This window comes from Rhagoletis pomonella, unplaced genomic scaffold, assembly GCF_013731165.1.
Source record: "Rhagoletis pomonella isolate Grant_MI unplaced genomic scaffold, Rhpom_1.0 Rhpom_scaffold_00005, whole genome shotgun sequence".
Classification (NCBI taxonomy): Eukaryota; Metazoa; Arthropoda; class Insecta; order Diptera; family Tephritidae; genus Rhagoletis; species Rhagoletis pomonella.
In genome coordinates, this window is record NW_023458559.1 from 35096890 (window position 1) to 35168675 (window position 71786).

Sequence of the window (71786 nt, forward strand, 5' to 3'; positions counted from 1 at the left end):
TCTCAATAAGCTTTTCAATTCGTCGCTGGCCACTCTCATCATTTTCGATATTTGGACGTCTGGAACAGTTATCCTACTACTAAAACCAGGAAAACCGTCGACTGAATAATACATATTTATGCCATAATAGTGTTTGCATAAAAAACAGAAAATCGTTTGTCAAATAAGTATTCTCGTGACAACTTTTTATATAGATTTTTAATTAAGTAATTGCGGTGCATGCAGTTTACAAGGCTCAATCGTGTAAAGTGTCAGTTAACACGAATACGAGTATTGATTGAAATAGATCAAGCATTTTTTATGCAAATAAATTACTGAAATACATAGTTCTATTATAAATTACTTGGTAACTGTAAACTCACTAGATGTAAATACCAGCCTCCTTCGAAGAAAGAAGTCCCAATTGCTTCAACTACTTTATACTAATTACAGCACTGAGAGGCAGAGTGCCGCCTCCCAGTAGCATCATGTAGGGTAGTCATTTATTCTAAGAGCCACTTACGCTTATTACCTCTACGCATGTGTACTCTTACAAGTATTTACCCAGTCACAATGATTGTGCGAGTGCTTGAGGCATTTACATTTGCGTAGGCAAATAAATGTGAGAGCCTGCCACGTATCCATACAATACGCAATACAATTCTTATAGTAATCTGGATGCAGATCTTGAAAGTAATTTAAACAACAACAACAATAACAACGCTACTCACTGCTGCACCGTTGCATGAAAAATATGTGCGTCTAACAATTAGGCAACTAATGGAGTAGTTAAGGACGAATGATGGCTAGCCACATGCATAACTACACATGGGGCACGACGAAGAGTCTGCTTGCTCTGGGTCGTTAATGAACCACTAAACTTACCAGCAATTGAGTACTTTGTAAATAATTACACAAGACTTACATACCTATTAACAATGAGTTAGGCAAAAGCATATTTGCTAGGGAAGTGGGAAAGATGATGGGATGGAATTGAAAGTGATGAAGGGAATGAGGGTATTTGAAAGTCTTAAAACGAATAGAACATTATAAGAAGGAAAGAAAAATAGTTGCAGGTTAGCAAGGGTTGGAACTTAAAAAAAAATTGTTTATACTTACAGGTTACCAATATAGGTGACACCTCTACCTTCGTTACATTTGTTAGAAGGGAAGTCCTTGACATGGCATGTGTCAATAAACAAGGGGCAGAACTTTTGAATTACTGAAGAGATGACTCTAAAGATAATTCTCTTTCGGAAACTACTTTTTCTAACAGCCTTTCTGTTTCCACTACCCAGATAAACTCAGAGATTAAACTTTATCAGGTCGTTGATGACCTAACTAAAGTATTCCAACGTGCAGAAAAGGAAGCCTGGCCGACCAGGGCGACAAGTAGGAAACCAAAACCTCCAAGGTGGTCGATGGAAATCGCCCAGAAGGGAATGTACATCAAAATTTAATGAAGCTAAGAAATGCAATTCTTGGAGCGAAATTAAAAACTGGAAACGCGGATTTAAGTATGCGGCGATAGATGCCAAGCGCTCCTCATGGAGAAACTTTTGTCAAAAGATAGAAAGCTCTTCCGAGGCCAGCAGACTAACGCAAGATACTATCGACGTGTCCTAGCAAAATAAGCTACCTCATTAAGTATTAGAGCTTCTAATATAAACGCACTTTCCAGGTTGCCTCCACAATAAGGTTACCAACACTCGATTCGCAGGCAACAACGATAATCTCGTTTACTGAGGAGAATACAAAGCGGACTATTAGCAGCTTCCTACCGTACAAGTCTTCAGAACCAGACATGATTGCTCCCACATCTACTCGTACTCGTCTTTGAAGTAGCGTTATGATTTAACTCAGTGATCGGAGACTAGCTGCGTTAAATACACTGCTCAGCTGCCGCTCTTCGTATACGTGTTAAACACACATGTGCTCAGAGAGCGCTAACTGAGCTATGGCCCGCCAACCACTGATTTAATTATATACCCCACAAATGGGGGGAGGTTAGATTTCTTTTCATTCCTAAAGCAGTAAAAACAACTCATGCGAGACGCAAAGACTTTAGGCCAATTTAAGGTCTGTCTTGCTTCTTGCTGAAATCTTTGGAACGACTAATAGATGAACATATTAGAGACAAGGTGAGTAGCAAACTTTCGGCAACCCAGCTTGCGTAGAATAAGGTAAGATCAATTGAAACAGCACTCCACTCCCTAGTGCAAACTAGCCTCGTGTATCCTATGTCATCGTTGATAAATTTGGGTGTAAGCAACCTCGTTTATCGAATGAATGAGTTGAATCGTTCGGGAAGAGGTACGCCCAAGGAGGGAGTAATCTCTCCGCTTCTGTGGTACTTAGCAATAGACAGCCTCCTTCCGGCATTGACGGGAAGATAATTGCATATGCCGACGATATTGTAATAGCAATTTCGGGCAAACACCTCTCAACATTGACCGATCTAATTAAAAGATCTCTTAGCAAACTATACCAATGATGCCACAGTCGAGGACTTAGTGCTCTTCACTAGGAATGCGGTGTATACTCCGAATAACTGGAAATCTCCCTTAAGCTGCCTTTACACGGGTCGATTTCTGTCGACTGGAAAATCGACTGAGATATCGGCCAGCCAAAACACTTACATTTTACGGTTGAATTTCCACTTACACTGGTCGATTTTGGTTGGTAAAGGCAACTTTAGCTTTCATCCGGACCACTGTAGCGTTTTTCAGGCAGAACTGATGGCAATCGACAGGGCCACAAAACTTAAGTGTGATATGATATCCCAATTGTATGTCTACATCTTCACTGACAGCCTGGCGGCAAAAAAATTCCTTAAGTAGCAGTCGACAACCTCCGTTGTAGCCATGAAATGCCTCACATCCATTAACGAGATGGCTGAGACATTTCTCCCAAAGGTGATATGGGTTCCGGGACACTGCCACATTGGGTGAACTGTAAGGCATATGAACTGGCGCAACAGAAATACCCTTACAAACTTGCAAGCTACTTATTTCCGAGAGGCTTACTAAAGTAGCGAACGACAGATGGCATTACGAAATCACCTGAATTATTGCGCCATGGATTTTCGGAAAGAAGCCAAAAGAAGAAGAAGCAAAACATTTTCTAGCACCTTTTACAACACTGTTCCGTTTGAAATTTAATTTTTAATGTGCCTTGTTTTGAATTATTCAATCACACATTGTTAAATACATTTTCGAATTATACTTTTTATATTTTGTATACAAACTTAGGAATTAATAAGAACATAAGAGAAAGTCTTAAAAAATATAAAATATATTTTTAAACAAAGGCGATAAACCAAAAATATCCTTAACAAATGACCACCAAAAATTCTCTGCACATGCCAGTGAGTTGCTATACAAATTTTCTTCTTCTTCAATATTCTTGTGGAAACGCCATTCGTTTTTGTTAAATTATTTTAGGCGGTTAGCTATCGCGATTACAAGCTCTATGCCATCAATTTTCATACGAATTCACTATATTCGATACGCGATGAGTTCAAGAAACGCGTGCAATCGGGTATGCGAAGACGTGTTATGATAATAGATTTGGAGGAGGAAGCGAAAATGCTAGCTTTGAAAGGTGAGCCTGATTATTTCTAAATCTTACGAAGAAATCTTTTGTCATTTCCACACAGTTCGTAATACCAAACGCTTTGACGATTTCACTGTTGCCACGGAGGCTATCGAACGCTGCCGTCGTGAATATATGCAGGCCTCCAAAAAAATTGCTGATGAGCAGAAATTTAGTTTAATCGATTTCTGGATGGAAAATCTCAATGTGCCCACTGGTGCCACATTATCAAAAAATGGAATCGCCGCAAGCAAAAAGGGACAGGCGAAGTCGCCGAATGTGCCCGAAAAGCCCAACAGGCCTCAAAATAGAGCAAAAGGTTCGAATACGGCGCTTGAAAACAAGTCTGTCATTAGCCTTCCTGTGTGTCCACAATTAGCGCCAAAGCAGCACAATACTATCGGGCGTCCACCGCTGCTTTCAAAGAAGCTTGTAAGTGTAATGTGCATGTGACAGAAGTTCAGTTTAGGATTTTTTGAATTTCATAAATTTCTTATATTGCAGTATATACAAGACGAGCCGGAAAATTCAAAGCTCTACATAGTACTCGTTGGCGATATGGACAATGACTTTTATGTAAAACTGTTAAGGTATGTAAATCTCAAGTGGCGTAAGTGCCTAACATTTTATTTATTTATGTGTTGCATACAAATATCGAAGAAAATTAGAGTAATCTTTACAACAATATTTTGCATTGAAAGCTTCGACGTCAAGACTTGAACTTCTTTTAATAGCTTTTAAAATAAAACTATACTCAAATGTCAGCTGCGAGGTATTGCGAATCCTACTTTCGTGAAATTTGACTAACAATAAATTGCACTTTAAATGCCATCAATAGGTAAAGTCCTTACACATGTACGCATTCACACTCCCCATCTCCGTTTTGGTCTCTGCTACAACAATCGATGCCTACTTAGGAAACTTCAGAGTTTCTAGTTGTTAGCTTCTTAAATGTAATTTAATTCATTGCTGAGCTCAGGCAAGCAGTGGTGCCATCGAGGAGGAGCTGACAGCTTTTGAGAGAGCACAATAGACCCAATTCAATAATTATGCATTTGCGAAATTTATTTTGCAGGCGATGATTTTGTAAGGAAGGTGCTTAAGGTCACTTTCGCTCTTCGGACTAGCTTTACTGTAAATAGCGCCACAGGATTCTCATTCAACTTGATATAAATATATATCGATATTCGATGTGGATTTGTCACAATTAAGTGGTTTGATAGCCGCCTGACTGTGAGAAAAGATAGCCACTGGAGTCATCTTGTAGCTTCGTTTATTGCTGAATATTCAGCTTTAAAAACGTTGCAGAGGTGTGACAGACGAAAACTGAGGCTAAGAGAGAGATAAAGACCCCTACAGCGCAATTACGTTTAGCCGCAAATTTTTTTCTTTCGTGACCCCTAGTAAGCATTTTTGTCAACAGGGGTCAACTTTTAATGGTATAGCGTGGAACGCCTTCAAAATCAGGATCAAAAAGACCTATAGGGTAAGAGTCAGAAGATTAAAGTGTTCTACGAAAAAATGACTCGTCAAATTTTATTCAAGATGTCTGAAGTCAGAAATTATAATTTAAGTCGTTTGTACGATAAACTTTTCCCACTTTTGGCCAAAATGCCAAAACATTAACCCTCCATAAGAATTCGCAGTCCCTCTGGAGTAGTACTGTCTTCTGAAAAGTTTGGCAAGGTGACATCTTCTTTCATAATATATAGCGTTGGTTTGTGTTGAGACAGTGTAGTTACTATGCGATCGAGACAGGTTGCTAGGTCAATGAAGTAACTCGTCACATCACAATGCTCCGGGAATTGAAGCGGGAGCGTTGCATTAAGCATCCCTACATACATACATATTTATATATTCCTTCAATTGCGAAGTAGGATTGGCAGGTTGCACTCATTCATAAGTCCCAGAGCTTAGGTGCCTGGCAGCATTTCCATAGGTTGTCATCGGATTCTGACTACATAAATGTTACTTATATTACTCGCGTTTTTTTTAAGTGAAACTCCTTTGGCGGCGATTGATTGGTTGGGAGTAAATTGACAAATTCAACGGAAATTATGCAACGAAAATGGTTGGGACGGAAACAATTGCTTCTTGAATGTATGTTCTTAATTTAACAAAAACTTGCTAATAAAAGGTTAAAGAATAACTCTTAGAAAAAGCCCAATACATGTAAAGGTTAGTACGAACATAGATAAAGAAAAGAATAAAGGCAAAGGTAAAAATAAAAACAAAAACTAAGATGCTTAAAGCCAAAGGCAAAAATGAAGACCAAAGTAAATTTAAACACATTACTTACATATATAAGGGCAAAGGTGAAGGGTAATATGTAGATGAAGAAAATGATAAACATAAAAGTAAAAAAAATAAAAATAAAAAGATGAGGATGAGGATGAAGGTATCGATAAATGTAAAGATGAAGATAGAGGAAGAAAGATTAATATAAAGGTAATAATAGCGAAAAGGATATACATAGAGACACAGAGACCCAATCTGGGAACTATATTAGGATTTTGGAGATTTTCGGGATTCTCTGGACTTATTGATATAAAAATCGACATTTTTATCAGTTTTGTTATCGATAGTTTTATCGATTTTGATATCGATCTTATTATCGATTTTGTTGTCGATATTTTTATCGATTTTGCTGCCTATATTACTGACACTTTTATCGATATCTGTATCGATTTTGCTACCAATATTATTAACAATTTTGCTATATATATTATCATCGATTTTGCTATCGATATTTTATGGGTTTTTTAACGATTGTTTTTGGATTTTGTTATCGATTTTGTTGTCTATTATTTATTGATTTTGTTATCGATTATTTATCGAGTTTGTTATCGATTATTTATCGATTTTACTATAGATTATTTATCGATTTTGTTATCAATTTTTGTTGCCGATATTTTTATCGATTTTCTCATCGATTTTTGTTATCGATGGTTCATCGATTTTGTTAACGATATTTTTATCGATTTTGTATCGATATTTTTATCGATTTGTTTTCGATTTTGCTATCGGAATTTTTATCGAATTTATCATCGATGTATTTATCGATATTTATATCGATATTTTGTTGGATGCTATTATCGATTTTGTTATCGATAGAGTATAAAGATAAAAATGACGATAAAGGAAAACCGAATAAAATAAATGTAATTAGAACAGCAGGAGTAGAGTTAGGGATGCAGATAGAAAAAAGACAAAAAATATAACCTTAAGCAAAATCAGATGTATGTACATTAGACTGCATCGCCAAAAAAAGTTGCGGTTTTTCCGCCGGGATTACAAAATTTATTATATTTTAAGACGTACACCAAAATATTTCGGAAAAATATTAAGATTTAAGTGAGCTGGACCGAGTTGAAAATACCTCCAAAAATGTAGTTTTTTATGAATAAAAACAGTTTCTTAAATAACTTATTGAAAAAAGTCCCCTCAGATGACAAAACAGATTAAGCTTAAAAAATCTGCATAAAAATATTTAAAAATCTTTTAAACGGAATCGTAAGAATGAGATTTTTGATGCTGTTTTTTTTACTTTTTTCAAAGATTGATTTACGAAAAACTTGAATAACTGGTCCAAAACTATTCTGATTTTGACTTATGGGATCTCAGTTGAAAGGTATTTTCACACTCTTTTTATTTCTGTCCAAAACCAAAAGTCATTCGTGTCCCAATATTTTTTTTTCAAATACCAACACATCTTAATTCAACTTTGAATGACGTTCCTTCGTCCTACCTTTCTCTTTCGTCCTTTGAATGAGTTTATTAGCAAAGAAATAAAAAGGCAGAGAAAATACCTTTCTAATGACACCTCCTAAGTCTAAATCGGAAGAGTTTAGGTTCAGTTATTCAAGTTTTTGTTATACCAATATTTAAAAAAAGTTTAAAAACAGCACCAAAAATCTCATCATTACGATTCCGTTCAAATTTTTTTTAATTTTTTTTTTATATTTTTCTGCAAATTTTTTAAGCTTAAGCCGTTTTGTCGTTTTAGGGGATCTTTTCAAAAAAAATCTTTAAAAAACTATTTTTATTCATAAAAAACTAAATTTTTGAAGGTATTTCAAAATCGGTCCAGCTCACTTAAATCTTAATATTTTTCCGAAATATTTTGGTGGGCATCTTAAAATATAATAGATTTTATAATTCCAATGGAAAAATAGTAGCGACTTTTTTTTGTATGGGGAGTGATGCAGTCTAATGTACATAAATATGTATGTGCATATGTATGTATATTGGTAAAGAGACGAAGTAGATATGTAACGTAAGTTTAACTTCTCCAGTTCGGGCGCCTGGGCCCTTTTTCTCTTCATTCTATTGGCCTTATTCCCTTAACATATCGAAGAAGAAGAAACATTTTTTTGATACCCAATGACGGAAGTTCGTTCCAATATATGGACATCATCCTGTCACGCTGTTGAAAGGATAAACCAACACCAAGCAAAATGTTTCCCGTGGCAGCATAATAATTTGTTTGAAGTGTAGGTTAATAATATGGATCAAGATTTTCTTTAAAATAATTATAATTGCAAAGGAAATTTTTTAACGCCGGCTCTGTTTGTTAACTCATGCAAATATCCTTTTCATATAAACCCGCACACTTTCATGCGCACTTTGTAAACTTAGCTCAAACTTGTAAGGAAACTTGAGTGCTACTATTGCATACATATATGCATGTAAGTACAAAGGCAAAGAAGACAAGTTGTTGTTACTGTAAGATGTATAGAGTTTATCAAAAAGCTTGCAACACATGCATCATGCTTATGTGCAACATAAAATTGCAATAGAAACACCAGAATTTATGGTATTTGCTTGCCACTTACTTACACATACTGACGCATGTGATTATACAAACACACGCGCTCAAAGTTTAGTTTGTGAAATCGGTATCTACGCCGGTATTTACTTGCTAACTTGAACGTGAACTTAAGGCAGCTTAAAACGATTTGCATATACTGTAAGTGTCGGCATTTCGAGAGCAAACTTCTGAATGTCGCATTTGCATATCTCAGAATTTCTTATCTTACACGCTTATAGTTGGAGTGCGGATTTTACTTCGCATAGAAAATATACATACAGTGGTCGAAAATTATAGCCGCACCACATTTTTACAACATTTTTAACATATAATTTTTGCTGTTGTTTAATTTTGGTTACTAGTTTATAAAAATGTAGTTCATTCATTAACAAAATTCCTGTAAATTCAAGTTGCAAACTTTGTGCAATACTCTCAATTAATTTCGCACCTTTATAATTAGATTTGCTAGAAAGATTCTGAGTGTGCATTCTAGAAGAATAAAGTGCAAGTTTCAAGTTGCTAAAAATTACCGCTAATTTTTAGAATTTTTTTTCGAAGGTGTTTCGGTCTTCTTTCATATAAAAATAAATTGTGTGTATTCCTTATATGGCAGCAAATGGGACAAAACAGATTCTAAAAAATCAACCGTAATTTTTAGCCATTTGAAATCTAATTAAAAAATCGGGTTTTGTTAAAGAATGAACTATATTTTTATAAAAAAATAACCATTAAATAACAACAAAAATAATATATTAAAACTTGTCAAAATGTGGTGGGGCTATAATTTTTTCGACCATTGTATCAAGGTATATTATAATGTATTAAATAGTGGCCCATTGGGAAATCGTTTGTTCTGTGAAAATGCGTGTTTACGATGATCCTTTATTCCTGGTATATAGGTACATATTTACCTAGTAATAAAATTCGTATTTCAAACGTATTTTATTGAATATCAAAACCCTTTTCCTATAGTATTTTTGCCATAAGCAGAGTAGAATTGATACAAATGGCTCCAATTAGAGAAGGTTCCAAAAACTAATTTTCGGGAAGCGTTTTAAATAGCATGATAGTTTTCACATCCTTAAACTATAATATCCTTGCATTTGTATGGCATTTTAAGCCTTAAAGTCCACATAACCCATGCTACAGCTCACATTCAGATGGATCACTCGGATCCGTGCTACCGCGACAGGTCGTAGCAGACAACCGAACGATAATATATTCTCCTCGCAATGGTATTTAAGTATAGGCCCTTTTTAATAAAAAAAAGAGATTCGTTAATAAAAAATCTAGCATACAATTTTCAATTTTAATGAAACCCCTGTATCTCAATTAATTTGTCCGTAGAAACAGAGTTCCTGAAAAGTTGTGAAAATACACATGAAGTACATCTCCTTTTTTGTTTGACAATTTTCATCAGAATGGTTTGTTGAAGCACTTTAAATAGTACAGGGTGATTCAATGAGAAAACAGGTTTTAAAAAATTTGGCAAGAAGATTTTTTTTTCATCATGTTTTATGGCTCTGACATTTATTTATGAAAAACAATATGTATCCATTAAATGCGACTCATCTGGCTCTTGAATCGTTTCGCGCTTGCTTGCATAGACCATCCTTTTCGCGTAACCCCAGGGGAAGAGGTCCAATGGCGTCAAATCGCAAAATCTCGGAGGACATTTGTCTTCCTAGTTTCGTGCGATAATGCGTCGTGGGAACGTCGTTCTCAATAGGGCTATTAGTTCATGCGCCATGTGGCAAGTCGTACCGTCCTTTTGAAGGCAATAACGCAAAATTTGCTTTATTTCACTTTCAAATGGGAAATAATACCAAAATTTGAGTTTTGTTTTATTTCTATCAAAGGTTGGAAATAAAACAAATTTTGCCTTATTTTCCATTGCTTAAACAAAACAGCTAGAAGCCAAATTGACATAAAACCTACAAAAGTCAAAGTTTTCGGGAGAGTAAAAATAAAAATGAGCGTGTGTAAGGAAAAATAAAAAAATACATTTCACTGGTTGACGTTTTTAAGTATATTTAAAGTTTATTCTTATTTATTTATTTTCTTTAGTTAAAATTTGATAAAACGTGTATGTTGTTTTCTGTTTTTGTTTTATGAGTTGCAGTGTTGTTGGAGGGACTTTTCGGCATAAGGGTCATAGGAACAGCACTTGGCTTCAAACGTGCCTTTCCTGTACCTCCCGGTGTATTTGTGGAATCTACTTCTTTAAAATGTTTAACGCACAGCAAGGCATTTCACTGCAGCTCTGCCCACAGCTGCTTTCGCAACGTTCCTTACGCGAAGGACATTGAGGCACGTTAAAAAATTAGTGGTATCTGCCTTATATTTAACACCACATAAAACACAACGCTTCAGGTGTTGCATTTTTAACACATACACTAAGTATAAGCCGCACAACACTACAAAAATTCAAATGCAAATTAAAATTTGTTATTAACGAACATTAAAAAAAAACAACGATATGACATTCAAAGCGTAACGAAATATAGGAAATAAAATAAAATCAAGTTGAAGTTTAAAGGTTTGGTTCTCATAAGAGCAACGTCATTTTGGCTTCTACCTGTATTTATGTGCCTTGGCTTATTTATACTATTTGTAACAAAAACAGTTTACTGAAAAAGGAAAAAGAACTTTGTTTATTCCAAAAATACAATTAAACAAATATTTTTACTGAAAAGTCTAACAAAATATAAGGAAAGCGTCGTCTTTAATAACTGCTCGGCAAATTGGACATAGCACTGGCTACCAGGTCCCAGTGACATTCCTGGAAACTCGTAGCTGCAGAGTTGCCAATTAAGGGTATCCTTGGAACGATATTACCGGGTAGAATGAGAATGGTACCACCTGTGACTACCGCTTGGACAGAAACGTCTCATGTCAGCTCAGCGAACGCTGGAAGAGAATTAAGATGTGCACAATTGGAAGTACCATCTAACCCAGCGTGTATCGGTGGCAGAAGGCATTCACAGCTCTTGTGTTAAGTGGGGGTTCTGGCAGCTCACTGACCGATCGTAATTAACGCGGTAAAGCTTGTAGGGAAAGGCATAGCAAGTTGTCGAAAACCGTAAAAATTACCAAGTTCTTTCTAGTAAACCTCCATTGATTTCACAAAGGACGCGATTGATTGATTGATTCCCTTAAAGTATATGTGTGTACATATATAGAGGTAACTGAGTACGTTTCTTTCGTATATTTTTTTAACAGAACCATCAGGTCCGTACCATTAATTTTAAAGTAGTTGAAAACAATACTTATCAAATAGTTGTATCTGCTAAGGACGAAGAAGTTCCAAAATTATCCCTCAAGCTAGGTACATACGTATTTAATTAATGAAATAAATATTTCAACCGATGTCAGAATCTTGTCTTCCATGTCGAAATGCGCTCTATTTCTGTTGTTGAGCGATTCAGCTCATGTTAAAAGTTTTTATCGCGTAAACGACTCAAATGCAATTTCCACCTACCTATTCTTCCATTTATTGGTTTCACACATTTAATTAATGTTTTCGTACGTCCACAGCAACAACCAACCACTGCAGGCTATCGTGCACTTTCTGCCCGAAGAATGCGGTTATGATGTATTACTACCGCATCCGGAAACCAAAGAATTGCTTGCAAAAACCCTCGAAGAAATACAGCTAGACATCTTCGAAATGCGCGCATTCGCCATTACAAAGCCCTCTGGTTACATGCAACATTATTTACCCGTAATCTCACGCTGTCTCGCTGAAAAGTATACACAGCAAATTTACGATCAACTCAGCCACTACTTGTACGACATCGAATTGTTACAGCAACAATACCTTCGCTACTATATCGAGCCCTTCCAAATAACCAATGTCGCAATGCCACAGGACGTGAATGTAGAAGGACTAAAAGAAATCGCCGAGTCGCTGGCCATGCAAGGCACATACTTAACTGCACCATTGCCCGCAATGGCCAGCGATGGTGCCACGATCACCATCTACTTGGAGGGGCTGCTGAATCAAATAGCGCAACGTGCGCGCAAACTCACGCCCCAACAAGCACAGCTCACTACACTGCCATATAAAAGTACGAGCCAAATAGATTTGGATGGCGAATTGCGTGATATCTACAACACAGCTTTCGATAGTATTTTGAAGGTGAAACACTTTGAACGTCTATGCATTGCTGCGAATAACCGACTGCTGCACGAGCTGCTGCTGTATACGAACACCGACTCCTTCGAAACGATACACTACACCAGTTTGGAGTACAATGCGATGCGCACATACATGGATGCCACTTGCAGAAAGAACTTCCGCAAAGTGCAGGCGTTCGATGAGCTCGCTGATCGGGACTTTTATCTGCTGCCATATTATGCAAAGCTCTACTTCGGCGAAAATGTAGTGAATGATCATATACTGAATTGGCTATCGGAATATAGCAGTTATGTTGTGGATGAAATTATGCCCGGCTGTAAGTTGTATCACTTCAAGTGCGTCTACAATGAAGTGAGCGAGGAGCAGCAGGTTGTGCTGTTGCCATCCCCATTATGCTTTCGCGATTTCACACTCTTCCAAATGGAAGAGTTTCTTGATGCTTTGGTAACACCGGAAATGATAAAAGCACGACACAAAGAAATTTACGCGCCCACGCAAAGTTTCGTGGAACGAAGTAAAGTGGAGAAGACTGTCAAGGGATTAGATATGTCAATATTCATTCGACCCACGTCGCTAAAAAGGCAAAAAGTCGAAGCTTATATGGGCAACCAAATGCGGCAAGTTGCAGGCCCAACACCTATACCTGAACTAAATCCACGTGAAAAGACAACACTGAACGGGTCTGTGAACGAGATAGAAAAACCCGGATTGCCACGCGACCACCCGCTGTTAAAGGGTTACAACCTAGAAGATATACGTCAAGAGATACAGATAAAGAACTCGAGGTATTACTTTGAGGAAGGCGGCTTGGAATTATACGAGGAGCGTTGGTGTTTCACAGATATGAACAAGAATTTGATTTTCAAAGTTAATGGCAATGTGTTCAACATCTTTCGGCCACGCTTTTGGAACACCTGCATCTCACCGTGCTTACGCTTTACCAACAAGAATAACGTTGCTGTGCGCGTGCTGAATAAAGAAGCCGAATGTGCAAAAGTTGTCATCAATTATCCCAACGGTTTGGCTATTTATCACAATGAGACTTATGTCGAACAAGAATGGCATACGCAAGAGACGGTCAACAGGGAGAAGCGACGCATGTACATACCAGAAGGTGCGGTTATTGTCCACTATCAAAACGAGGATTTAATTATGGTGTTGCGTTATAACGGCGAAGTTTACCGTTTGTACCAATATGAACTTGCCGAAGGCGAGGAGGAAGCCATCGACGAAATGACCGAAGAACAGGATTCTTCAACAAAAATAGAGCTCAGGGATAGTACAGCAAACAAGGAAACGACACGACGAATACAACAGGATAGTAAACGGGAGAAAGAAGCAGGGTATGAAGAAGCCAAAGGAACAGTGCAAGAAACGGATAAAGCCAAAAGCAAAAATGGGAAAGCCGCTCTCAAAGAATCAGTGCTTGCACGCGGCAGCGCAGTGTCAGCGAAGAAGAATAAAACCTCAATGGTGCCAGAGTTGGAAGAGCCCGTTATGCGAAAATCTGCAAAGAAATTGCTTATTGAGTCTATCGACAATGAACTAAGGTTTCTCAGTGAGTTATTGAATAAATATGGTCTGAAGTATTTGCACCTCATTGTGACCACCTCAATGGGATTTATTGTTAACCTAACACGTCGCGGAAAGGTGAGTAGCTTTGTGATTTATTTGAAAGTTTTTCCGAAAACATTTTCCCTGATACATTCTCTATTTGCGCTACCATATACATTTCATACCTAATATTCGCCAGACCGCGATATTCACACCCCAAATCCTGGGCACTTTCTTCATGATTTTCTATATAACAGCAGCGATAAGTTTTATTACAGCGAGGTCCTAAACTTGTCGCATGTTTACGTAAGGGTCAGTGTTTCTGAATGCTTCTGTCCTTGATCTATTAAGTCAGATACGAGGTATGCGTCATATTGTAGTCGGGCCAGAGTTCCCTTGATACATAGGGAGTCCGCGCATCTGACCATATGTCTAACCACAGTCTAAGGCAATTCAGTTCAATTTGAAAGTGGATTAAACGAAGAAATCATTCAAATGCTACCTTTTAGTTGTTGCAACAGCAAACAAACTCACACGACTTTTTGGGAAGTGATGCTGGAGTGACCTTCCTTGGCCAGTTGTAAATCTGAATCGTTCTGGTTACGGAGACCCGACTGTCGTGCTCCCTCTTTACCTTCACTGTACCTATTTCCGGAAACCCAGGCTGGCTTAGATTTCTAACCGGAGATTCTATTGTATTTTTTTTCTTTCGACTCTATTAGCTGAGATCTTGGAATGTGCTCTTGGATCAATTTGGAACTAGGTCCAGACCTAACGGAGTATCGTGGATTGGTTCTGCACACAGATTCCTGCTATATATATATGCTCTAATCTTACTTGCCGCTGGGACTGTGCTATCTCAGAATTCAGTTCGCAAACCTTGTGTTTAACAACAGGGTCCTTGGTTAAAAATTAGCACCCCTCTCGCTGAGGTGAACTACCAGAGTTGCAGTGGATGCTTTTGAGTAATGAGATTTTATCTGCAGAGCTTTCATTATTTACAGTTTCAGAGTCTTCTTCTTACATTTCTGGCGCCGGGGGCTCTTCGAGCGGCCCCTTTTCATTCAGCCAAATGAGATCGTTCTCGGATCCGGCTTGTCCCCTAGAAATGGTGCCGTCCTTAGGCGGCATATTCTTAACACCAGGTCTATCACAGTGCTACCCGGATCAGGCTTTCAATCGTCATTGAGTATAAGCCGTAGCTAACTACTCCTTTGCTTTAAGCGACGATTTGGAGAATAAACTCGTTTATCCACTAAGCGACACAACTTTGCTGCTCTATTCCCGTGCTGATATTTACTATTATCGAATCAAAGGTTGAAAATATTTCGTTTAACATATACGCAACCGAGTTTCAGCATCTCTTACGGTATTTAATATTCTTCCGAGACCCAAGGTCTGGCTCGCAATTTGCCAGAGATCTCATTCTTATGCATTGCCTCTATGCCATCCATTTTTCCCAGAACGAAGATGATTTCCTTGTATAAGCTAGCCTACCTCTCATCGGCACCAGAAGCCAGTTTATGTAATTCGGGCCTGGTATAAGCCAGCGTCGCGTACAACAGTCAGGTGTAGAACTTTTCCGAAGGCTCTTTACTTACCCACGGAAGAGACCACTTGGACGAGCCTGCGGTTTCTTTACGGGTGCCCCAGTTCATGGCTGCCAGCACCTAATGCTCTCAGGTAGGATCGCTAAAATCTCTCAGATCTCGTAGAGCGTTAAAAAGTCTAGTAGAATCCAAAGTGTTTGGATTTTAGCTTCACCGTCAGCTTTATTTGCCGTCCGCTGCATTTTGGACACCCACACATCTTAGAATATTAAGCAGTTTTCATACCTTTTCTAGGCAGCCAGCTCCCGAGTTCAATTAGGAGCTTTCAAAAATAATGTATCTCGACCTCACAACCACTTGGGACTTCGCGTTGGTCTGGTTCTTTGATCGCTTTTTCCGAAGTAACCTTTCAGCAACCGAATGGGACAGATTGGGCAAAATAACGGGCGTCAACAGCAGAGCCCTATGCCCTGGTATTCTCGAAGACAGGCAGGTATTCTGGGGATTCCATTAAAATACAGTCGGATGTTCCTGACTGCAAGATCTAATGGCTGAATTTATATGTGGAATGCTTGCTTGCGACTTCGCTTCCATTTTTTGTTTTTTTTTAACATTACTCCGAGGTTTCGCCTAAAAAAAAATCACACATTAATTCCTTCTGATTTAAGAACTTTTTACAATGTTTTACAAAACTATACACATTCTCCGATTTCAGGTCTACAGAGGACACTCCCAGCCCACGCTGGAATGGCATGACTACTTTGCCAACGAGAGCTACGCCCAACGCGCCGATGGTGTTCGCATGATCTGGACAGTAGACTCATTAAAGTGTTATCACGAAGATGGCACACTCTTGATAACAACGCTAGCTGAGAAAATCGAGTTATTCAGTTTTGATGCAGGTAAGCAAATTAACTTTTCTTCAGCGCCATAAATGGTGTCAATGCTCGTTTTACACCTTTTAGATACCGCACTGACGTTGAGTTCTTCACACTTAGAAGAAGAATATGGTGGTGAAGACATTGATGACTTATTGGTAAATTTTACAGTCTAATTAGTTAAGCCTATATTTCTGAATTTACACTGCCGCCTAGACAAGTCACATACTGATCGATAGTCGCCACTCCAAGGGTACTTCATTAACTGGCAAAGCGGATACGAAACCAGCCATCGCATCTCCACATATCTTTCCAACGTTGTCACAATATTTGGTCAATGGTGGTGAAGGCGAAGAAGGCGGCAGAGTTGAAGATCCCTCGTATGTAACATATCGCATGGCCAGCTTTAATATGCTACATAAAAAATATGCTGAAGTAAATTTCGAGCTATATGAAGTGCCAGTAAATGATATCGTCATTAGCATAACAGCCATTGACGGTATATGTGCCTATATGTATAAAGTCATACCCGTAATCGATGGTCAACATGTGGACGAATACATGGAGATACCAAACTTTACCACCATAATAGGTGACAGTGCCACTGGCAATACACAGAAGCATCTGCAAGCACACATTTCAACAGTTCATACCAAAAGTAGTTCATTTCACACGGATGGCATTGAGCTGCACACTTCTGTTGATTTGGATCAGACGATCGAGCAGGATATAATCGTGCAGACAGTAGTAAAAGTTAATTGGGGTAATGATTTCACTGTGTCGACTACAGAAGATGCGTGTGAACTCACAATGGATTTGGAACGTTGCGATGCGGCAATGGGCAAAGTGCGGTAAGCTAAAGAAGTAATCTCCAAATATGTGAACTCGTTGTTTTCTTGGATACAATACCTTTCATTGCATTCTGGAAGTAAAACTCTATAAATTTTATCGATCAAAATTTTAACGAAACTCACAAAGGCCCAGTAGAGATCAATTTTTTTTTGGAATGAATGAATGTCTCGTTTAATTTTACTTGAGCATTGCGACCAATATCAGTCTGGACTTCAATGGGAGATTGGTTACCGATGTGACAATATTACATCCTGACGTCATATGAAATTCCTAGACCCAATCGGTTATCATGGCAAAAGCAAATAACGCTGTCATCCAAACTTCAGTTGAGGTCATCAAGGTACCTTATCTCCAGCTAGAATAGGAGCATAAAATACCTTTGGCCAAGGAAGGAGCACATACACTCCTTATTCCCGGGATCTATTATGAAGTGTATAGTCTCTAGCGCTAGTCGAGGTATTGTGATGAGCTAAGGGCACAGTAGACCTATCGGTCCAAATGCTATAACTAACTATCTATCTATCTGCATATCTAAGTCAATAGATTTCTTTACTATATCGAAGTTATGCAAGAAAGCATGTATTCTCTGACATTCAGTTTATTCCGTTTTTTAATTTGGTGAAGCCAGAACAAACCATGTGCTTTATGCGGCTGTTGCTATTGATTTATTGAGCTCCAATATCGATGGCTGAGTGGAAGATCGGCCTATCTCGGAAGCCAGTTCAAAAACGCCCTATCTCAGAAAATTTTTCAAGAACGCCCTACTTCAGAATTTGGTTGAATAACGCCCTATCTCAGAACTCGTTTCAAAAATGCCCTATCTCAAACGAAAATACATTGAAAATAAGCTGAGATAGGGCGTTTTTGAATCGGTAGCTGAGATAGGGCGTTTTTCAATGAAATTCTGAAGTAGGGCGTTCTTGAAAAGTTTTCTGAGAAAGAGCATTGTTAAAAAATTTTCTGAGAACTGGATGCCGAGATAGGTCGATCTTCCACTCAGCCATCGATATGATCTCATGCCAAAAGTACTCCTTGCTTAATTGATATAGCACTGGCTTCTAATAAATTTACATCCCTGAAACATAGAGTCCGCATTAAACCTTTTTGGTCCACTATCTTCCGATGCCTCCGCTGGAAGAGAAAGCATAGGCCCAGTCGGGCGTCTCCTTAGTCTTTCCTTAAAGAGTATCCAACGGTTTCATTGGCGGTGTCTACCGAGCCAACCCCGCCTCATTTTCTTTATGGATCTTTAAGTTGAGATAATAAAATCCGTAGCTAAGTACTCCGCCACAATCATGTAGATGTGGCAGCGAGTCCTCGTTTATCATGGGCATGACGTACCGCGTATGCTCTCTTACTATTCGCAGTAAGTTTTGGTCGGAATTCCTTTACGTTTTGGTTGGCGAGCAGAATACCCTTGGCCAAGCTCAGTTTTTAACCTAAGACACGAGTTTATTCTCGAATCCCGTAAGCATTGTACGGTTTGTCTAGGCCTTGGAGAAGTATGTACTACCCTTCCTTCCCCCTCGAGACGCCTGATCATGCATTTGAATCGCTTTGATGAATCTTCGTTGTTTGCATACCCAATGGGTGTTTGTCGCCAATCGTGCCAATGCACAGAAACGTGTTCGTGTACGGCCTAAAGCCATCGTCTTGAGAGTTATTTAAGGGGGTACGATCATGGCAGCTCTCGGCGTAGGGAGTTGAGTGGGAGGGTCTATCGACAATTCAAAGCTTAATTACTGTCCCACACCAGCTGTGCACTTTCATCAGTAAGTTTAGGTTTACTACCGGTGGACGTGGCTGTTAATTTTAAAGGTGTCGAGCAACCCCCACTTTCAGACAGGAGTCATGCTGATCTATTTGGGATCATTACACCGGTATCCGAGAAAGAATTCTTGTTTTCGTCGTAACAGTCGATGGCATTTTTATCCATGAAGGTATCCGAGTGGGATTTAAGTTTTGACATGTTGATCTGGTTCTTTGAACATGTCCACCTATTGAATGATGCGATTCTTTATGGCGAACTAGGCCTTGCACCCGGATGTAATATTCTCATGTGGTCTGCTCTACTTGACTCACACATACCTATGTAAGTGGAAAAAAGCTCTATAGGATATACACGAATCATCGTTCGACGATAATGGCATCACCATCCTTGCCCATGACTATTCTATTGCACTATTTAGCTGCCATTCACCTGCAACAGTGCAAACGCGCCATCGATTTTTCCACCACAAAATTGCGTGCAAATGAGTAGATAACTGGCAACAAAGCCACTAATGCAAATACTTGAGCGCTAAATGCCTTAAAGATTTTTCCACACGAAGCGCTCAACTGATTCGTCGGCGATCCATAGCTCAACACAGACTACAAACTTCAGTACCACTTGAAAACTTCATTCAGCAAACTGCACGCACTAGATGCTGCAACTCTTTCGCTTGCTAAGCAGCGTACCAATACACTGATATTGCCATAGCTCCTTCTTCACTTATCTGCTCCTATACATAACTCCTTCTTACATCCTTCTAACTGTGACAGTTGAGGAACGAAATGTGAACGCTTCACTCAAATGTGATAGACAGCCAAGTACAGTTAAGAGGATATGCAGTATCGTCGATAATACTAGTGATATGTACTTTGCATTTATGATTAGTGCTGTCATGGGTGTGCAAACACATACATACATACAGAGATACATGTGTACAACGGAAGCATTCATATTTATATGGTCACATGCGAGAGTGCATAGCATGGCTCGCGCATCGTTAGGCATGCTTACGACTCCCTTTCACTGCATCATTGCCTTCATTGCATTATTGTCATTATATATTATTGTATGAGTAGTATGTGTACGTTTATTATTATTACTATTATGCAAATGAAAATGTTTTATCAACTGGAAAATTGCAGCTATGCAAAAGGCGTATGGGTGTATGAAAGTGTGTGCACTCTCAAGCTATAAAAAAGATAAAAAATGTATGCATAAAAACTGCTTGATTTTAATTATGACAAGCAACTTGAAACTTAACGTCAAGGTGAGCCAAATGCAGACCCCTTTTAAACTATGAGATGTTTTGAAACGAAAACATTCCTTCTTATGAATAAAGAGCTTTAAAAACTCATGAAACGGAAAGTCCTGCAGAGAGTCACAAATCTGGTTTTGCTGTCGGAAAATCGGTATTTGCATACCCTTAGCATTACTATCGCCAGTGCCATTATCATAACAATTACCATTGCTACTATAATAAGCATAACCATAACAGGAACCGTAACCATAAACCATAACCCTAACCATAGCTATAACCATAGCCGCAACCATAAATCCGTCAATCACCATCACCTTGACCATAACCATAACCATAACAATAACCATAACTATTATCATAACCATAACCGTACCCATAACCATAATTATAATCATAACCTTAACTATGACCATAACCATACAAATAAATTTAACCATAACCATACCCATAACCATATCCATAACTACAACCATATCCTTAACCATAAAATTAACCATAAACATAAACATAAACATAACCATCAACACAGCCGCAACCATTACCACTATCATTCCCCTTACCATTACCATAATCTTCAGCATTACCAATACCAATACCATTACCACTATCATTACCAATATCGCTTCCAATGGTAAAACCATTATTTATTTTACTTTCTTTCTTCCAGCGATACTCTTGAAATACATTTCGATTACATGAAAAATATTACCGATCTCTTTCAATACTTCGTCGATCAGATATCGAAATTTAAGAATTATCAAAGACCCGATTCTAGAGAGTTTTACTTTTTGGAGCATCAGAATGAGGATTGTCATGTAACAGGTTAGTGATCTTAAAAAAAAATCTATTCGTTGGTTATTATTAAATTTTCTACTATACATTAGGCCTCCGCTTTGTTTCTGATCTACCAAAACCAACTGAATATAGCTTTTCAGCTAGCAATACATTCACGGAACTCAAAAAACTCCAGAACATTAATGAATTAATGACAAACGATTATCCTTGGTTCGTTAATGATATGAAGAAATTTCCACGATTTACTTTGAAGAGAGAACGTGTACCATCGATAAGTGAAACGTTTCCGCTCGTTCTGACGGCAAAGTAAGTAGAAAATTATGTTGTCACTGTGAAGTGGAACAGTGTCTGATCTTTTAACTTAGTCCAAACATGGTCTGCTAGCTACGGACTTTCTATCTATGCTTAAGATATGGAACTCGTCTTGTTACTCTCAGACATGGTGAACTATTTGGGCGTAATCCTATACGGGAAGCTGCCATGCGGAAGCCAAATATTAAGTAGTTGACAGACAAAGCGTCAGTTGTTATGTTTCTGCAAAAGCATTATAGGAAAAAGATGGAGAAATTTCTACATTAGTTAAAAAAATTAGCGCCGCTCTTGTTGAACTTGGCGGGCACTCCTACTCTAACACTTAACGGCGTTCCCGTAGACATTTCGGATAAATCGACGGCAGTCCGCTTCTTCATCAAATTAATAAGCACTGGTTTTCCCTTCATCTAGCGTACGATTACTCACCATCCTTTAAATACGAAAAGGCATATCCCTCTAAGTGGGAAATAAGAGCCTCTGGAACAAAGGTTTAATCAACACATTCACGGATAGGTCAAAGTTGATTGGTAGGATTGGAGGTGGTGTGTACTCTCAGGAACTCCTCATTAATCTCAGCTTTAGGCTCCCGGATTTCTGCAGAATATTTCAGACAAAGGTGACTGCTTTGAATGAGGTAGTCGATAAGCGACAGTGAGTCATGGTTCGATCGAAATCGAGTGTCATTCTAGAAAACTGCAGGCTGATGAATTGGCTATGCGGAACACCCTTGAGGAACTGTTGACTGCACCTGAGCAGATGGGCTTATAGCGAGCACTGGGCATGAACTCCGACATGCAAAGTGTTTCTGGCTCTGGGGCGGACAAAGCGCAAATCAGCAGCCAATCGATACTACAGTGATGTGGAAGCCTAAATTGTAGTTTGATGAAGAGTGCCCTCCACAAACCACTCCGTCAAGCTTCCACAAATTCGTGCTTAAGTTAACCAATCACTGCCCTGCGTACACTGATCCCTAATTGGGTTGCGCGTGGAAAATGAGCTAATAAGTTACTAGAGCAGTCACGCAGTGGCCTTTGCTACCAGTATATAAGTGGAAGCTTTAAAGAATATTAGAGTGTACGGATTCCGAGTCAGTTAGGTAATGGGTAGACCTTTCCACAACCACCTTACTTGCGATATCGACAGTAGCCAGCATGATGTTCAGAGCTAGTGTGGGAGTGGTTCAATGTGCCTCACTGATTTGCATTACACCAGACTGACTGTTGCTTTGTACTGCTAAGAAATAACCTTGGGTGAGAGGGCTCATATTTTACCTATTTCACGCCCGCCTCTCGCCGCGCCTCTCCCGACTCCAAACGCTATTACAGAGTCTGTGAAGCCTTCTTCACTTCGATATAATTCTTCTGACAGCTTCCCATCTAAATTCAAACCCAAGTATTTAACTCTATCAGAAAGCGCTGGCCCAATACCTCCTGGTGCACAAGACGAGTTCCGTCTTACTACTATTTACACCAAGTCCACAGTTCGCAGATCTTTTGGTCACCAGGTTCAAGTACCCTTGGGTTAGGTCATAGAGAGTTTATAAAAATTTACGCCACACTAAAAATGCAACGTCCTCCGCATAGACAATCACGCGGCTTTCCCTGCGCACCAGCTTCTCTAGTACACCACCTTGTTCGCTTTGCGCAGAATGGTGGCAGCGCCTTACTCCGCCACGCGTTTAAAAAAAAATCGTGTCTGCCTTACTTCATATGTCATATACTAACTTTACTTCTGATCCAACTTTTTTCAGGAATGAAGAAAACTCATTTAATGAATAGCTTTATTGGACAGGTCGATCAAAATTTAATAGCCTCATGGGAAACAAATAAAGACAGCAGTTTCTAACAAGATTTGGTCCGTAGCACGAGAATCTGAACTTCAAAATACTTTATGGCTTAAGTTCTACCATGGTGGAATTATACAAGGTGTTGTACGTAGTGACAGCTCATGTCGACAGCTCCCTTACAAAAGGTTGTAATATGAAAGCACGAGAGAAACGGGAAGAAAAAAAGCCCGCTTTGCGAAGTTGTACGTAATTTGGTACTATTTTTCATATAAAATTTTGCATATAAATAGTTACAAACGGTATATTATGATAAGCTAAATTCGCGAAAGTAGTATATATAACGTAGTACTTATGCAATAAATGGTAATTTAGTTTATTAAACACAATGTCCTATAATTATAGTCAAACTTCCAAAACCAAAAAATTAGTGGTGACCCCGAGTCGTTACAACATGACGGAATCGACAAAAGGGCGAATCAACGGATGGGGAGAATATTTCATCGAACAAAATGCCAACTAAAGATGTGGAGCTTGCATCGCAATGCAAGCTGCGACCGTTCTGAACTGAGATGACAGACAAATGGTTTCTACAAATTGAGGCCACCTTTCAGTCGTACAAGACCACATCTTATGTCGGTAAATACAATCTGGTTTTCTCAGCAATTAGCAGCGATGCTTTAAAGGAAGCTGCGGATTTTTTAAAAACCTTACCAACTCAAGACCGATATATTAACCTCAAAAGTCAACTACTGTCACGTTTTACTGATTCAGCCGACCCACATAGGGTATTTGGCTGATTTAGGCATATTTTTATCGCTACAAACATCAAATATAGTTTTAGTTATCGAATAAAACATTCACTATAACTACCCTGTTACTAATAGAAAATTCAATCGTAGTGAAATCTTATTTATTGTCAATATTATTGTGGCTTATTAACATTTGTTTCCATATTGTTATTGAGCTTTGTAGCACTATTATGTTTTTAGGGAAAAAGGAAAAAGCAACAAAGTCTTAGCGGTAGAAGTTACCAAAAAAACAGTTATATCGTTGGAAAAGCAAGGCCAGTGGCAGTGAACCACAGACGGAATTGCAGCGGAAGGAAGCACCGACCAAAATAACTACAAATCCTTGGGGAGAACTCTAAACCGATGTTTTTTTGCCGAATTAATGTTGAAATTTCTAATTTAATTTTCAGTTGCCAACGATAAGAATAGAGTAAATGTCAAAGAATTGTTCAGTGATTGCAAATCAGTTTTGGAATAGGGAATGAGGTAGTTTAGTACTTTTTTAAAGGCGATAAAATGTAGTTTTTTCAAGAGGGAAACACTGATATAGCTAAGGGAGCCAAGATGGCGGATTAGAGCGAGAACGCTGTCAATATCCAACACCTTGTATTATTCCACCATGAAGTTCTACAACGATTTTAAATTTGGAAAGTTAAAGAATTTGTCGAAGTCGCATAAAAATAGCATTACAAATCCAATACACCCAATTCATTAAGACGATCTACTCCATAACGCAACATCTCTAAAAAGCGCTTGCTTTCATATATCTTTGGTGAATCTGGTGAAATGCCCCGATTCATACAGCATGTCGGTAGTTCACAAGTCAAGGCATAGTAACCAACAAATTCAAGATCACGAACTTCCTCCAGCACCATTTGCCAGCTGGGTATGGCAGCAGCTTCGGTACCTAAATGTTTGAGAGTCTCCTTTAGGTGGGTGTAATAAAAGCGTAGCAGTTCAAAGCGGTGTAGCTTCAAAACATTCAATTGTGTGCTAGTGTTGAGAAAGAAATTTAGATCATAGCCACAGCTGCCAACGAAGCCCACTTGAAAGTCGACCTACATATTTAAAAGTAGCATGTACAAGTACATATGTACATATGTAAAAAAAACAAGTATTCTACAAAATATCAATAATGCATCACTTACAAACACCGCATCATGTGGCACCTGCATACCTTCCACTGTCGCGTATTTAATGAGTATATTGTTTGACCATAGATCACCATGTGTAATAACCTTGAAATTACAACGTTCTGGTCGCATTATTCTCTTTGCACATTCATCAAATTTTTTTACAGATATATGCATTTTTGCCGCAATATCTTCGAAGTCTATCCATTCTGTGACAATATTATAAGATGCACGTATGCCATCCAGTCCATCGTTTTCAATGTCCATTTCACAGTCAAAGGTTGATGGTCGGAGTGCAGCTGATTCAGTAGGGAACTATTAACAAGTTGTAAAATTTTAATTTGTTTTTTTTTTTTTAGTTAATAAGTTAGCTGTGTATGCATTAAATTTTCACTCACATTTTCTATATACTTCATTGAGACAGCATGAAATTGTGCGAGTTTCTTCAATGTAATCTTCGCTTCTTCCAAATCCATGCCAATAAAACGATTTGCGCTCTGATATTCAGTGAGGTTAAGGTCCTCTAAAACATAAATTTCCTTCTCATTGTGTTCACAAAACAAGCAACTGAGATCCGAATAAAATTTTGCAAATAGTAACTTTTTTTTAGAAACGTAGAATACACCCAATACTTTACTTACTTTGCATAAAGTTTCGGCCTTATTGCCGCATCTCCATTTTGATTTTTCTTAGCAGCTTTCTCTAGTATGCTCTGCATTTCCGGCAGTACATGCTCATACATTGCCCACTCATTTGAACCCTCTTCGGCTACATCGCTATTAACGTCCTTCACAATAACCGTTAGTTCGCGTTTTTCATTCGAATTTTGCGCACCTGCGCAGTGCAAGTGGAAATGCACATTTGCTCGATAGATGACACTGCAAAAATTCTCACAATCCTCCGTTGCCCGCTTCCAGTGGCATTCCAATATTTGTACTTTGCATTTGTTGCTGCTTACGTTGGCGCCATTAAAATGACTTTCCAGCGCACGCTTAATGTAGTTGCCATTGAGATAGGTTGGCGGAAATGTTGCTTCAGTTTGGTTAGCGGACATTTTATTAATACACTTTGTTTACTCCGATAAGACACTCTTCTCTTAATGAAATAATCGCTATTTCTTCGATGTTAAATTTCGCATAAACGCAAAAAGCGTAATTTTCAATGACTGACGCGTGAAAATGCGCTAATGCAACTGATATAAAATATTTCAAGCACTCATTTCAAGAAATAGTACTTGCATATGCCGATATGAAGAGAGATGCATAGTAAAGCTTTTATTCGCAGTTTATTTACGTGCGATTGTGAAATTGAACTTTGAATATACTATCACACCTATTGACTTTTTACCAAAGCGCTTTTTTTTTTTAATTTTTAAAACAACGCACTGCAGCAATTTCCTCGAAATTACACAGATTTACCGGGTGGCGCAATTGAATTTTCAATTTGTCGAATTTCAACTAAATTGCGCATTTCAGTATAAAAACGTATATTTCGTAAGTTAGGTTAGGTTAGGTAAGGTGGCAGCCTCGCAAACACTGAGCACCTAAGAAGGTAGTGTATACCACCTCGTCATCTTCCAGGCAACTGCAACATACGGGATCAGGTAATATAATCAGCCTTACCGCGTAAATACCTATTGGATAGTGGGACGTTAAAACCGCCACCAAGAGTAAGAGCTGTGGGTTTATAAGTGTGAGGAGTGCCGTCGACCGCCCCTGCCTCCCTTCGGAGAGAAGGACTTTGCAATCGCACATGTCCTGGTTCTCGCCCAACGCTCGCTACGCTGTCATGCGGCCCAGTTGTCCAAGAGCGTACAACATGAGATCAATGGTACCCCAAACAAGCTGTGAGCCTAGAAACCACCTTCGCCTGAAATACACTGATGAAATGCTCTCGATAGAAGACCCCTCCAACAACCCTGCCGTCCAGTTTCGATCCATCAGTAAAGAGGTTCACTGCTCTCCCTATCCAGAAGCTCAGCCCGGTTCAATATTTCCTTGAGGGAAAGTGGGCAGATAAGAAGCTCCTAGGAGTCGCTTCTCTCGAGCAGTAATTTATGCGATCAGAGGGGAAATCGAATCCCACTAAAACTTAGGAGTATCCAATTCCTAAGTTGGTCAACCTGTCGGCTTCCCTGAGTCGAATAGCTGTTCGCGCTGCGGCAATTTTGCCTGCAATGTCGTCAAGTGCAAGTGTGGAGTGGTCCGCAATGCCCCACTAATACCAATTAAATCAGTCCGATGTACGTTCTCCAGCTGATTAGCTAGTGTAGCCTTTTCAAGTGCGTTTCGCCATACTAGGGCGCCATAAAACATAATAGGCTTCGTCTCGCAGAGCCAATAGACAACTTTGGGTGAAATACCTCATCTCTTTGCAATAGCTCCCTTGCTGGCGGTATAAAGGCACTGATGCCTTCCTTGCTACGTCCTCAATGTTTAGCCTCCACGAAAACTTCATGTCAATGAACATGTCCAAGTACTTAACCTTGTCTAGTAACTTCCCTCCGAGAGAGGAAAGAACAGCGTCAGGGTTTTAATACTTTCTTGTGAATAAGTAAATGCCACATCGTCTGCGTGGTCAATTACCTGAGAGCCGTGTTTCTCCAGTTCCTCAAGTAGGTCGTTCACCACCTCGACCCAAAACAATGGTGAGATGACACCTCCCGGCGGGGTGCCCCTATTCACTGTGGGATGCAAGCAAGCACTGTCCCATATAACTTCACAGTTGTGTCACGGAGGAAGTTTTGGATAAGCCGAATGAGCCTGACTTCAACCACAATCTTATCCAACGAGGCCATGGTGGTTTCTACCGACTTTTCTGAATGATAATCGTATTGAGCTCTTGGTAGGCGATCTTGAGGAATTCCGCTCCTTATGTGCGGGTCAACCAGCCAACCTCTCCAACGTTTTCAGTAGAAACGATGAGAGAATGATCGGCCTGAAGGGCTAGGGGTAAACAAGAGAGCTCTATGGTCTGATCTCTCTGAATTGCGATTCTAGTTCCAGGGTAGTGAAATCGGTAAAGTGGGTAATCATTTTAAGATCCATAGCCATATCAGGTAAACCACGACAACTTCAAATGGCTAATCGCTGAGTAGCGGGAGTAATGTTGAAAAAACATTGCAGTTATCTTGGCAAACTGTTCCTAGAAGGCCAAACCGCAGTCCACTGAAGGCAGAGCACTCGCAGAGGATATGTGCGACTGGCTCCGCTTTCGTTCCGCAACTCATTCAAATAACTATTATCATTGGTCAGAACTGGCTTAAAGTCCCCTTAGAACACCAAACAAGCTCGTGGAGTCACATCGAGAATTTCAAGTTTATTAGCAAGCTTACAAAAATATTAAAATTATCCAAATTTGTATTAAAAATATAACCACATACTATACTGAATCTAAGGTTTGCAAACTGTACAGCCATAAATTATGCACCAGAAACTCTTCACTGCACTAACCAAGCAAGCCTCTTTCATCGAATGCCTTCAACATATATTTGTACGTCTCCAAAACACGCTCATTGCTGTATATATCCGCGCGATTAAGCGCCACACGCTGCTTATCCTGAAGCTTATTAAAATTCATACCTTTCACCAATTCATCACTAAGCATAGTTTGAGCGAATGGAAAAATAAGTAGATAGTAGTTAAAGTAATCGGTACGATGCAGTTCATCCACAATACACCGCAATGTAGGAATGCGTTCTACCGGATACTTCGCTACCAACAAAGTTGAACGAAAAGCAGCATAATAATGCGCAATAATATCATCATAGCTATGCGCTAACACAGACAATTGTACGCTTGTCATAAATAGATTGTGGATATCGATGGCAGGACTGCCATAGCAGCTATTCTGGTAGTCCAACTGGAAGTAGTAAGATGAGCAGAGTTGTTCAATTTCGTTCTATTTTAAAATACTCGATTACAGCTACTTACGAATACTGCATCTTCAGCCTTGCCATCATTGTTGTTATACTGCAGTAGTAAATTTGCAATCCACATATCGCCATGTAAAACCAAAGCTAACTTAGCTTGTGAGGCATCAAATAACGGCAGGAATTTGCTACGAAATACTTCGCGGGTATGCTTTCGCATTTTCGCAATTATGCTCTCATATCCAGGCCAAGTTTCCATAATCTTAGCGACATGCTCTATATTGTCATACATTTGGTCTTCAATGCAAAGCTCCAGCGCTGGATCACTGACCGCATAGAATTGCCGCATTTTACCCTGCACGGCTGGATGCTTATGATATGACAATTTTGAGACAGTTTTGCGGAAGGAAATATTTGCGTTTGATATAAAAATATTTACCGATTCTGTGTAGATAAGCGATGCGGCGTGATATTCTCCCAAACGCTTGAAAAGCAAACGCGTCTCATCTTCATCGTAACCAATCGTGCGCGGACGTATTACATAGCCGCGTGGCGTCAGATCCTCGAAGAAATGTGTTTCACCTGCAGTCTTTAGTGTATAATATACCCTAAGAGTAAATGTATTTATAGCAAAAATATTACATAAAGAAAATTTTCGAAAATTTCATTTTTTGAACCCCTATAACGCTTCACTGTTCTTACACTCACACACGCAACAAATCAGTTAGATACATACATATATGTACTTACATTGGTGAGATCGGTTGTAGACCACAACTTCTTAGCGTTTTATTGATCTCGGGCAATACTTGTGCGTACATGAATTTCTCATTCGAAATTGTGCTGAGATTTTCAAATAAATCTTTAACGAGCACGTGCAATACGCGTTGTTCTCCGTTCGCTGGTGCTCGTTGAGCCACTTCACCTGCCTTATCATTATCACTTTTATCTACGCTGCTATCATTGATCTCGTATTTCAACGTTACACGATAAATATCGCTGCAATAATTGCCAAATGATTTTTGTGGTATCACTTGTAAAGAGCGAATTTGTGCTGGTCGCTCGAATGTTTGCAAAAGTAAGTTATTAAATGTATCTTCGCTTAGATATTCGGGAATAGCTTTATTAGCGCCACTCATAATTTAAACTTAATACTTGTTTTGCTAATTGCTTATTATTTGTTATTGGAAGCGCCTTCGATACTTCTATTACTTCTTCGCTTTATTTAGCTGAGTACTGCAGTTTATTTGTTGATAGCGTTCTAATTGTTGACTGAGAAGCAACTACAGCTGCCTAGAGCTTTATGTATTGTATTTAATGGGTTTGCTTTCGATGGTGAAATTGTGCAGTAGTGGTTCTCTCAAAAGCTTTTAAACTTGTTTGTTGGCGATACGACAGTCTTTCCGCATTGCATTCAGTCGCGTAATTCATGAACGTGAATATGATTTTATGGCAGTAGAGCTTTCTGTACAATTTCAATTGACGCGGGCAGTGTAAAAGCTCCTCCCTCTGCATATGGCTCTTTTACATGCACTTCAACTTTCCTTAAAAATAAAATAAGTAAATGAACATAAAATAAAAAAGCAAAATTCTTAATAACAAAATATCGTAAAATCTTAAAAAATAAAATAAAATCACGGGGTGTGAATAGCTCAGTGGTTAGCGCTTCTGACTTTGCACATCGATGATGCGAGTTCGATCCTTGCTGAAGTCTAGATAAAGAAGTCTGATAAGGAGACATGGCGATCTCCGAAATGGTAGCTGTCTAAGCGGTAGCAGTTGTTGTGTTGCTTTTTCCATTTTTCCTACTAAACATAATCGTGGTACAAAGCTCAATAACAATATTAAAATAAAATTAATTTTAGCAAAATAAAAAAATAGAACCAAAAATGAAAAAATTTAAATAAATAAAGCAAAGGAATTAAAATAAAATAAAGTAAATCAAATAAAACAAAATAAAATAAAAAAATTAAATAACTAAAGCAAAAGTAAGTAAAAATTAAGAATCAAATAATACCAAATGAAATAAGATTTAACTAAACTAAAAACTACAACAAAATTGTATTCATTTAAAATGAAAATAAATAAAATAAAATGAAATCACATCGAATTAAATTAAAGCGAACTTAAATTAATATAAATACTGTGAATGGAAACAAATAAAACTACTACAAAAATTAAAAAATTAATAAAAGTAAATGAATTAATAAAGCAAAAGAAACTAAAAATTTCAAATAGGACAAAAAAATAAAACAAAACAAAATATAATCAGAAATTAAATTAACTAAACAACTTTCGCAAAATAAAATTCAAATTTTAAAAAGGAATAAAATAAAATAAAATACAAATTACAAAATAAAATAAAATCAAATAAAGTTAAACTAAATTAAATACGACAAAATTAAAATAAAATAAAACAAAACTAAATCAAGTAAAATAAAATCATATAAGATTTAAAAAGGAAATGTAAATAAAATATTATAATGAAGCAAAATAAAATAAAACAAATTAGAATAAAATAAAATAAAATAAAATAAAATAAAATAAAATAAAATAAAATAAAATAAAATAAAACAAAAAATAAATAAAATAAAATAAAATAAAATAAAATAAAATAAAATAAAATAAAATAAAATAAAATAAAATAAAATAAAATAAAATAAAAGTTTAAGGTTAACATGGTTGTCTCAGGCAAGACCACACTTGGACCATAAACCTCAGTTCATTGTGTTACCCCAACGAACGAGTAACTACTATGTTATAGCGGCAAATGATTTTTGCCTAGATCAAAATTTCGCAGATGATATATGCTAGCCTCCGAGGATTTCCTCATAGCTGGTTAAAGTATTCAAAGTAAATACCAATCCGTCAGTGAACTGTCAACGCACCCCCAAAATTTAAAGTTACTGCGTTGTAAGGCCAAGAAAATCCTTTGGCTGTCGCCGGTCCTGCTAAGTTTGGTGAGCTGACACGAGCGACCGCCTGCCTTCTTAATGGCAGCTACCTCTGCCTGAAAAACACTACAGTGGTATGGAACCCTAACTTTGGGGTTGATGTAAAGCTTCCTTCAAAAGACCCTTCACTCGCTCTTCCATCAAGCTTCGACCCATTTGTGTTGAAGTTCACCGTTGTCTCCTTCAAACTACTGCCTCGTGTCTATTCAACCCTAGAGGCCATACTAGTGGAGCATAAACTCATTGGTGCCAGTCTAGCCTCACAGTAATCAGTGTTGTCATGGATTAAGTCGAAACCTTCAAGAATACTTCTTATTTGGCACTACAATCGTTCGTCGGATTGGGCCGAGACCTAAACAACTTCGCCAATTTCCTCTCTTATTGGCGGATTTGCGCCAGTTGCCTCGTCTTCCATGCGTACAACATGTCCAAGCCGGCGCATTGACTGTATCCAAGAATACTAGAGTGTCCAAAACCTGCGAAAGCTAAGCGCCCAGTAACCTTAAGTCAGACGCATGGCGTTAAATCTCAGAATATTCTGGTTAGGGCTGTGCATTTACCCGTTTCAACTTTCTAACTCTTCTCGTGGTTTCTTGAAGCTAGGAAAATCCCTTCGGAGATATTGTTGGAACTCATCCTTCAAGAATGCGTTGTAGAGGGCTTTAGGACTACAATCTTTAATATTTTTGCAGTTATCCAGTTTATCACAGCAACTGATACATATTTATTTTCTGCAATATAGTAAATCTTAGACAGTTCTTGATTCCATGCGTCTACGATTACTCGCATTGGCTGTTGGAGGATATTTGGAAATATGTATCTTTAAATTTTGTCTGGTTGAGAAAAATACTCAAATGACCTTATCGTATGAAATATGATTTCGAATCTAAGATTGTTTAGTCAGCGAACCAATGATTTGCTGCCCTTTATTTCTCATCACGTCAGGACCAATAGCCGAAATGGTCCCACTAAAAGATGCATGGGATACAGCATATAATGTTATATCTTTGATTGGATCGAGTGTTTGCTAAATGTGAGATCGCTGAGCACACGCGCAGTGGCGGCGGTTGATCGCCATGAATGCAATCTACAAGCATTTCATATCCAGAGCTCTAGTTTTAAGGCCTATTTGACATCTTCACTTACCATTCTAATTCCGCAGTTCTTCCGTTTTTCAGCATGTATGTGAAGATTCCGCCACAGCTCTGCAATACGGCTGAGATACACAAATTTGTGGAGCCCATTGAAGACTTCACCTTCAAACAAACGCAACGATACTTGAAGGAGTAAGTAAAAAAAAAGAAATATATCTAAAATGGAAACTATTTAAACGATTTATAACTTTTCACACACCTCACCCACAGTGCTATCGAGTACTATTTACGACCGCGTATTCGAACTGCGTTGGCGAAACTCTGGAGCACCAATAACTGGAAATTAAAGCTTGAAGATCATAAACGGCGGCTCTTCCGCGAACAACAACGCACTGTGCTATATAAAGCGATGCTGCAGCATCGCGTTTTTCCCAAATACAATCAATTCCGTCAAGACTTCTACGGCCACGTCAAGAATATTGACTTTTTTCAATTTGTTATACAACGTTGTTATAAGCCGGAAGAACAAATAGAAGAGGAACGATTAGTAGATCAGAAACAGTCACCTAAAGATAAACGCTCGAAAGGAGATACATATAGGGAGAAAGCTCCAGTGGACGCAATTGAGCCACAAAAATCTACAACGGATGGATTACAATTGAGATATTCCAGGGGAAAATCTCATGTTCGAGCCACACCGAAATGTATAACCACCGTAACACATACTACAGCAAATCTTGATATTTGAAAATTTACATTTCATATGTGTCTATTTTCTATCATTGAAAAAAATTAACCTACATATGTAAGTAGGGCTCTTTTTGTTGTTTTCGTCATCTGCATTTCGATGGCTGAGTAGAAGATCGTCCTATCTAGGCTGCCAGTTCAAAAATATGGCGAACTTCCACTCAGCGGCTGTATACTGATTTAGGAGGATAATTGGAGAGATGAGAGATAACTGCATATCTATCTATAAGCTCCCCACTTTGGCCCTTAACATCACGCTTAACATAGCGTCGGATCACTACGTAGGTAAGGATTGCAGTAAGATTAGGAGCACCGTGTGCACTACTAACTCAGGGTATTCTAATACTCTTGGAGGGTTCGACTTTATACCTTATTAAACGGATGTAAGCGGGACTGCACTGTCACTAATAATAACTTTCTCCACTGAAAACTACTCAAGGTATAAGTGAACATGAGGCAGTAGTTGCACCGGAACAGGGAGAGCTCCATCAACTCCGAATTTAGGTTTCCAGTAACTGTAGCAAGTGAGGTACTAAATATCTACTCTCTTAGCCAAGCGACAAGTTGGCTTACTGCTTTCAAATTATTCCACAAATAGGAAGTAAGAGGTTGTAATTAATTCATGAAAATGGCCATTGTCGATCTAAACTTTCCTAAACAAATTAGAAACGTATAACATTCTTAATCTTTGGGGAAAAGGTAGTGCTGGAGGTTCATAACAGCCTCTCGTGGAGTCTTTGAGCTTAATTTTAGCCAAGTAAGATGGAACTCTCTGACGAGACCGCCACAGAGAAAGAAAATCCAGTGCCTGGAGAGCGTTGGCGCAATAAATCTATCTAGAAACCAGCACCAGTAAATTCACGATTTTTTGAATGCTTCAGCCGGTAAACTAGAACGGATTTCCGCTTTACTTTCATAAGCGATAAGTACTTGCGTTGGAATGAATTTTGTCGGCAATCGCACTTACACGTTTTAAAGCTAATGAAGGCATGTTTTTCTACATACACGGTTTCGGAGTTTATATCATTGGAGGTGAATATAGTGGTGATAAGCGTGGTTTGTACACAGTGCTTCCGATATCGAGGTCCCCCGTATGCTTAATGGACTTTTCCTACGAGAGCTATTGAGTCTGTGGAAATGCAGATAGGTGGCCACCGACCTCCTTGCTTGATCCTAATATCGTCGCTGTAAACAATTTTTAAGCGCCACTTTCTACCGTGCCTCATTGAACGGGAGGTACGGCGCGATGTTCGTTCTCCGTCTGCGGACGGAACGGTTGGAAGCCGAGATTGGTTGGGTTTGCCCCAAATGGCATTTTAGGAGGAACTGTTTCAATAGCAAAATACTTTGGGCTTTTACCACCAGCTACTAGCTTTTCTCGTAATAATAATACCCGAACCGCATAAGCTGGCAGACTGTAGCCATACGTAGAGTTCTGCAATGCGTTTTTCTTTCGATCACACTGGCGTTATATAAGTTGGCGGAAGTCCGTGTTGTTATTGAAGCAGCATAAGAATTCCCGAAAGAGTTGAATTGACAGTCCTTGGCCAGGTATATGTAGATCTGGGTTGTTCCGCTTAAGTAGACACGATTGTCATGGGTACGGACTTCTTGTTTTGCCTCCCCAGATGCTGTCGGCTAGGGACTTGAGTTTGTTTATCGGCTCGGCTCACCCATCGACGTTGTCGTCAGCCTCATCTAAACGGTGGCCCAGGAAATGTGAGTCTTTCATTGGGTATTGTGTTGCAAGTCTTCCGAGGCAGACGTCGGGTGATTGTCTGTCCAAAACGGCATTGAAAGTTCGGGAGTATATGTAACTCGAGACCGACTTGAGGTCTTTCTTTCTGGCTTCTTGCTAGTGGCGATGGTTTGCGCTGAGGAGGTGAAAACGCTATCGGACGTGACTCACAAAACATCGGCGGTATTTTTTCTTCATCATCGAACACGATGAAAAGTGTGAAAAGTGTAGTGGTGAATTTTGTGAGAAAAATTTGCAGGTTTCAGGTTTTGAGGGAATTGGAAATGTATCCATGCGATCGATTTCTGCTACTTTTATTTAACAAAATTCACATATCAAAAAAATCTTTGTAAGCAACCCTAAAATTGAGCGCAAAGCGTTGCGTTATGCGACGCCAACGAGTGTAAGCGCGCGCTATACCTAAATAAATCAGTGTTGCCAGAATATTTTTGTACCCCATCCCCATATCGGGCCGCAGTTATCCACAAAAAATCCCCATTTTTCTTTTAATACCCCACTTAAATCCCCTTTAGTAAGAAATAAAAAAGCATGTATTCACATTTGTGTTAGTTCATTTTATTACAGTTTTGAATACTTTCTCTACACATTTTCACAAATTTATATATGTATATGTAAATTGTCAAATTCAAGGGGAATAATGCACATGGAAATGGTTCTCAGCGGTTTATCGGTTTGAAAATAAAAACAAAAACAAAGATGCCTAGAGGTACAGGCAAAAACGAAGATCAAAGTAAATTTAAACACTTTAAGGTAAAGGTGAAGAGGAATATGCAAAAATAAAGATAAATGTGAAGAAAAGGAAGAGGATGAAGATCGATATTGTTATCGATATAAAACTCGATATTTTTATCGATATAATAATTGATATTGCTATCGATGAAATAATCGATATTGTTATCGGTACTGTTACTGATTAAATAACCGATATTGTAATCGATATAATAATCAATATAATAATCGATATTGTTATCGATACAATAATGGATATTGTTGTCCGTATAATAATCGATTAAATAATTGATTTTGTTATCGACTTAGTCATTTATATTGTTAACAATATGTACAATAATCGATACTGATGATTGTTATATTTATCGAGAAATTAATCGATTTTACAATCGTTGTATTTTTCTATATGTTAATGGATATTGTTATCGGTATTTTTATCGACACAGCTATCAACAGAGTTATCGATACACTAATCGGAACATGGAATGTGGTCACATTACATGGCATCACATCACATTTTATCACATGATATGAAGAGACATCACATGATATTACTTCACATAATATAATATCACATCACACGATATCACGTGACATGACATTATATGATATGACATCACATTATATGGCATCGTATGACATGACATGGCATTACATGACGTGACATCACATGATATGACATCATATGACATGATATCACAGGATATGACAACACATGACATGACATCCTATCACATCACATAAAATCACGTCACATCTTATCACGTCATCGCACCTTATCTCATCTACGTGAATAGAAAAAGAAAAGGATTTAAGCAAAGATGTGAAAGATAAAAACAAAGTTGAAGACCAAGGTAAAGTTACCGATTTCAAAACCAAAAACACCGTTGGAAAGGTAATTTTCTGTAGATGAGGAGAGTTTTTATAGTTTCGAAATTGGTTGAAAAACGTCGGTTAAAAATTTCCATATTTGTGTATGGTTGTTTTTGCAACCTGTTCAATTTAAGCAGTTTCGCATTTTGTTTTACTTCGTATTTGAAATTTAACTTTGAAATAAAGATAAATATGAAGATGAAGAAATAAGTGATAACGATGAAGACAAAAAAAGGCAAAAGTGACGATAAAGACGAAAATTGAGATAAAGGCGAAAATGGAGACAATGAGAAATACATAAGAATTAGGCTAAAAGATAGGAATCGAAATAAAATCAGCGATAAAGGTTACTGAAATTTATCGAATCATCGAAGTTTATAATTATCGAAATTTATCCATGCTTATTAAGTTATCGCAACGTATCGAATTATTCAAACTGATCAATGTTTACTGAGTTGTCGAAATTTATAGACACAGACTTAGTTGTCCAAATTTACGGATAGTTATCGAGCTATAAAAACGTGTGGGATTAACGAAATTTGTCAAGTTAAAGAAATGTATCAAGTTATCGATATTTATTGAATTATCATTATTTAGAGACTTAACGAAATATATCGAGGTATCGTAATGCATGGAGTTCTTTCAACTTACAGAGTTATCGATAATTATTGATCTACTGAAATTGGTTGGTTCAACAAAGCAAAGTTTATGGAATTTTCAAAATATATCGATTTATCGAATTTTCAAGGTTATATAAGCTTATCGATTTATCACTGCTTATCGAATTTTATCGTGTTAACAGGGTGTAACAAGTTATCAAAATGTTTAGATAGTTTTCGAAAAATGTGGAGCTGTCAAAAGTAAAAATTTATAGAGGTATCCAAAGAATTTACATTTTTGAGTTATCGAAATTTATCGAGCCATCGAATTTCACAGTTATCGAAATCGGTCGAGTTAACGAATTTTTTTGAGTTATCGAATTTTAGTGTTCTTGAAATTCATCGAACTATCATCGATATGTATCAAATGATTGAAATTTATCGATAAACTTGAATGTATCGGGTCAATTACACGTCCTGCCGAAGTCCTCCAAAGACCTTCTCAGATAAAAAAAAAGTTAATTACGTTTTAGCAGAAGATTTTCCGGTTAGTTAATTTGTACCGTATAAGTACCGCTACGTGTTAAGTTAGAAAACCTTTCCAAGGCTTCTAAAACTAGAAAAACTGTCGAATTTCGACACTAACTGCCACTCTAGTATATATTATATTACATATGTCTATATTTGGCCGCATGAATAAAAATATGCAATTGCCCCCTCCAAAAGATTCCGACCTTCCACTTCAATTTATTTGAATAATCGAGCACAAGGTCGGAAATTCCAGAAAACGCTATTGCAGTTCCCAATAATACGGCAGAGCAGACAAAAATAGACAAGTGGTCTAGACCAGTGTCCGCCAAAAAGAGAAAAGTCTTAAAATGAGAATGTATTAGTTATGAAAAAACAAGTAAGAGCAGCGCTGTCTTCGGCTATGCCGAAGGCTTCATACCTTTCATGAACATCTGCAAATTTTACTTTGACAGATTACTGCTTTTGAGTACATCTGCATACATCGATAGAGGAGTTACATACCTATATAAAAAATCGCATCTGAACAAACAGAGGTATGGAAGATATACCTTATATTAGCACCAATCTAACTGATTTTCACTGCTATGTGATCGGTATGTAAACCGACACAATTTATTGGGTTTAGTTTCCTACATAAAGGAGATATATCGCAAAAACTGGTATCTGAACAATCAGTGCTATAGGAGATAAAGCTTATACAGCATAGATTTTGACGATTTTCTCAGTAGACTTTGTATTATTATTTATAAAATATCTTACGAAATTTATCGGTTTTAGCTGTTCAAATAAAGGAGTTTTACAGTAAAATCCCATATCTGAACAATCAGATGTATGGAAGATATATGTTGTAGTCACCCGATCCTTGTTATTTTCACTGTAAGTATTCTGTTAATAATGAGTGAAAATGGTGCGAATTTCATGTTCCTAGCTGCATAAATGCATGAATTATAACGAAAAATCTCATATCTGAACAATCAGTTGTATGGGAGCTATAGGTTATAGTTATCCGATCTTTTTAATTTTCACTGTAAGTTTTCTGTTGATAATTATTGAAAACAGTGCGGAATTTCCTGTTCCCAGCTATATAAATGGAGGAGTTATAACGAAAAATTTTATATCTGAACAATCAGTTGTATGGGAGCTATAGGTTATAGTGAACCGATCTTTGTAATTTTCACTGTAAGCATTCTGTTAATAATGGGTGCAAGTGCTGCAAAATTTCATGTTCGTAGCTGCATAAATGTAGAAGTTATAACGAAAAATCTCATATCTGAACAATCAGTTGTATGGGAGCTATAGGTTATAGTGACCCGATCTTTGTAATTTCCACTGTAAGTATTCTGTTGATAATAGGTGCAAGTACTGCAAAATTTCATGTTCCTAGCTGCATAAATGGAGAAGTTATAACGAAAAACCTCATATCTGAACAATCAGTTGTATGGGAGCTATATGTTATAGTGGTCCGATTCTTCCGGTTCCGACAAATGATTAATACATTATAAAAATACACCCACTTACCAAATTTGATCCGGATATCTCGAAAACTGAGAGACTAGATTGCATACAAACAGACAGACAGACGGACAGACGGACAGACGGACAGACGGACAGACGGACAGACGGACAGACGGACATGGATAAATCAACTCAGCTCGACGTTCTGATCAAATAAGTATACATTTTAATGGGTCTATCTCTTTTTGTTCTGGTACTTACAAACATCGGACCAAAGTTATAATACCATTTCATGCTCATGAAAGGTATAAAAATGATAATGTGTTGGTGGTAATGCACGGAAAAAAATTTCTGTGTTGTATAACTTATTATAAAAACTTTGGTATGTTTTTTGCCGTTTTTTCACTGTGCGTTTTTTTTTTAGATCTAAACAACATAGAAACATATAATGAAAGTTAACGGCCCTGAGAAAGGAAAAATTGGTAAAATTTCGTATGTATTATATAAAATTATAATTATTTTTTTTATAATTTAAGTGTGGATTTCTGAACAAAAAAGATAACGTGCTTCGAGCACTCTGAATATTAAAAGAAAATTTCGTTGATTTCAAGAAGAAATAAAATGAAAATATATATATCTAATATAAATTTATTTTAAAATTAGGTAAAACTTGGCATTTAAGAACAATTTAAAATAACGACTAAACCAAAAGATAAATAACAAAACATATTGTATGTTTTAATTGAGACCTAGTCTGGTATTAAAAAAAATACATAATTCACAAAGTTCTTTTAATATGGAGGAAAAGCACGACTTGGTACCATATACATACCTATTTCTAGGGGTGTACGTACGAAAAATTGTGTTATAAAATTTTTGAATGAATATTCATTCATTCTGCTCAGCGTACCTACTTTATTCAACTAATAATGCGTCATCAACACTAATTGTTATTTACATCATTTAAAATGAATTTAAATCGCAAAATTTTATGAATTGGCGTAAATTTGGTAAGCCAAGCGTTGGTAGAAGTGCTTTTGGAGAAGCTGAAAGATAAAATAAAAGTAAAAAAGTAAAAAATAAAAAAGTATGTATACACAAAGAACGTAAATGTACATTTACGTTCTTTGAATCATGCCATTGCAGAATACCTGGCTGATCTGAAAAAGTCAATAGATTGTGAATACGCACCATAAGAAGAAGAAGCACTAAAATGACAACCAAGCTGTCGTCGGTGGGAGAAACAGTCAAAACAACAACAAAACATACAAACAGTGGATATATTTGGAAGAATTTACTTGCCACATGTCCACAGAGAATGGGAATGTGCATCATAGTAAGCCATCTATTAGCAAATAACAGCCTTTCTAATAAAAGCAGGAACATTTGCGGAGGTAATATCTGAAAACTTTGTACTACACGTCATAGAACTGGGCGTCGGTGTGGCATTGCTAAAACTGTGTGCGGCACAAAAGACAACAAAAGAAGTGATCAACATGAACGGCAGCTCTGCAGCAACTACACCAACGCTTCATAAATTGTCATCATTGAAGCCGGCTCGGGATTTAACGTTAGGCGGACGTGGTGGTGGTGGCGCTGCCGCTAATAATGCAGCCAAAAAAGTATTCACGCCCAACCTCAATGTGGTGCGCAACAAGAACACGTGAGTTGTACATAGTATAAACAAAACATTTGTTGCTAAAACGATATAAAACTGCATGAATCATTTTTGTTTCTAGCAACGTTAAAACATCGAAAGACACCACAGCGCGTGGTGGTCGTGGAGGCGGTCGAGGTGCGCGTGGCGGACGTGGCGCTGGCAGTGGATTGCGTGGCGGTCGGGGCGGTGCTGCTGGCGCTGCTAATTCGTCCCTCATACAAACTACCGGCGTTTTCTCAGAAGGTGCTGGTGCTGTTAATATACGCAAAACCAGCTCAGGAGGTTCAGGCTTTGGCAGTCGAACCAACGATGATGCAACCGCCTCACAAATGCGTAGACCAACAATTATCAAAAGTGAACACTTGAAGAAAATTGATTTGAAAGCAGATGAAGAGCATGTACGTGAATTACTGGGTGATACGGACGAAGATGATTTCGGAGATGAAAAGACTGAATTAGAGCAGATACCGGTCAAATTAAATGAGGGTAAGTAAAAGTGATGGTCAGACATTCATATTTTGAAACCAAAAGTGCGTGGAAGTCGAAATATGAACCCACTATATAGTCGACTTCAAGAAGATCATTTGGTACATTAGAAAGACAATTGACCACCTGTAGTACGCAAAGTAAGAAGGCTAGTGCTTGAGCGGCTACTGGATATCAACTAGTTAACTATTGTGTTGGTTGTAACGAATTACACTTTCTTGGCGTTTTTCTTTTTTACTATTTTTGGTTTGTCCATTTATACTCTCCCGCCGACACAAACATGCATACCTTAACTAAACGATCACCCCACCCCAATAATACACTTTAGTCAAGTGGAAAACCATTAAAGCAGAAGTAAAGCTTGAAAAGTTAGATGTTGGAATGAACGGTGTAGATGGAAAGATAGAAAACTCCGGTGAGTGCGTATCTACGTTGTAGAAAAGTGCTTTTGTAACTTGTGAAAAATCCAACTACATCACATAGTATTCATGCATTCCATAAACAAAATTGCAAATCATACTTGGCATAAACTATTTTTAAATGCATTTTGTGGAAACATTTTAGAAATAACTGCATTTTTTCTTAATTTCTTATATAGATTCTGCCGTCGCTATTGCACAAACATTACAATCGTTGGCTGTTAAGCAGCATCAACGCACAAATAGTGCCTTGGCACGGTATCCTGCGTCCGTAGGTGAACTACTGGACTTGTCACAATCTCAATTGTTACTACTGCAGGTACGTACCGTGAACAACGATAAACCATAGAAATACAAATTCAATCTAATAATACAATTTAGCTGCCAGATGCATTACCATGTGAAGGCGATGTAGAGGAAGTAGCTGATAAAACACTGCAGGATAAAGTACGATAAATATTTTTCTTGGTTAATTTAAAAGTTCGCTTTTTAATATTGCATATTCATATTGGTTTTTCAGAAAGCATCAGCGGATACGCCATCTACATCACAAAATCCACCCGCTTCGAAACCCCCTCCAAAACGTATATCTCTTAAAGAAATGGAGGAAGGTAAAATTGGCAAATTGCTGCGTTATAAATCGGGTAAAGTAAAGCTCGTATTCGGCAATACATATTTCGATCTGAATATGGGCATGGAAACGGGTTTCCTACAGGTAAGCTAAAAGTTTAGATTATGCAGTGTATCTTATCAACCAATTATTTAATTTTCCAGGACCTCATGTCGATCAATACGAATCGAGAAGAGCGTAGTGGTAACATGATTAATCTGGGTCCCATACAAGCCAAACTCACCGCCACACCCGACTGGGAACATCTAATGGAGCAGGAGGAACGGCGGCAGCGGCCAAAGCCAGCATAGCATCGCAAATGCATTAGTTTACGTTTATATAAATTTAGTAATGTATTATTTGTTGTTTTAATTTAACAGCTACTTGTAGGTAACTATAGTCATAGTAAAAGCTTAACCGAAATAGGCATATTCTGTGAAATTAGGTAGCGTAGTGAAAGCGCAAAGAATTTAGTAACAATGCATCCTACTTTTTGTAATACAGTGTACACATGAAGAAACTGATATCTATAAATGGAAAATCCATGTAAATTGCTACTTTAATTCAATTAGGTTACAAGTTAAGGAAAAATATGGGAGATCAAATTTAACTTGGGAGCACAAGAACCGTTAAATTCAAAAAAAAATATGAAGTTTGTTAATGAGTGCATGTGCGACACAAAATTCCTATATTCAATAATTTTGTTGGGCGACAAATTTAAAATTTTCAAATAAAACATGCAGAACATTACCAGATTTATATGTACATACATAAATTGCAAACTTTTCATTTCACTTTATTATTTTGCGCCATTGACGATTTCTGCGAACGCAACACTCAATAACGTTAAAATATGTATAAGGAAAGCACTTCAAAATCTGTTATACTACTTGATAACGATCCACTTAGTTTCTAGCTTCTACAGCTTGCTGTAATTCACCCTCTTGGGCGCCACTTGTGGCTGGTGTACCTTTACCACCTGGCAGAGTGGTGCGCCCTCGATAAATATTGCCTTTCAAATCCAAGGAAAAGTTGTAATCAACTGGATTGGCTAGCGCCTGTTCGATAGCGGTATCAAGATTTTCGCGGGTTACATATGTCTTTGCTAATTCTTTCTCTCGCCTAACAATTTCTTCAGCTCGCTCCAAACGTTCTTCCTCGCGCAAACGCGCTGCGTCTAAACGTTCGCGAATTTCGCCAGCCTGTCGTTCACGGTCCTTCTGCAAACGTGCATTTCGTTCAGCGGCAATCGCTTGATTCCAAACTTCATTCTCTTGCATACAACGTTGGAACTCGGCTTCTTCCTGCTCTGGTGTGAGTACAATGTGATCAGCAGTGGTTGTTACATTCAAACGCAAAACCTCTTCGCGTAAATACTGCCGTATAGAGCGCATTTGTAATCTAATTATGAATTAGGATTATAAACTATTTTTGGGGTATAACGGTATATATTATAGGAATACTTGTAATTGTTATGCAGTCGCATCAATTCAGCTCTTTCATCCGCATTTTGTTCCTTGCGCTCCGGCACACGGTACAATTTACTTTTCGCTACAGGTAACCAACGGGGCTTCCGACGCCAGCGCACAAACTCAAGGCCCAAAGCGGAACTGGTCGTTTTTGATTCATTGACTGAGAGACGAGATAAAAGACCGGTGGTAGTACGCAACATTTCGGGTAATAAAATTCAACTGTACAGCCCGTTTTTACGAAATTATGTTACGGTAGGTTAGTTAAATCGAAACAGCGGTTTAAATGCAACTCCTTGGTCCTTGTCTGTAAAAAAAAAACGTACTATTTTAAAGGAATAAATAATTATATAATTCTCCACTTACCAGTGAAGTGGCCACCAAAACTCCAAATCAATCGCCTTGCCGCCCGAATTTCGCTGGGCCCTATATCAGTTAAATGACAGTTTGACACGCAAAGTAAATCCTGCTTATAAAACCGTTAATTAAGAGCTTGTTTATTTATAAAACACGGTTTTAAGCAGATTTCATACCCATAAGAAACGTATTTACTGCATGTGGTCGAAAATAACAAATTAGCAATGTTGCTAAAACAATGTGTTGAAAAGGTACGAGATGAAGTTGGGCACAGCCTGACCACGATGAACAAAGTCGTATTGAATTATTTTAAAAGCAACGTTTAACTGAAAAATTCTGTCAAAAAAAGCGTAGGGCGGAGCGTTTTCTGACGCCTAGCTTTAAGGCCAAGGGCCCATTTCTATACAAAAGCGTCAACGCTACGTCAAATGTAGAAATATTACCAACAATAAGCATAGCTTTGTTTGTGGGTAACACGAAAATGACAGTTTCGCCGTTTTCTGCAGCCAACTTCAATACCTAACGCCCTGTCAAGATCGGATTTTCCAACCATTCTGCGTTGACGCCGCGTTGTTTTGGTATGCTTCATACAAATTGTATGGGCATGAGAATTTTTTGACCGCCAGACAACGCAAACGCTTTTGTTTAGGTATGGCAGTATGACTTACATTTAAATATTTGGTCACTAAATTAAAACGAAGCCTCAGATCAAAAAGTTACATCAATAAATAAAAAATAAAAATAAGTTCCTATCAGGCCGCTTCTGAACAGAATCTCCGTGGGAGTTTTCTCTCTTTTCCCTTTCCTCCTATAATGAACGATTGACGATTTTTTACTTTAAATTATGGAGTTGGGCTGTCATATAGCTCTTTCTAAGTTCGAGTTTCCTCCGCCCAAATTCCTCCTCGGTAAAAATGCCATTTTTATTCGAGGATATTTTTAGCGGGAAAAACTAGTCCCCGGATAACAAACTCCCTGGGAGTATTCAGAATTGGTCTGTATTTCTTATTGATTGATGGCACTAGTTACCCAACCGACGTTAGCACCTCATTAGTATAAATATTAAGATTTTTGTATTGCAATCGATAGTTCGTCGATTGTTATTTACTGGTTGTCCATTTATAACGTTTGTTCGTTATACCCTTTTCCCACACCATCTTCAATTACTTTGGTCGCTCCTCCTATTACGATTGCAAATTACCTCATTCCCACGGGCACATTCTTAATTCGATTTCACAGTTCTCTGTCTCTGTGTTTTGTTTTTATTTTCTTTGCAGAAAAATTGATGCAAAATGTAGGTTCCTCCTAAAAATTTATAGTTTTCCGTAAAAAATTAGTGATATACACATTTATAAACTTTACTTCTCGTACTCAGAGGAAATACAAGTTTTGACTTGTGAGCTGGTTTCGATAAATTTTCTATAAAAATTAGGCACCGACAGCACCGATTTGTTCGTAATTCGCATGGTAATTGGATCTGAATTACCAAAAAATGAGGTAATTCGCTATAAAAATTTTGTATGGCGAATTACGTTATTCTAAGGTTGATTAGAGTGCAAATTACGAATGAGAGATCGAACTACGTAATTGGGGTGGTGTGAGAAAGCCGCATTAGCCACACAGTAATAGGGGTCTTCATCTAAAGTAATAAAGCGATAGATTGCTTAAATTTGCCCTTGGTAAATAATTGCACAAAATTGTTTATTATTTAACTTATTTGACTAGTTACGTTTCATTCTTACTTCATCCATTGTGCTAATTTGCTTTTTATGTGTTCGTAGCAAAATCGAGCATCTTTAAGTCTGTCAGGGGAATTGTTAAATGTCAAAAAATTAATTATAAATGTTTGGCTGAAGACCAAACGTCAAAAATGGACGAACAATGAAGAACAATCGACAACTATCGATTCCAATAATAATTAACCCAAAATAATCTATTGGAGGTGCTAGACACAGGAATTACGTAAAATAAAAATTGAAAAATTAATTATTACTGTATGGCTAACAAACAAGTATTAAAAATGGACGAACAGTAAAGAACAATCGACGAACTATCGATTGCAATACAAAAGTCCTAATATTTATACTAATGAGGTTCTAACGTCGGTTGGGTTTGCATTTTTTAGACATCTAAACTCAACGTTTCATTTAATTTGAACCACCCTACAAATATCAGTGCCACCAAGTTTCCTTAATCCTAAGTTGTCAGTACTGTCTTTTATTTCGCTTCACGTCTTTTTTTCGTCGTAGTTTGGGCTACACTTTTGGGTTATTCCATCTATTTTCATAAATTCTTCATAAATTTTTCAGTTTCTTTTAGACTACAAGGAGAAAAGGTGTATATACGGCTTAAATGCGCACGATTGCATATGGCGGAAATTTTTTGTTTTTATTTTTTTCTACTGTATAAAAATTCCAAACGAAACGAGTGCGATAATCATAAAAGCGACGAATTAGTGTCGAAATAAAAACGAATATTGAAGAACCGGCTAAGGCAAAGACGCGACCAAGTGGAAAACGCATGTAGTGAAGTGTAAATATTATTAAATTTTTTATTCATATTTCTACGAGGTATTTCTCTCTTGCGTATGCATATTGGTTCATTCAATCGTCGCCTGCAAAAAAAAAATTCCCTTGTGTGTAGCATTTTATTGGCGTCCATGTGTGTATGCGTGTATATTTCAGGCTGTAGATTTGTGTGCGTTCTGCTTTCCGAACTGTTGCGCACACCTTAAAAGTGGCTTGTGGCCAAAAGCAGTCAGTGAACGCCGACAGGCACGGCGACGGAGGCAGAGACGTCAACGACTGCGACGACGACCGTTCAACAATAGCAAAAAAGTGTAAATACATAAGTAGCAGCAAACGATGTAGTGCATAGAAGACGGGAGACGGAAGTGAAGACGGTGACGGAATATGAGATAAAAGACGAAACAGCAAAAAAGCAGATAATGTGATTGAAAGAAGTGGATGTTAAAATAAAGACAAATTAAAAAAGCGAAAATAGAAGGGGCAAAGCAATAAGTAGCCAAGAGTATGAAAGTGTTTGTTATAAATAGTTGAGTGTTGGCAAAAGGGGAACTAGCGTAGAGCAGAAACGAAAATAAAGTAAAAGGGGAGAAATTAGAAATTGTAGCAAAAATTATGTTCGGTGAGAATTTGCAGCGAGAACGTTATACATACACACATATGAGAAACCTTGAAAAATTTATATGAAAAATTAAAAAAATGTTAGCTTTTGTAAAAAATAGCTCTATGTAATACTAATATTGGCTCACAAGCAGTACATTGCATTGCTGTCAATCTACTGTACACAAATATCAACGTCATTGCTGTAATAAACGTCATGGACTTCCTTTTCCTTTGACAGTAACGCCATTCACCACCAAAATTCTTATATTTCTTGCAAACAACAGCGCTATTCTCGCTCAAGTCACCACCAAAAATGCATTGTGCGTAAGGTGCACCAGCAGCAAGTGCCCAACCATTGGTTAAAAAGGTGATGTAAGGGTGGCAGGGCAACGAACGCAAGCGTACGAAAAGCAACAAAACAGCGCAGCTTCGTACGCGACGTATCCGCTCTTGACGGCCTCGCAGTTGTCTGCGGTTTTGCTGCCCTCCTCTCATCTTTGCCACACTCCCTTCCACGCTTGCTTTTTATAGCAATTTTTTGGCATCTGTATGCTACAATGCGTACATTCGATTGTGCAAAGTAATTTGAGTTGATTTTTGAGTACACAATTTTGTTTTATTGCTATGGCGATTATTAAAATAAATTTATAGCATAATACAATTTTAGGTCGTCTAGAAGTAAAACCACTGCAAGGTAGACTAACCTGATTTTGTGTATAAAAATAAAAATGAGCGAAAATTTCATTTGTAAGTACAAACGGCAGTTGGTTGCAAACCACAAAGGGAAGTGGCAAGAAATTGCCAACAAATTCATAGCCCACAGCATATAATGTCTGAGGGCTCTTCTACTGCCATTGCCGCCGCCGCCACCGGAGCCGTTGTCATCGTCAATGCACAAGTACAGCAAAATGGTCGCTGCCGTGGAAGTACGATTTATGTGCCCAACGCTACGTAGGTACTTGTTTATGTATGTATGTACAGTGCATACATATCTTACTTAAGTCTCAGTCGGCTATTTTCTTGTCTTAGCGCAACTATAACATAAAACAATTTAATTTTACAGCAAATGAGCACGCATTGCCTTCTTTATATGCAAATCATAAACATAGCAATACTGTACTGTGTGCTACGCTGTGCCATTCTGCTAAGTATGCTGCTGATGAAGTCAAGTGAATCGGGTGAAGTGGTTGCAAAGCTGCTGACGGTGGCAATCTAAATGACTTGAGCGTAGAATTGAGGTTTTTTGTGGGGGCTTGCGGCTCTAAAGCAAAAGAATTCACTTATTTATGCTGTCTAATGTTTTTATTCGTCAACTAGCTTTGCTAGCTTGTCGACGGTTTTTTCTCTATTTCGCGCATTCGCATTGCTGCCTTTCCCCTTTAAGTACTTTTCCTATTTTATCTTCTTTATATCGTTCACATTCATTCATTCATTTTTTAACTGTTCTTATGTGCTCTATACTTCATATTGGAAAAAATTAAATTGAAATTCAAAACGAGTTACTGTCAGTTGTTGCAGTGGCAGTCAACGTTATCTCAAATGACGGCAAATTGCTGCGCCATGTACTTCGTATGACGTCGTGCAAAGCCAGTTGTGCACTGCCTTTAACTGCGCTGCGGTTCTGTCAACATTCTCACACAGCTGCGCAAGTGTCTATTGCTCGTCGGCAGAAGCTGCGCTGCCATTCTGCCGTGTTGCCTCACGAAAGGGCAATTTCACGAATTGGCTGGCGTTTTTTGCTTTTGCAATGCTTGTGCATTTCTCATACATACGTACATATGTATGTGTATAAGGGCATTTAACTGTTGTGGGCACTCAATTTTTGTTTGCAATGAACAAAGATCTTTATTTAGGTGTAATAATCAGACAAAACAAAACGAGAAACATAAAGCAAGGTTATTAAAATTTAGGCTTTTAAATTACAATTCCCTTTAAAAAGGGGCACTTTGATAAGCCTAGTGCCGCTTTCTTTGTTACTGCAAGCTACCTTCAAACACTCGGCAAAAGACAAATTCAATATCTAGGAACTTTACATTATTAAGAAGATATTGTGAGAATAAAACTGCAACAAAAGCACGGTGTAAAAGGCGGAGATACTAACCACTATACTATCGAGTAATAATAGCCACTATACTATCGAGAAAAATTAACGACTGTACCATCGAGGATAAATAACCAGTATACTATCGAGGAATACCAAAAAAAAAAACATCTAAAGCTTTGGAAATCTTCGCAATAAAGTGTTTGGCCGAGCTTTTAAGATTTGTGGCCTTTTTTGATGTGTCTACGTTTCATTATACAGCTTAATTCATTCTAGCACAGAAACTGCAACCACAAGACATCTATAATCTAAGCACAACACGTGTTAACTCTGGTTCTTCATTCAATTGATCTACAAATGCAGATGGGTAGGGGGAGAGGTGGTATAAACTGAAAAGTTACTGCCTTCTTATTTACCTCCTTAAAGGGAAACTGAGGATTATCATAAGCATTCTCATGGAGTTGTGCAGGCTAAGGTGTCATCTGGTTTCAATAGCAATCTGGTAAAATGATCTTTATCGGTTCTGTAACTCAGCTTAAGATACGCCACGGCTCCTGCTCCTTGAGTGTGATGCCTTGGAATGTGAAGATGTAGGAATAAACGAGATTTTATGATGAGTAGAGGGCACAATATATCCCTTGGGTTGCAATGTATATCGTTATTAATTATCTATCTAAAAGCATAGACAGACGGCAACGTTGATCCGGATTAACACCGCAATTGATCTGATCAAAATTGTGCCTTGACAGACGGCAGTAGGGTTCGAATGATACTATCGATATTGAGTAAGTATCGATACTGAGGGTATAAAAATGAGTACTTTAATACTCGATACCTTATTTGGTGATTTTACTCGATACTTTCCAAAGTACTCGTAGTATCGAATACTTTTTAAAAAACACACTTTTTAAATTTTGTCTTCCATTGGCAACCCAATTTTCTTGGCTTATATGGATAACTATCATTAAATTTTGTCCATCACTTAAAATAAACTGAAATTTCGTGTAGTCTGTTACATAACATAAACCAAATAAGTTTAAGTTTAATGGCCTTATTCATAAAAAATAAAGTAGGCTTAAAGAGCTTAAATAAAATGACTCTTCATACATTTTTCAGTTTATAAACCTTTTTTATTTTTATGAATAAGGCCATAAAACTTTACTTTAAACTTTACTTTAAAGTTCTCGAAAATACAGAATTTTTAGAAACTTTTAGGGTATGCAGTTTTGTAACCTATTCAACTTTCCGTGTAGCCTACTACCGTAGAATTTTAATTAAAACTTGCACAATATTATACAAAATTGAATAGGCTACAAAAATGCATACCCATAAAGTTTCCAAAAATTCTTAATAAAATTTAAAATTCGTGAAAGTAAATATGTGTGTATTTATGTATGTACATTTAACGTTTAAATTACTTCTAACGTGGAAGTAAGTACTGCAATGAAATAAAAATCAAATATTTTAAATGTCTATTGTTTTAGTTTCAGGAAATATATATAGATATACATTGAATCATATATGTAATACTCCTATATTGGCAGTAAGAGCTAGTACCGTCCGAAAACATTACAGTACAGATATATCAATAAACACGTACGAAAGAAAAGGAACACATACGTTTATAAATAAACATGTACACGACACATTTACAAAACCGGCACTCAAGTACACAATACATTGACAAAAACAGTACTAGACTGTCTCGCTTTGATTTCGGAATGCTTACACATTGAGATGTTAACTTACTATCAATATAGAAGTATTACATATATGGATTGAAGAACAAAATAATTTTAGTATCCCAAAAAACGTATTTTAATGAATCCGATACTGAGTAGTATCGATACTTTTTCCCTGATACTTTTAGAGTATCGATACCATGAGCTCGATGCCAGAATGAGTACTCAGTATCGATACCAAAGTCTGAAATTTCGAACCCTAGACGGCAGTAACGCGGATTAACGCGCCGCGAGGTCGCAGGTTCGAATCCCACTGCAAGTAGAATATTCATTTAATTTTTTTTTCTTGATTCAATTATAACTTCTACTTTTTCATACCCGAGCGCACTTGTGCACAAGGGTATATTAATTTTGTTCACATAACGGTTGTTTGTAACAGCCAAAAAATGTATACATAAATGCTCAGAATGAATAGAGAAGTCGACTAAGCCATGTCTGTCTGTCCGTCCGTCTGTCCGTTCGTACGACAACTCGAACAAAAATTGAGATATCTAAACGAAATTTGGTATGAAATTTGGTTTCCGTTAATCCAAGGTAGGTTGGTATTGAAAATGGGCGAAATCGGACTGTAACCACGCCCACTTCCCATATAACGGTAATTTTCATAAATACGAAAACTGCGATATTTTAGTAACTACTGCAGGGTATTCACTCAAAATCGATATTTACAATAATTTTCAGACGAAAAATAAGAACATTATAAATTTTTGGAAAATTGGCGTAGCCACGCCCACTTATGGTTACATGTGTATATCTTGGTAACCGCTGCACCAATTTCTTCTAAACTAGGCACAGTTGTTGGCCTTGGTACAGCATTCCAAATGGCCGAAAATTTAAAACATCGGACAATAATCACGCCCACATCCCATATAACGGTTATTTAGAGAAATACAAAATCTTCGATAAGTCAGTAAATATTAAGGGTAATTTATTCAAAATGCATGCTTGCAACAATTCTTTACCAAGAAATACGTTTATGGTAAAATTTTTGGAAAATGGGCGTGGCACCGCCCACTTATGATCACATATATGTATGTATATCGGTAACCGTTCTTGCAATTTGTACCAAACGGTTATTGTGCTTGCCACATAAAAGCAAAACGCTGGAAATTATTGAAATCGGACTAAAATTACGGCCGCTTTTCAAATAACGGTAAATTTCAGAAATGCTTGAAACAACAATATTTCGAATTTAAGGACGCTAATTTACCCAAATTTGATACACCCCGGCTTACCATCTAGCGGTAGCTTTCGGAAATGTCAAAAGACATATATTTAATACTTGCGCCGGGTATTTAATGTTCGGCTCCATCCGAACTTAGACCTTCTTGCTTGTTTTAAATTGTTTTTATTTAGCTGTTTTTGACTTTTTAGTAAAAAAAACTTAAATTAACTATTAATAACAAAAAAATGTGAAACAAAATAAAACAAATGAAAAAAAAAATAGAAAAATAAAATTAAATATATAAATAAAATAAAATTTAGAAAAATAAAAGAAACAATAAAAACTATTTTTTTTGGCAATCGCTCCAACCGAGGATCGAACCTGGGACCTACAGGCTTGCAGTACGCAACTCTCACCACTTGGCTACCGCGGATGAAGGAATCGGTTACTTTATTTGCTCAGTTAGACATCCACCCTGTCGTCGCTAATGCAGTCACCGAAATAAGTTCTTATTCATTTTAAATTGGATCCCTGTTCGAATTAGTATTAGTGACTGCATTACCGATGAAAGGGTATATGTCCATGCTAATTTTGCATTCAAGTCCCTTGTTAGTTACATATATAAAGCCAAAGTTCTGAACACATTGAAAACGACGAGCTACAGACCCCAGCTTCCAATTTATCATCTTCATTATCTAAACGCTTTGTCGATGGCGACATGATTTCTTTGAACGCGGCAGCGACATCATGAATTTGTATGAGTTTGACATAAAAGAAGAGGAAGAACCTTATCTGTCGCCAGAAAAATAGAAATAGATCTAATCTGGCCACAACCACAGCCGTCGCGTAGCCCGGTCGTCGGTACATAAGAGTACGTGTTAAAACAATTTTACAGCTGTGGTTTGTAGCTCGTTGTTTTCATTGTGTCCGGGCTATAAATGTCTGAGCACAAAATATTTTGAAACACCTAACTATGAATACAAAGGATGAAATTAATAGCAATAATCCCTCATTAATACTAAAATTATATAAGTTCGTTCACGAATAAATAATGTAATCGAATCCAATGAGAACAATATAGTTACCATAAAAGTTGGCCCTAAACACAATTTTCTGCCAAGCCGATTTGATAAACTAAGCTAGTATCGAGAGTTCATATTAGTTAGGTAAGGTTAGGTTTGCTCAAAAACTTCTTATAGCATCCAAATCACCAGAGACAGAGGAACATACTTACATATATTCGATAGGGCCTGAGTTCGTTGCCTGGTAGCGGAATAAGGTAATAAGCTTATTTTTCAATAGAAAGAACTTACCCCAAAAAAATTGTCTGCTGTTCAGAGGATCAGCTAAAATGTAGTCCCTTCATTTCTGTGGGGAAGAAGTTCGTCCAAATGCTTAGTAAAAATGTGAATGCCAATTATGTAAAGACTTAAGACGGGCATGTGTATTTTAGTTTGAATGATTTGTTTATATACTGCGGAAAAATAAGAGGTATTAACTATACAATTATCGAACAAAATATAAAAATATATATCCTACTTGAACAATTTCAATAGTAGAATAATATTCTTACTTTCAATTTCAGGTTTTCTTTGTGTTCTCTCGTTTGCTGTGGTTCCTTAGAAATTAACTGCAATAATAAAGTGGATTAAGTATAATTTTACACAATCACCAGTATTTTAGTGATCACGACATAAACCTAAAAAATTTGTTTGCATAGTGATTTTCTAAAAAAAGGAAAAAAAAATATTACGCCACTTTGCATTAAACCAAACGTCTTTTTTTAACACTGAAAAGTAAAAAGTAAATACATAAGTTTATTTTTAAACGAAAACACGCGCTTAGCAGCAAGAACCGAAAAGTGAAACGAAGTTTAAAGAGCATAAACAAAAATAATTATTCCCAATAAGAAACGAGTGTGTTAATCATAACGTAATAATCGCCTTTTTCATTTCATTTCTGTTGAAATTTAATTTTGTTTGCTAATTTTGTTTTTGTTTTTGTTGTTAAACACACAAAAACCGGCGGCAGGCAAATCTGTATTTTTGCCTACCGAAAGTTAAGTAAAAAATTTATGCTTAAATGGATGCAACATCAATAATCACACAAGTCTCACGCGACGATGAGCAGTTGAACGTGTGTGCAAATGAGAAAGGTGAGTACCATAATTAAAATCAAATATCTCGTATAAATATAAAACTTTTTTATTAGTACATATTATAAGTATTATCTTAAGAACTTTAACAAATATCAAATTAACGAAGCGCAACATAATAAAATGAAAAAGAAATGATACAGAACCATGGCTGTTAACTATGTGGAAGCGATTGAACAAAGGAATTTTAAATGTGACAAGCTGGCTATTAGGTTGCTTGCTTGTTTGTTGGTAAGCATGAGTGGGTTCCCGCCAGTTATTCAGTCGGGCAGTATCAAGAGGCGAGACATGCGCGTGCTGGCGGCCGCAACAGCAGTCGCCATCTCATTGCCACCGCTGTCGTCGTCGTCGTCGTCGTCGTCGTCATTGAAAGGGGAGCAATAAATGCAAGTGGGAAGCCCTGACTGGGTGGAAGAGTTGCTTATCGGGTTGTTGTACTGGTTGCTTGCTTGCGCCTAATTTCATAGCAGTTTGTGTGCTTGTTTTGGTATTACTGTGCGCTTCTTTTTTATGCCAGACACACAAAATGAGTCATCGGCAACCTGCCGTCTGTGAGTCCAAGCAACAACCAACGCAACGCACATTAATGGCAGCATGTACTATGCATTTATTTAGCAACAGCCAAGGCAATGGTCACAAGGATATGTGCGATAACAGTGGTTGTATTTAGCGAATACTTGCATTTTATCGTAGAAAAGGGAGCTAAATCGTCAAAGAAAGAAAGGCGAATATTTATGTTATCCCTCAACTTTTTCAGGCGTTAAAATTTATATGCCATTGGCATCCCCCATTGATTTGGTAGTGGGGTTTGGAATAAGAAACGAATTAGGCTTCAAAGTTAAGTTTTTAACTCAATGTGTTTTCAGACATCTTAATTGAGAAATCGCCTTTAGTGGTTGGAAGAGCTAAAAAATTAAAATAAATAAAACCTTTTTTGAGCTTGACTATGCCTTATTTGTGTGTATAAATAAATAAATGAAATGAAAAATATCGCAAAATATACATAAATATGTGCATACTATGCATATATCTCATGGTTCCCGACCACCCTAAGTTTCGATGCCTACTTGTCTTTTAATTTATTTAACCTTTAAGTAACTCGCTGTCTAGATCAACTAATATTTCAATTATAGTCGTCAAGCTCAACTAACGTTAGTCCCAGGAAACGTGCTGTTTCGTTGGCAGCGGATAAAAGGGAGTGAGATCTTAGATGAGTGGGCTTAAGAAAGCATTTTGGATTTTAGTGGCGAGATTTTACACGCAGTACATAAGTTGGGTACGTCGTATATGTACGTCGAGCCTGGATATGTAGGAGTTTAACTGACCATAATTGTACCACAGTAACGTGGTTCTGACTACACAAAGCGAGATAAGTCTTATTTAAGTGATTTAAAGGGGGAGGTGGTTAGTGTTTGGGAACTTTTGCTGGGACATTTGTACATTGGGTCGAGTCTAGATAGGTAGAAGTTTAATCTGCCAGAGTAGCGAGACAGTAATTTCGAAAGAATAATGCGTGTTTCGAGGCAGCAAGAGTTGGTGAAAGTAGTAATAGTGTCTCTGTAAGTATCGTTAATTATCTGCCTGTAAAACTGCTACTCCGACTGGGTATGTCCATAGGTATAAGGGCTTTAGTTGAGTGGGGTTTAGGGGATAAGCGAAGAGGTGTCGGGAGTTGTGAGGTGACTCTGCAGATGCACACACTGAGCTAAATCAGAGATGGACAAAGTGGCTCCCAGAAGCCATTCGCACTTAGAAGCCGGCTTGGCACATTTAGGTGCTAGATGAGGGGGTAACATCAAGAGTCAGCATGAAGGGGGAAGAAAAGCGTAATAAAATTTCTTATACTACGACTCTCAAAATACTAATACATATGATTCTTTATTTCGAAGTATACTAATTATTTATTAGATATGAAACCTTAACCCTCATGTACACTGGCAAAATTTTGACATTTAAAATGTAACAAAAAAAAATTTAACAAAGAAAATATGAAAATATCTTTTTACAAACACTTTTGTCGCGATTAAGCTACTGTACAACAAATCAGCTCAAATTTAACAGCTCAGGAGTAGAATACATACATGCATACATAAATACTATGTATAAAAACAATTGCAGGTTTGCAGTTTTGTTTTTGCGCATTTTCTACCATTGCTGTTGGAATTCATTTCACCTTCGATCTTTTTTATCTTGTATTTGCACACCTCTGCCGGCAGCAGCAGGGGATGATTTTCGTTACGTTGAGTTTTTGCTTTTCAAGGACATTGAACTTGTTCGTCTTTATTTTATGGGATTCCTTACTTATGCATTTATTTGAATTTTTTGCAATTCGTGCAATTCAAGTGCTTACATATTGGCCGTGTTTTTTGCGCATTTAAGCGCTAAACACGCATTTTTCTTGAACAAAAGGCGAAATTATTCTTCCCACAATTGAATTAGGCGCTCGCTACAAAAAGGTTGCCAACATTTTCTAGATATTTATAGTACTTTTTCAAAAAATGGGAAAAAATATAGTACATTTCAAATAAATATAATATGTATTTTATTAAAAGAAAAAGTAAAAACGCTTTAGGTTATGGAAAAAAATTCGTCCTGTGAATGCCAAAGTTGCTGGAATAGAAGAAATAATTTTAAGTAAATTTGTTAGTTCTTTCTTAGTGTTTTTAAAAAATGTTGCCCTTTTTAATTATAAAGTCACTATGACCCTTCATTTTAAAGAATATTTCATTTAATATTGTAATATAAGTATAAAGGTCATTTTAATACAAATTTTTTCTTGCAAATTACTGAAATATATTTATATTTATAGCTGAAGAAAAATAAAGCTGCAAAAACTTATCAAATTTGTGCATACTTTCTCCAATTGCCATTTATTATTTTTTCACACAACTCGAACTATTTTCAGTTAATTTAATTTTCTATCACAACTTGTAATCGTCGCTTTTGTATTTATCTTTAGTCGACCAATTAGGCAAGGCTGCTTTATCACTTTTTCTTACGATTTATTTCGCTAATTTTTTTAATTTATAATCTTTATTGCTTTTAACGCAAATTACTTTCTTCTCCTTTTTCCTTACTTTGTCATTATTATCAGTGCACTCGCCTGCCTTTGCCGTGTATTAACTCTATCTCTAAACATATCGAGTGCATCGTTGGCTTCACTGACCGCTGGCCGCTCGTTTGCCCACCACCAGGTCGTTCGCCTGTTTGTCACAATGCCATTAGGCTACACTCGAGATGTTGTCATTCAAACGTTTTCATTACTTATACAGACGTACATACGTTCTCCAGCGTGTTGTTGTTTGCTTGCAACCATTGTAATCAACATTTATTTATTTATTTTCCCGTCATTTAACCATTTAAGCAAAGTGTAAAGGCATGTCACTGCCGCTCTAAGTGAATTCCTCTGGTTTGGTTCGCTGGTTGTTGTTGTTTTTTGTTTGTTCGTTGGCGTATTTTTCTATGGCCAATTTATTTTCCAATTAATTGCACTCACACATTGCTGTGCTGTCGTTGTTGCATTGTAGTAAATGTAAAGAAATGGAAAAAAATTAACGCACACACATACGCAAAAATAACCAAAGCAAAAAAGAAACAAAACATCGCTAAACTGCAGCAATGGGGTGTACTGGTTGTATGTACAAGACTCGTCACCCCTTTCACATTACAAAGCTCATTATCACTCGAAGTACTTATGTACATGCGAGTATATATCGCCGGTAATATTAATGACAAGCGCATTAAAACGAAGGGAGAGTCGCTTTAAAATTCTAGCGATGAAGTTGATTGATGGCAGCTTGAACTTGGTTTGAAAAAATATTCCTAATGATGATTGAGATTAGTGGAAGGAATTAAATAAATGGCAAGTCTCACTTGATTAACGTTCCATTTTCAGTTATTTTTGGCAATGTGGCACATATTTTGTTGAATTATAGTTGCGATTCCATACGAGTCCGAACTTATCAGAAATAGTTCTCACAGTTGTTCCGAACATACATTTATAATATCTTCAGTGCTATTTTTAAGGACTAATTCTGACTATGTATTTCTGCAAGTTCGGATACGTACGGGGTCCCAACTTATATGTATGTATGTAAGCAGCATAGCGCTTATTATTATTACGTTGGGTGTGGTTAGGTTAGGTTGGATTAGGTAGGGGCGTACGAGTGCACGGAGGAGTCACATCCTTCTAGCAGTTAAGCCATTTACTATCCCGAACGAAGCTGTGGAGATCCGATACTTTCGTCTCCGCTTTGTCCCCCAAACTATTGAAAAAGTGTGAGCACAAATGTTTCGGATGGCTTGTCTGAAGAGCTGGGCATTGACAGGAAGTGAAGAATCGATTCCTTTTCTTCCTCATCCCGACAACTTCGGTAGGGGTAGCTTGTTAGTATACGCCATCGATGGAGCAAAGTGCCCTGTGATGACGCACGTAAGAGCACTTACAGCAGATTTGTTTAGCGTCAATAAATCTTCAGTACGACTCTTATTGGGTCTCGGCTATAAGGAACTTAAGATCTCACAGGCATCCTGATTGATCCATAGGACATTAGTTACGGCTGTGGTGTATACTTCAATGTCCCTTAGCAGAAAAAATATCGGTGGCAGGGAGTTATCCGCTTCCCTAATTTGCATTTCAGAGAGAAGTTTTGACGTGACTCAGTGTAGCCAGCGGTGCACGAAATTACCAAACTACCATCGATTTAACTTAACCGTCTTCTCTATTTCAAATATCACCGCCGGAAAGACCCTGCAGGCGGCGATATGATTGCCTTATCTGAAGGTCCTTTGAGTACAGAGCCAAACCTACTCCTTTTTCCATCTTTGAGCCATCTGTGTATATGGAAATACCATAATTTACCTACAATAGGCCGCCTTTCCAATGTTTCTTGGTTGGAATTCCCATACAGGGAATCCTAAAACTAAAATCCCATGATGATGTGGGGTAATCAGTTTTGACATCTAAGTCGGTATTGATTCCGTTACGCTGTCCACTATTAATTACTTCCAAGACCGCTCGCTGCGTGCGCTTAATTGGTATACTTCAACAATTTAAGTTTGTGTTAGTCCTATTGTAATCCTGTTAAAGAAATCAAGCCCAGTGTGGCATATTCTAAATTTTGTATGGAGAAGGTAATCGTTCCACAAGGTGTGTCTGTCTACGATTCATTATACGTGGGCTGACACATAGAACATACTCTGGGGTTTCGTCCACCAATCCACTAAATCTGCAGCTTACAGAAGGTCCCTTTTTATTCAAATGATACTTTAAATTGCAGTGTCCTGTTAGGTAGCCTGTAAGAGTGGTAGGACAGTCTCGGCTAAGTTCAAGTAGTATTTCGGAGTTCCTCTTTAAAGGAGTTATGCACATCTCTGATTGTCGCATTCCCTTGTGACCAGATTCTTCCCAGCTCCTAAGTAGCTCTGCACTGTATGCTTTAGATGTACCGCAGAAAGGCTCGGGTTCGTGCAAGTGCATTCGAACTCCACGTTTAGCGAGAAAGTCAGCCCTTTCGGCACCTTAAAACCCAGGGAGTTTTATAGCTGTCCACGAGCCTTGATGTCATTCGAAATGAGGCTAAGGCCTTTAATGCTATCTGATTATCCCATGATCGCAGGAATGAGACAATGTGTTACTGCGCAAGAAAACAACAAGGCACTCGTTAGATTCTTGCTTTCACGAGTTGAGTAGAAAATCAGAGCAATGCTTAGAGGAGGTGTACTAAACTGGACACATTCGTTCACTGTGCGCACAAGAAATTTCACTGGACTTGGTGGTAAGGATCAGAAACCATCATGGTTTGATTTAGAGGATCTGGCTGGATTCTGAAGAACTTGAAGGGTTTTGAGGAGAAAATTTCCGTGACAGGGTCTCTGTGGCCAACGACTGAACTTTTGTCAATAGCAACGCAACTTTTCGGTCAAAGTCGCACTAAAATGCCGTTAACTTTGCAATGGTAAAGTGAATGGAACGATCTGATTTTGGAATTCGGGTATTAAGAAGGGAAATAGCGTTATAGGACATTATCACTAATACTTTTGCGGACGAGTGCAATTATGAACGACTTAGCTTAACTACGTAAAAGGCCACGACTTTCCTATACTTGTTTTCATCACACTTTTAGTTTCTTAAGCCGTCTAAAATATGTATTTCATCAATCAATCTATAAGTGTTATATTTTCTTTATTATTATCAACAACTAAGTGCATTATGTATATATACATATGTATGTACATAGCGTTGCACTAAAATACTTAATTCAATTGAACATTTGCACTTCACGCTGCTTGCGTTATTTTTATTTGCTTCAGAATTTTTGCTTTTCAGTAAAACCGCGGGCCGTCACTTGTCGCAATCAATAGACCGAGATAAGCTACATCTATCGCATGCATACATAGACGAGTACATTAGTACCTATATATGTATGTATGTACATGTATGCATTTATTTTCTAACCATATTCGCTCGCAGTTCTACATTCAAGTGTTGCGCTCTCTAAGTTTTGCACTTAAAGCTCAGTTAGTCTAGACTTAATTTCCGTAACTTAACTTAACTTAATATTTTAGCCAACCTGTTATATGAGAAACTGTGTTGGCGGTTAGTTCAAACTTAACTTACCGTAAGAAACTTAAGAACCTGTAGATTTTGGATTCTTAAGTTACGTCCTTACGGAAATTGAAAACAGTGAGAGAATCAGGCTTCCCAGATTGTCGTTTTTGTATTTTTCAAAAATAAATAAACGCAAACATATTTCTTTGCATGATTTTTTTTTTTTTGATTTGGCATTTTAGGCGGTCAACTCTCAAACAACTGTAAAAGCAAATACAAAAACAAACTATTTCCGCTTCTGGCTTAAGTTAAAGTAAGTTAAGTCTAGACTAACTGAGATTTTAGCCACTGTTAATCTCAGTTTTCTGTGCACCCACTAAATAAGGATTACCCCATTCAGCATTGTTTCTCAAACGCCACTTGATTTTTTGATTGGCTGTGGGTGATAAATATAAACTTGGGTAGCAAAAAAGGGGTGCCCCCCCCGTGCGTCGTTTAACATTGGACGTTTGCATTTTATTTGTTTTTTTTGTCTCCCATTAAATTCTTGAATATACTAATATATATTTATACATATGTATGTACATACATATGTATATGTATTGTTTTTAATTTTTTTTTTACAAAACTCGTTTTGCCATTTGATTTGCCTTTTGCTGCTGCGTACGTGTGTATGTATTATAAAAATTGTACACAAACACACACAAAAAAACACAGAAACTGCTAAAAAAGTAAACAATCAAATGACAGCAAAGATACAATCGCTGTAAAAGCTGTCACAATAATCACAACAGCAAATTTGTGTAATTGCGCCTTCAGCACAAGCATTCCACTTTCAGCTTCAAAAATAAAATATGGCTTTATGTGGCTTAGGTGGGCCATTCCTTTGATAAATACAACAAAAAAATTATAATTTCTTAATTTGCTGTCGTCACATTTAGGGAATTCACAAGGCGTGTTAATCATCACAGCTCAAGTCTTAAATTTTTTCGATGTAAAATAAATAAGTAAATAAGATTTTACGACGCTTAACACGCCTAGTGAATCTCCTAATGGTGTTTTAATGTTTTCATGTAGGGAAAAAGTTTTAGTACCTGCAGAGGGTTTTACCATCTACTTTTGTTTGTATGGGAACTACTACTGGACAGGTAGGCCCCATGTCAGCGACCACTGACTTGCATCGAAACGTAGGCGGGCAGAGGAGATGCCTAGGCTTTCGAAATTTCAACTATCGATTTTAGTGAAAATTCCGGAGGGAAGCTGATTGATTTTAACCCTCGATGATGAGTTATTTTCTTAAAACGTTCACATAAGCTGTTCAGCCTTAGCTACACGGTTAAAAATTTTCGTTTTAATTTTAAACTTTTTGGACTACATATATGACCAAACTAAATTCAGTTTCAAATACAAACCTTCCAAGTTTAAAAAACAGGTTTAAATTTTAAACCTAAACATTTTCATAATTAAGAATAAAAATAAAAAATCTTAAATATCATGCTCTGTCTGATGAGGATTGAACACGGACAGCCTTGGTAGCAACCAATTGTGTTCAAGCATTCTTGCACACTCAGCTACAACCGCTCATGTAAATGTGCTTTCATATGTTGAGTTTGAATCAACACCACATTTCGCTGTGTGCAAAAATTTTCTATATCGGTTTAGATTTTAAACCAAATTTTCTATATATGAAACCTAGAAACTAGAATTAAAACATTTTGGTTTGATTTTTAAACCACGACTTTTAGGACTAAAATTCAAACCAGAATATATTAAAAATTGCTTAAAACTATTGACTGGTTTAAAAAGTATACCATAAAAGATTAAAAAAGGCAGTAGTCCCAGTGTGGTTTAAAAATTAAACCCAAATTTTTTACCGTGTAGGTTAGGTTAGGAGGGCGTGTGTGGAATATTCCTTACTTTCACTCGCAGACAGAATTATCCATTTTGTGTGCCCTCTTTTAGTGAGTGTCAACAGGAGACACGTACCTATAATAGAAAGAGTAGCTTTTTGTCATTATTCTACTGAACCAATTACTATCCCTGATGAAGCCGTGTAGGTTGAGGTCTAAAATCTTCGCTCGAACTTCTTAAACAGCCCTGCGAAGCTCTATGTGATTTAAATCAGCCACCTGCGAGCCCTCGGTCATAGATTTTGGTTTTTATGGTATTTAATTACTCATTATTTTGTTGCTTAAAAGTCGAAGAGGTCTGAGCCATATTTGGGTCACTTTAGGCTTGAGCAAGGTCTTGTTGAAAGGTTATTTTTAGTATGTTTTCGAATAGAGTTTTTGCGGCCCTACACAAAAGTGAACTGGATAAGTACTTTCTCGCCAAAGCTTTAATATCTTTATTTCAGAAATGTAGCCCAGTGGACTGGTATGTCCATTAATACCAGTTCATAAGTTCAGGTGATTTTCAGCACATGATGGATATCAATCAATTATACATGACCATAGTTATGGTTAGCTAGGCATACGTGGAATGAAGCTCATGTAGCATTCTTGTCTGTTCCCGCGTTGTTTGGTCTGATCTGGTAGGAGGTAAAAGATAAAGCAAAGTTCAACCTCGAATTCTGAGAGTTAAAAGTTGAAGGGATTGTTCAAATATGTGTATGAATGTATATAGTTAAGTTAGGTTAGATTGCAATAGTCGTCCGCAGCTCTTTATGATGAAGCGCCGTGAGTCAATCACAAAGTTATGAAGACGGGTAATATCAATCGCTGAGAGTTTGCCAGGATTGGTTATGAAGAACGAGCTGAGGTACTTCAATCTTACTTAGCCTTGCGTAAACAGAATCGATCGAATGAGATTTTTAGTCTGACCGAGTGAATTACGATCGAACAGTGGCCTATCCGAACGCCACCGAAAAGTGTGAGCTGTGGCTTTGTAAGCATAGTGAACACGTCTAACCACTTCTTAACCACCCTGGGCCAAAAATTATTTTTAATTAAACATGTCTTATTTTCGCACAACGTTCGCTATTTGAACATGAGGCCAAGGTCAGGGGGGCCACCACTTGCTTCCTGCCCCGTGATGTCATTTCTGGCAGTTCCCCGCAATTTTACTTTTTATAGCTTAGAAGCTACATGCGTTTAGTTAGAAAATGTTCTAACGCAATTGTAATGGAGGCACTTCCGTACTAATTTTGAGCGCACCATTAATCAGGGCCGTGATTTCCGCTGGCTTATCTCCCTCAGTTGCTACTGTACTGCCCTAATTTGGGACGATGAAGAGCTCTACCAAGCCCTCCAACAAGTTTCGACCCATTCGTGAGAGAGTTCACTGCTTCCTCCTTCCAGCCATTCTTGGTCTTATTCAGTCGCGTAGCGTTTAAGTCGTCCGTCGAACAATTTAGGTTGCAGTACCGAAAAATTTCTTCAAATTCGAGGTATTTCCTTCTTGTTCACGGCTTTCAACTTAGCCTTCAAGAAAACTGCAGAGATCGCTACAGCCTACCGTTTTCTCTCGTCTCTAACCGGCCTAAGTACCTAGCGATTTCTATAACCATCTTTAGGCCGCTGCAGTAGGAGGCCTTTTCGTCTGAGACATCTCTTCCGCTTTCGTCTTTAACCGCTTGTTAGCTGAACCACTAACTAGACATCGTAGCGTTTCAAAAATTGTTTGGTCATGCGGCGGTCCCAATGCGCCTTCTTCACCAGGTGGCGCGCCGTAATGCCCTAGTGTTGTGGCCATGACCGGGAGTATTCGATTACTCAATTATGCATTTATTTCTCGCTAATATTTTTTTTTAATAAGTTTGCTATTTCATTTTATTTTACTGTCCTAAACGAATTGGATCAATTTTATGTGACTCCTGCAGGAAATATTGTCCACTTGTTGCAAATTAATTGATTTTTTTTTTGTAGTTTTGTTGCTTATTGCCTTCATAATCAATTAAATTAATTGTGAAATATTTTTTGTTTTAACTGCAAATACATATAAGTACTCGTATGATGACTTTTTGCATAATAAATTCCCTTTCGGATTGCATAATTAAATTTTTTCTTTTAATTATTTTAAAATGATTTATCACTGTTTGTTATAACCTTAACTCCCGGTTTCTGCTAATCATTACTGATTTATGTACTTTTAATTCCCAGCAGCGCTCTATAAGTATATACATATGTACATACTTTTTTCACATCGTGAGCTACATTTGATTTATAATTTCACAGCCAAAATTATTAATATGTATTTACATATATAAACATACGTATACCCGTATGTACCCTGCAGAAAATCTGACTAGCTCAGAACTAGACGTTTTGGTGACAGTACTAATTCTAGCTCAATACCCAAGCAATGGTTTGAACTGTCCAGTTTAACACGGCCATGTCATTGGCGGTGGCAATTGTCGCCCAGTGCATTACTTTGCAACTAGTTTTTAACCGGTTCCGTTTTGGACAGATTTTTTTTTAAAGAAAACGTTTTTAAGATTAAATTTTTGGATACTTTTTCCGTTTTTTCTTTTCTTTTACAGATTTGTTACATATTCAGCCTTATCATGAGTTTTATTTTCCCCGAACCGGTTTACTTTTCACTTTTGGTGTCCATGGTTTTACTATCTTTTTTTCAGACGAGACTCAGACACAACACTTAAAATTCATTAAATCTGAAAACTCACAACTGCCTCGACTGCGCTATGAACGCGCGACCAACGATGCTTGAATCGGGGGTCTTCTCGTTGAGCTACCTTCAAATTGTACGAGAAGTGAGACTTTGTAAACTTGCACCTCAAGTTTCAACTGTCGCGCTCTGCACCCATTTTGCACTAGTTCAGAAATAGTTCTGAAATATGTAGTTCGGAACTAGCGCTTTGCCAGTCTGTCTCTAAATTTTACTGCAGGGTATGTAAGCATGTACGCATCTAAATTTGTACATGTGTTCACTCATACACTGACAGCTCTTAAACTTCTGTATGTGAAAACTGAAATGCCTACATTTTGTTTATTACGAGCTGCTTAAATTATCGTTTGAGATGACCTAAGGCACTATGAAAAATCGTAATTTATGCAGCGCGAAATTTTGCTGCCAACATTTACTAAATAATGAAAAAAAAATATATAAAATATGTACATATGAATAATTAATATTTGGCGCTAGCTATCTACCTACATACATATATTATAACGCCGGAAATGTACTTCTATGTAGGGATATGTATTTACATTAGCGTGGGCTTAAATATATGCAATTGTACCTTAAATGGTGATAAATAGTATTAAAAATGTTGAGCGCTTGAAAATCACTGCTGAAACTCTAATTCGTTATGAAATGGATTTCCTAAAAAAGCGATTAATCTTGTTTCGGTTGTAAATTTTTTATACTCTTATTTATTTAAACTTCATTAGAGTTATGCTGCTAATTCACGAAAAATTCCATTCATTTTTTGATGTATTCATATGTATGTATATCTATGCACATATGTACATTAGGGCGAGTCAATTTGTATATGAGATTTCTTTTTGGCATGAGCCATGCATTTCTGCACTTATATTTTTATTAAAACCGTGAAAGTTTTAAATTTTTTTTCGAAACATATTTTTACAGTTTGTATGTATACGAGGGCTGCTTGATAAGACAATTCAATACCCCAGGTATACACACCGGTGTTGTTTTGTTGTATGTCGTAAACTTGTTATTGTGACTTGCTGAACTTTGCAGTTTTTTCTTCGCCTACCGTTCAACTGCTCAGCATAGTATTCGTTGGCAATTTTTTTAACCTTATCAAGGTAATCGCTGTAAATGACACTGCTTGCATTAAAAAAAAAATAAATGTTATCATGGCATTATTCGAGGACAGACCCAAGCTGGCCTTCTTTGCTGTTCGTTCACCCAGAGAAGTCTACTACTAGTGTACTAACCAAGACATCCGGAATGCACTTGAACATCGGCAAACACTCCCTCGAATTTGTCATACCCATCTCATGGATATCGTGGTCCTAACCTTATAGCGTTTAAAAAGCAATACACCCGCTCAATTGAGATGATCAAAGCCTCACTAGCATTACACCATTAGAGATGAGATTAGAACTCGAAGGGGATAATTGCTCATATTAAGTACAAGCAAATGAGAGCAAAAGAGCAAAAAGAGAGAATTTAACCTTGCCGATCGCCCGATGTAAAAATTCCTGGAACTTATCTGAGCTCTTGGAAATGGAAATTCTACGATTGCCTAATATTATTACATTCACCTTATCAACGATTTCTGACAAGGCGGCCTATTTTAGGTGATGTGAACGTTCGGCGATACTTGTGCAGTAAACATCTTCTTACAGCCCAATACTGTATCGGTAAAAAAAAACTTTTGTAACTGGTGACGCAAAATTCTTATAGTAGCAAAAGACTTTTCCCAGGTTTTAGCTATGTTTATTACGAAAACAAAATTGATGAAATTACCATCTTCAATCTTCGTTAAAATTTACGACATTGTCTGTTTTCAATGGTTGCTGACCATAAACTATATGACCTAGTTTACTCTAAATTAAAATAGAAGCCTATTCACAGACTACAGTTGTCAGCAGCAGTGTTGCAAAAATTACTGACTTATAAAACTATCCGCGTCTAAGGCCTACTTTTGAGCGGAGAAGTTAAGCCATACCATTACAATTTCTTATAGCTCGCTGTGTCGTTTTAAATTTTTGCATATTTTTTAATTTTTTTTAAATGTTTTTTTTTTGTTATTCTTTAACATTTTTTTATTTATTTTTTCAATTCACAATCTTGTTTCCTTGTACCCCTCGAACTGTGCTTGTTTGTAAGTAGTGGAACGGCGCGTGATAAGCTTTTTCCACTCCCAAGTTTGCTCATTCCACAGCTACAAGCATAAGCTCAAAGATTTACATAATTTTGTATTTTTTGTTGAATTATTTTCCAACAAATCCAATCAACATCTCTCACCCTTCAGGTGCTAATATACATAAATACATACATATACATATATTCTACATTAATGGCATTTCAATAAGCACCGCGAGCCAGTTCAGCTTGCTTGCGTACAAACATACATATGTGGGTATGTGTATACTATGTACATACATTAGACTGCACCACCTTGCAAACAATCAAAAAAATTCGCTGTACATCCCTGAGTCTAAAGTATTTTTCCAAGGCACTTTCGATTTTTGTTGGCGGACCTAGGGATTGCCTTTTTACATTTTTTGGTGACACATGCATTCGGCAATACATTTTTTTTTAACTATTCTACTGGAAAGAAAAACCGCAATATTTCCCTAGCAAAAGTTTTTTATACTTTTTTTTATACTTTTCATATACTGACATTAGGGTGGTACGTTGGAATGATAAGAACTGAACACAAGACTGGATGTCAATGAACTTTGTAACAGAAAATATATATCAAACCTTAGGATACGACTGTATATGTAAGTGCCGAAGATATCAACTATAGATAGGGGCTGGATATCGGGACCCGCGGAACCACGGTACTGATTTCAAAGAGGTCGAGATGGGCGGTACGGGAAGGTCTTAACAGATTTTGTGGGTGGGACGAAACCGAAATTCGTTTCCGACTCCACCGGTAAAGACCATAACCTTCCGAAATTCAGAAAATCTTCCTTAAAAACGGTTTTTGAAATAAGCACTTTCTACGTTTTAATGCGACGAAAATGAACAGCAAAGCAAAAAAAAAATAATCGGAATATGCCAGATCTTTCAAATTGTTTTTGTTATTTAAAATTAATTTGAAAAACATGCGAATTAATCTCAGTGATAGATTTCCGGACCCACATGACCTGCGATACAATTTTGAAAAAACGTCGGAATGGGCGGATTCGGGAAAATTTTATTTACTGATGGGCCCGATCGTATGTGGAATTTTTTTTTGGAATTTGACTTTTTGATGCAAATTTGTTCTACACCCTACAATGCATAACCTGGTAAAACATTGTAGCTGAAATTCCTATCGTTACGCCAAAAATTTATTGCATTCTTATCGCATGTTACAATACATTTTTTTTTGTGCACTTATTCTTATTTGGTGCCTACGTAGAAAAAAATCTATACATATTATAAAATTGTAACAGGCCGATATCTGTACATTATAGATATTAAAAAAAAATTAATATGGGGGTCTTTATTAGAGAAACAGAAGCCAAATCAACAGTTTTTAGAATTTTTGTCTGTCTGTCTGTCTATCTGACTGTATGTTTGTGCGCGGATCACTCAAAAACTAATGCATGGAATTGAATGCAGTTTTCACCGATGTACTGTTAGAGGTCTAACTTAAAATATAGAAAAGGAAAAAATTTAAAGAGTTGCCACCTGTTTGAAAATTACAGTTTCAGTAAATTTATAAGATAAAGTAAATATTGCAATATGGCTGTCAAAAGAAAGAGGTTTAAAAAATATTTTTGTGGAAGGTTGCCACTTGTTTGAAAATTTTAATTTAATTTAATTCATAACGTAAATTGAAAATTAGTAATATGGGTATCAAATTGAAGAGGGTTAGGAAATTTTATTGTCAAAAACGGTTTTTAAGAGGTTTGCCGCCTGTTTGAAAAATTGTATTTAATGAAATGGGTAAAATAGATCAAATATTACAAGCAGCGCTAAAATACTCTTAAGGCACAGTGAAGCACGCCGGGTATTTGCTAGTATATAATACAAAGAATACAAACAAATTTTAGGAGTAGGAAAACGCCCTCTTGTATAATGCCGTTTCTGGCACATACGATAATGTTGCGCAAATGGGTCGATATGACGAAAAATGTAAAAAGATAACCAAAAAATAAACACAATTTTCGAATTGGCTTGCCGTGTGACAAAAACATCGCTACATCCTACTTCAAGATCCGACTATAAGTGCTGAAGATATCACGAAAAATTTTAAAATTTAGGGGAACAATTTTCTTCGAAGTTGCCTTGCAAAACTAAATTAGTTTCGAAAGCTTACGGCGATTTTTTTTGGTGATATGGTCTAATGTACATACATACATATGTACATACATACTTATGCCCATACGGATTCCATCCATTCCAGTTCAGTCAAGTATACCTACATACCACTCCACTCTTACTTGTTGACTACCAGATGCCTTTTTTTGGTGACTTTTTTTATTCTACATATCTCACACCCAAATCAAAGATGACACAACTCAAAAATACACGTTTGTCAGAAAATTCGAAAACCTATTTCTTAGCACATGCTAATCATATGGTGCAGAGATAATTTACCTTAGGTTTTTTAAACAAATTGTAACAAAAATTTGCTACAGCTTTTGCTGAAAGGCAAATAAAAGCTTTGTATACATTTTTAGCTCATAATTTCACAAATGCGATATTTTGAATTGTGCCACTTTTGAAGAGCGTGTGCGATATGTATGTATGTACTATCGCACCTCTAAATTTGTTTCATTTAACGCACATAATGCCGGACATGTGCCAATTGTGCCTTAGCTACAAACACAGTAATGTATTTTCGTTCCAGTGCGCTTAAATTACTTTTTTTGTATTTAATTTAGTTGTTTTACTTTTGTACTGTTTGTTGTTTTTCTAACCACGTTGTATTTCTTTCCAATTTTTATTTTTACTTTTTGTTTGTGCTCGGAAATTTTTTTTTCGGGATCGCTAGCAGCGAATATTTTGTTTGCTTGTCATCATTATATCGTCATTGTCGTCGGCTAGGGGAATAATGTTTATTGAGCGCAAATTCTTGTTAAAATTTTTTTTACACGTTCGCATTTTATACTCTTCGTTGCTGATTTTTTATTGCTTTTTTGACTTTTTGTTAATTCTTGCATTTTTGGTGCTCAGATCAACCATATTGGTTCTTATGTATTTTATTTTGTGTATAATTTTGTCTTTATTTCGGCCGTGCACGTACGCTCGTAAAAATCACAAAATGCACAAATAAACACACGAAAATTAAGCAAATAAATTGTCTTTTTTGTGCTCGCTGTTGTGCTCTTGTGATATGGTTGCTTGGTGGTCAGGTATGTTTCATTTAAAAGTAACAACATACATATATTCATATGTGCTATGTAGCGAAGTTCAAAAAATTTTTAAATAAGTTTTTTCTTTCTCGAAATAGAATTTTATTAAAGTTTTTTTTTTTTATCGAATTCAATTAACAAAACATTAAAATCTCTATCAACAATTTTTTTAGAAAAAAAAATTGCGAAATAAAAAAATACATCTATTTTATTCTGAACCAAAAGTGACTCATCAAATATC

At 37.2% G+C, this 71786-nt stretch overlaps 6 protein-coding genes across 7 annotated transcripts in view; 3 read left to right on the forward strand and 3 right to left on the reverse strand.

Moving 5' to 3' along the window:
* The first annotated feature begins 3316 nt into the window (after positions 1-3316).
* Positions 3317-33868, forward strand: LOC118740078. Its single transcript, XM_036471571.1, has 12 exons — positions 3317-3346; positions 3423-3582; positions 3638-4005; positions 4078-4163; positions 11921-14174; positions 16344-16530; positions 16594-16664; positions 16723-17357; positions 21055-21209; positions 21272-21488; positions 33205-33312; positions 33391-33868. The coding sequence occupies exons 1-12, from the start codon at positions 3317-3319 to the stop codon at positions 33866-33868; spliced, it is 4749 nt and encodes a 1582-aa protein (XP_036327464.1).
* LOC118738850 lies at positions 24708-26255 on the reverse strand. The gene is made up of 4 exons (XM_036469860.1): positions 25843-26255; positions 25600-25768; positions 25217-25516; positions 24708-25126 (listed from the first exon to the last, which is right to left on the reverse strand). Exons 1-4 carry the CDS (start codon positions 26253-26255, stop codon positions 24755-24757), a joined length of 1254 nt encoding a protein of 417 aa, XP_036325753.1. The 3' UTR covers positions 24708-24754.
* LOC118738849 lies at positions 28502-30376 on the reverse strand. Its single transcript, XM_036469859.1, has 4 exons — positions 29823-30376; positions 29512-29680; positions 29134-29442; positions 28502-29062 (listed from the first exon to the last, which is right to left on the reverse strand). Exons 1-4 carry the CDS (start codon positions 30209-30211, stop codon positions 28649-28651), a joined length of 1281 nt encoding a protein of 426 aa, XP_036325752.1. The 5' UTR covers positions 30212-30376; the 3' UTR covers positions 28502-28648.
* Positions 33869-41045: 7177 nt separating the features above from the next.
* LOC118738851 (DNA-directed RNA polymerase III subunit RPC4-like) lies at positions 41046-43721 on the forward strand. Of its 2 annotated transcripts, XM_036469861.1 has the most exons (8): positions 41046-41149; positions 41242-41476; positions 41553-41959; positions 42288-42374; positions 42558-42697; positions 42760-42825; positions 42899-43093; positions 43153-43721. In XM_036469861.1, exons 1-8 carry the CDS (start codon positions 41119-41121, stop codon positions 43297-43299), a joined length of 1308 nt encoding a protein of 435 aa, XP_036325754.1. In that variant the 5' UTR covers positions 41046-41118; the 3' UTR covers positions 43300-43721. The 2 variants fall into 2 exon arrangements, with proteins under 2 accessions (XP_036325754.1, XP_036325755.1); XM_036469862.1 differs by lacking the exon at positions 42288-42374.
* A 38-nt stretch (positions 43722-43759) lies between these two features.
* Positions 43760-45077, reverse strand: LOC118738852 (probable 28S ribosomal protein S26, mitochondrial). The gene is made up of 4 exons (XM_036469863.1): positions 44991-45077; positions 44824-44923; positions 44452-44764; positions 43760-44389 (listed from the first exon to the last, which is right to left on the reverse strand). Exons 3-4 carry the CDS (start codon positions 44658-44660, stop codon positions 43894-43896), a joined length of 705 nt encoding a protein of 234 aa, XP_036325756.1. The 5' UTR covers positions 44661-44764; positions 44824-44923; positions 44991-45077; the 3' UTR covers positions 43760-43893.
* Positions 45078-54972: 9895 nt separating this feature from the next.
* LOC118740079 (phosphatase Herzog-like) overlaps positions 54973-71786 on the forward strand; it is an 87754-nt gene continuing 70940 nt past the window's right edge. The window contains exon 1 of the mRNA XM_036471573.1: positions 54973-55045. Within this exon, the coding sequence (XP_036327466.1) occupies positions 54973-55045 (73 nt within the window). The remainder of the gene's footprint in view (positions 55046-71786) is intronic.

Excerpts from the sequence above, each read along its gene's own strand:
- LOC118740078 (XM_036471571.1), top strand. The coding sequence starts at position 3,317 with ATGACCACCAAAAATTCTCTGCACATGCCA. Across the intron at positions 14,175-16,343 it reads ACCTAACACGTCGCGGAAAG|GTCTACAGAGGACACTCCCA; the intron begins GTGAGTAGCTTT and ends CTCCGATTTCAG. Across the intron at positions 16,665-16,722 it reads AAGACATTGATGACTTATTG|ACAAGTCACATACTGATCGA; the intron begins GTAAATTTTACA and ends ACTGCCGCCTAG.
- LOC118738850 (XM_036469860.1), bottom strand. The coding sequence starts at position 26,255 with ATGTCCGCTAACCAAACTGAAGCAACATTTCCGCCAACCTATCTCAAT. Across the intron at positions 25,517-25,599 it reads CAATGAAGTATATAGAAAAT|TTCCCTACTGAATCAGCTGC; the intron begins GTGAGTGAAAAT and ends ACTTGTTAATAG. Across the intron at positions 25,127-25,216 it reads TGCCACATGATGCGGTGTTT|GTCGACTTTCAAGTGGGCTT; the intron begins GTAAGTGATGCA and ends TTAAATATGTAG.
- LOC118738849 (XM_036469859.1), bottom strand. The coding sequence starts at position 30,211 with ATGAGTGGCGCTAATAAAGCTATTCCCGAATATCTAAGCGAAGATACA. Across the intron at positions 29,681-29,822 it reads CTACAACCGATCTCACCAAT|GGTATATTATACACTAAAGA; the intron begins GTAAGTACATAT and ends ATTTACTCTTAG. Across the intron at positions 29,443-29,511 it reads CGCTTATCTACACAGAATCG|CATCCAGCCGTGCAGGGTAA; the intron begins GTAAATATTTTT and ends TCATATCATAAG.
- LOC118738851 (XM_036469861.1), top strand. The coding sequence starts at position 41,119 with ATGTCCACAGAGAATGGGAATGTGCATCATA. Across the intron at positions 42,698-42,759 it reads CTCAATTGTTACTACTGCAG|CTGCCAGATGCATTACCATG; the intron begins GTACGTACCGTG and ends AATACAATTTAG. Across the intron at positions 42,826-42,898 it reads ATAAAACACTGCAGGATAAA|AAAGCATCAGCGGATACGCC; the intron begins GTACGATAAATA and ends TTGGTTTTTCAG.
- LOC118738852 (XM_036469863.1), bottom strand. The coding sequence starts at position 44,660 with ATGTTGCGTACTACCACCGGTCTTTTATCTCGTCTCTCAGTCAATGAA. Across the intron at positions 44,390-44,451 it reads CGACTGCATAACAATTACAA|ATTACAAATGCGCTCTATAC; the intron begins GTATTCCTATAA and ends ATTCATAATTAG.